The sequence below is a fragment of the Lagenorhynchus albirostris genome, chromosome 7 (genome assembly GCF_949774975.1).
Source record: "Lagenorhynchus albirostris chromosome 7, mLagAlb1.1, whole genome shotgun sequence".
In the NCBI taxonomy this organism is placed as follows: domain Eukaryota; kingdom Metazoa; phylum Chordata; class Mammalia; order Artiodactyla; family Delphinidae; genus Lagenorhynchus; species Lagenorhynchus albirostris.
This window is the reverse complement of record NC_083101.1, coordinates 33911497-33973100: the sequence shown is the minus strand read 5'-3', so window position 1 is coordinate 33973100 and position 61604 is coordinate 33911497. Positions and strand designations below refer to the sequence as shown.

Below are 61604 nucleotides of genomic sequence, written 5' to 3'. Positions count from 1 at the left end.
GTCAGTGCATCCTTGGGGACAAGCTGCCCAGGCCCAGCCAGTTTACCTGCTCCAAACTGGCTCACCTCCACAGCTGATGTGTGACCTCGGTGATTTCTGTTTTTGTGATCCACAGGTGATGCTCCAGGAAAACATATCTCTAACTATATTTACCAGATTGGGGGGGTGGGGGCGCGAGGACAAAGTTACATATTTATATAAATCGAACTTACTCAAGTTAGGACATTTAACTCTCCTTATGTTCCACCTATAAAAATAACATGTGCTCATGATTAGAAAAAAAATCCACAGCATACTGAAGAGAATAAAGTGAAAAGTTCCCTTCCCCAGTAAGCCCCCAGAGAACATGCCCCCACCCCCAAGCAACCATTGTTAGCATACTTGTATTTATCCTTCTAGAAGTCTTCTACATATGTATAAACATGGATTTGTATAACTTCATTTGACATGTATGAATAGAACATTATAACACATACTTTACTATTTATGTTGTATTGGTGAGCTTTCTCACATGGCTACATGACTAAATCCTTTCAAAAGGATTTAGAGAGTCCATGACTTAAAAGCATGCAATAACCCAAAAACCTATTTTATAAATAAGCTTTCTGGAACTCACAACACCTTTTCAGAGAAATAATGTTCTAAATCAGGGTCCATAAACGTCTTCTGTAAAGGGCCAGATGGTAAAATCTTCAGCTTTGCATGCCATATTCTGTCACTGGTTCAGCTTTGGGGGCTGTTTGCTTTTGTTTACAATCTTTTAAAAATATAAAGACCAATCTTAGCTCCTAGGTGACACAAAAACAGGCTGTGGGCCAAACTTGGCCTTCAGACTATAGTCTGCTGAGCCCTGTTCTAAATAGCGGTTAGGTTCCCAGCTTAGTGCCCAGAAGCAAAATCCACCCAAAATGTTGCTAAGATACCACATGAGTCAACATATTTTAAATGGCTTTGTAAACTGTAACGTCTATACCACTGTGAAGAATTATTCGACTTCTTCAGTGTTTAGCATGTGGTGATTTTTAAAAATAAAATTAGTTAACACTGAATAAAAAAGTTTTACACATCTTGAACTGCATGAAGCATTAGTGAAGAATCTGAATAGACTTCTCAAGTTATCTACAAAGTAGAAAAAGTAGGAAACCCTGCATTACATCCAACCCTACCGTTTTTGTCAGCACAACATAAACATACATTGACTCAAAGTTGATTGGTCTGTGTGGCTTGAGTTCGTAGGCCAAGTAGCACCCTCCATCAGAAAAGAGAGAGGGTACCGCTGAGTTTTTGCCCCCCACCCCCTGCCGTCACTGTGGGTACTGGAAAGGCTTTTCTTGTGCTTGTCACTCACAGTCACATGCACTGACCTAAACCTTGAGCCCTCTGTGAGTCCCACTTCCTGGAACCCACAGAGGCAGAGAGGGGGCAGAGAGCAGATCAGAGAGGATGCTGGAGAGTCGTTTGGTGGCTACCCAGATGAGGAACCTTATTTTTAGCAATGACCAAAAATCCCTATTATATTTCATTGAGCTTTTTTAATCCTTACAACTTGTCTCTTCTCCGTCACAGAGGTAGAACTTACCTTAATAATTTCACATCATGATTAATTCTATTTCCTTATAAAAGAAATGTAAAAAAAAAAAGCTAAATAAATAAAAGAAATGCAGACTTACCCTGAAATATCTGGGCTGGAATCAGGAAAGAAGGTGAGAGAGAAAGGGTCCTAAAGAGGATCGTGCGTGAGAAAGGGACTGAGCTGGGAGCTGTGTGCATGGGCAGTGAAGGCAGTTCCTGGTACATGTGCAACCTCAGGAGGGAAAGCCGGGGGGCAGGGGCAGGTGGCAAAATGTCAACTGGGTCCTTAAGGTGGGGCACTTTGTGACAGCTCCCTTAGTAAAACGTCCTATAACTTGCTAAAAGAAGTTCTTTTTTAAAAAAAAATTCTGTAATGATAATAAAACAAGACCTTCCATACACTGGATTTTAGGGACCCCTTGATTCTCCTGAGTCTGCTTGTCCAGCCAGGTAAGCCAGAGCAGAGTGACAGAGAAAGGGTGTTGATGACGACAGGCACAATAAAAAAATGACCTAAGTTACAGACCATGGAAGAGTTTAGAAAATACTTTCCCAGGCATTATCCTTGTAACAACAACTCTGTAAGGTCACGGAGGTGGAGATGGGCTCAGTGACTCGCCCACGGGCACACAGCAAGCACAGGACAGAGCAGAAAGAGTGCTTGAACTTTCTGAGGCCAGCCTCAGTGCTCTCTACATCTCCCATGCTGCTTCCCAGGAGGTTCCAAGCAGATCTGTGGGAATGGACATCTCTGCCCTTATTCCTCTCCCTGTTCTTCATTTAGTGATTAGATTTCCATCAGCATCACTCTAAGTGAAGCATCCTGTGCTTATGAAGCATATGGAGTTGCTTCAAATAAAGCAGCATGGTTGGCTGAGCGTCTGCACCTGCACTGGGGGAGGCAGGAGCGCCAAGCTAAGAAGGGAGCCAACTCTGGGACCAGGCGGGTGGGCTGAAATCCTCGATGCTTGGCTGACCAGCTCTGTGAGCCTGAACACGTTGCTTAACCTCTGGTCAATGTAGGGAGAGCATGTAGCCCAGTGCCCAGGATGTGCTAAAAGTTCAGTAACTGATGCACATTTCATTATTACTGAGTCCTCATCTGCCTCCTTTGGGACTGTATCATAAAAAGAAAACTACCAACAAGAGCTCATGGGTTTAGCTAATGAGTCTACACGGTTGTGCACAGCCTCCGCATGCTGGAATAATCCATCCCCCTCCTTAAGCCAGGATACAATTTTAAAATGTAATAAATGGCACTCATCCTTCTAATCTCTTCCTATATGTGACTGACAAGTATCAGCGTTTCTTGTGGAAGTGACTGTTCTGGAAAGCTGGGGCAGGTGGGCCGAAAGCCAGAATTACCTAAACACCTTGAACTCCTGGAGTTTATCTCCAAGCTAGCGAAAATAATCAGCTATCAGGGCTCCCCAAACAGGCACCAAAAAGCAAAGGCTAAACTCTAAGGTGGATGTCATTTGTGTCCCTTTCTTTTGAAAAAGTTTCCAAGATGAAAAGGAATAGTAGATTTACTTCAAATGATTAATCTTGCTGAGGGATGGAAGTTCGTAACCCAGAGATACAAATTTCCTCACAATATGACACTTGCCTAGAGACAAAAGCTCACATGGGGGACTCAAGGATTGAGGGTGGGGTGAGACTCAAGAACACGTTATATGAGAAACAGCTGAAGAAAACATGGAAGCCTGATCAGCTTTACCCTATGTGGCCTGGCCAGAGGGTGGAGTTATCAGAGAACAGATCTGATCTCATACAAAGGAAGAACACTTTAATAATGAGCTACACAGGGCAGGCATGAAGGGTCATCACCAAGGGGTTTAAGCAGGGGGAGAGGGCCAAACACTGGGTATAATGAAAAGACTGGTGAGCTGGCAGAGAACTAAGCTGGATTATATTCAGGATTTTAGTTTTAAAATCCTGAGAATGTATATTAAAACCCCAAACAACAGAACAGTCCTCTTGCTAGAAAGCCAGTTGGTATGATCCTAAGAGTTATTTTTTCCATATTAAATATCAACATTTTGTGCTTCAAGACCTGACTCAGTCTCAAAGTAATTTTAAGAGAAAAGAATTCAAAATCCAAAAGGGTGGATTGTACCAATGTCAACTTCCTTACCATAGTTATGTAAGATGTTACCATGGGAAGAAGCTAGGTAAAGGGTACACGGGACCTTTGCCCTATTTTTTGCAACTTCCTATGAATCTGTAATTATCTAGAAATAAAAAGCTTTTAAAAGTCAAATTAAATATACCTCCCCAAGAGGTTCTAAGTAAACTCAAATAAAACCCAGTTTGTTTCAGGAGTGCAGTGTCATCAGCCACAAATGACTCTGTGCAAGTATCTACAGGCAGCAGGGCTCATTTCAAAACCATGATCAAGCAGCTATTAAGATCTACAGTTGCGATTAGGAAAGCCTATGTCATGTTGACAGGTGCCTAATTTGGTTACACTGATCATAAACTTTCAGTTATCTGGGATCACATCTTTAAAGTCACCTATAGGCAATACATTCTTACAACTGCTTCCCGTGTGGTGCTTACACAGGAATCATGTATGGACTTAATTACTCTATCTAACTGTAATACAACAATGTGTTTGTGTCTTCTTCCTCCACAACTATGACCTGCAACAAGAATTGCATCCTGTTCATTTCATTCTATCACCAAAACCTAACTCACAATAGTTCTCAGTAAACAGTCATAGAATAAACAAGAAATAAACCAGTAATTAAGTTATTTTCTTGGACTTCTCAGAGTGACTTTCTTTTCTGATACAAAGGCATCCAAAGAAACCTTAGCGTCTCTAATTTTGGAATCAGGATTAAATATTACACATACGTGTGTGTGCGTGTGTGCATGCGTGAGTGTATGGCAAAGTCTCTGAAACACAGGGGTTTAATCTCTAAAGATCTTTATAACTACTTGGTTTTGATTTGTTAAGTTTCTTAAGATACCATAACTCAGTTTGATTTAGAATAAAACAGAGAGGTCAGGCTTTTTCAGACAAAAAAACCAACATGAATTGTTCAACACATCCACCCAGCTTCTGCCCAGTTAGTTTTATCAAGTGCCAAGAAGAATTGACTTCTTTCAGAAAACAGTGATAAAGCATCACCTTTGGATTCTTCAATATTAACTGATCAAAAACGATCATGATATGGCGATTTCTCCAAATTCTTTATCTCTTAGTTTATTAAAATACATGTTTTTCAAATAAATATTCTGAACAACCCAAATCAATCAAAGCAGTGAGATCACAAAGCATTGCTTCTTTCTGCAAAGAAGGCACATCATTAGCTTGTACAGAAAATCCAACAGCCACACCGAAGTCAATTAGGCTGCCTTAAAGACTCGACGGAGGCTACTCACGATCCCAGAGGCACCAAGGACTCCGCAGGGTCACCCATCTGAACAGGCTCAGAAGCTGGCTTGATCCTTAAGACCTCTGCAAAGCCATCACCAAACCAGCACGTGACATGTGCTGTGTCTACTGTAAAGTAGAAAAGACGATCCTGGCAGAGTTTCCGTCGATACACAGACCGAGGGTCGGCTGACAGCACAGCCTCGATGGCACACCTTGCTTCCTCCGCTGACTGAAAATAGTTAAACGAAGCCTGACCAATACCTGCAATAAGAAGAACACAACTTGGGGATTCCCCTGGCGGTCGAGTGGCGACGACTCCATGCTTTCACTGCTGAGGGCAAGGGTTCAGTCCCTGGGCGGTGAACTAAGATCCCACAAGCGGTATGGGACGCACCCCACTCCCCACAAAAAAAAAAAAAACTGACCTTTCTCTTCCCATGAACTGTACACTGTGATGAAACAACTTTCATAAACAAAACTTTGAAAATAAAGAGATTGATTTAAAAATCAAATGTTCTGTTTAAACATAAAGCCTTAGGAAAGAATGAGTAGAACAACCATCCAGGGGCAGGTGAAATCTGACATCTCCTTGGCAACTAACTGGCTACTTCTTACAGGAATTACCGCACCCACTTTTTAATGGGCCTCCTTCACTCTGGACAGCTGCTTGGAATCTGCTTGTGGGCTGGAAAAACCAGATAACAATGTTTTTTAACAACCATGTATTAGAGTAAACAGGCTCCAAGTTAAAAGCCCTGTGGCCTCTCTCTTCTGCAGTGAAGTGCGTGCCTCTAGTGCTGGGACTTTATGGGGACAATTTCTGTGCTAAGACACTCTTTCCTTCTTACTCCTGGGCTCTGTGACAGAGGTCGAGCTATCCATCACCCAACAGGTGAAACAAGATGAGACATTTCTCTACTCAGATAGTGAAACAGATGAAAAAGCTCGATCTACACAGGTACAGAGCAAGCACAATTTAGCTTCCGAACGCTGTTTGAGAACTCCAAGAGCTACTGCCACACGCAAACAAGAGGCCCAATTCCTGGGCAGCAGCCGTTTTCAGTGAACACTTGACTGAGTGCCTGGCACTCACTGTGCTGAACAAACAGTTGTTGATTGAAAGCCATCAGATGATGACGTTGCCCAAGTATGATTTTATACGTCTACGTTTCTTTACAAGTCATAATCACAAATACTCTATATAAAACTGCCCTCAGGGTTTCCCTGGTGGCACAGTGGCTGGGGGTCCGCCTGCCGATGCAGGGGACGCGGGTTCGTGCCCCGGTCCAGGAAGATCCCACATGCCGCGGAGCGGCTAGGCCCGTGAGCCATGGCTGCTGAGTCTGCGCGTCCGGAGCCTATGCTCCGCAACGGGAGAGGCCTCAACAGTGAGAGACCTGCGTACCGAAAAAAAAAAAAAAAAAAAAACTGCCCTGAGAAATAGCAAGTTTGCCTAAACCTCCAAGTAAAAGCTCATCTCTCATTCAGAAACAAGAAATGTAAAGTACCTGGTTCACCTGAGCTGAGGTGCTCAAGGTCCATCTCCGCATGAGGAGTAAACCGGACTCCCAAGGTGGCCACGGGAGCCTCTCTCACCCAGGTGGGGACCGCACTGCGGTGGGCTGCACCAGCTGCCCTGGAAGGGCAGAGAAGAGCCTCGGGCGGCATCTCCGTGCTGTGTCCTTGTGCGACCACAGCTGCTTCCCCTCTCCTCAGCCTGCTGTCTGCTTGTTCCTCTGAAACGCTCTTCTCCAGGCAACATGGGCCACTTTGCTCTTCTGCTACCCTAGGACTCGGACCACTTCCTGATTCTTCACCCAAATCTGCTGCTCTCTCCCTGGGCTCAGGTGAGCTTTGCTGGATTTTTGCTGAGTTGTCGTGTTTTGCGTTGTTTTCTCCTGAAGTTCTATCTTCAGGACATTTAGGTTTCTCCTTAGTACAACTATAGAGCTGTGGTTCCTCGTACCCTGAGAGCTGTTGGTCACAGTTATCAGTCTTGCCGTCACACTGGGACACGGTTTTTGGTTTACATTGGTTATTCTGTAAATTAACGTCCCCTAAAGGCTCAATCAAATTTTGTGGCGAGTCATAATCAGCTATGTAGGGCTTTATGTCTAGTACAGGTGTGCCATGAATCATGTCAATTCCAGAAAGGTATATGGCTCCACCTGTAATGTGAAAAACATCCTCTTAGAAATATTAACAATGAAGAACAGTGCAAACAACTGGAGAATCAACAACATCTGCTTAAAGCCCACCAAGCTTACTCACAATTCTCTTATGCACCAGGCCCTCTTATACCTGGTGCCAACATACAGTTTTCTTTCTACCTAGAAACCCATTCTCTTCTTTATCTGTCAAACTCCTACTTGCTCTTCAAGGCTCTCACGAAACACCTCCTTTACAGAGCCTTTCTGGCTCTTCCAGACATAAGCATTCTTTCCTCTGGGTTCCACAGAGGTACCTGTGCCCGAACCTCTCCTGAAGCCCTCGTCACATGGTCTAGCAATGACCTGCTTAGAGTCTCTCCCCCTAGACAGTAAGTAGGTCCTCGAGCACTAGGTGGGGCCATCTCACCTTTGCATCACTGGGGGCTTCTAACTCTGTTCCAGACACATCAGAGTCCTCAATATATCTCTGTGGGACTGATGATGGTTTCCAACGTGTCAAACAGAGTCTAAGGTGGCCCCATGATGTCACCTCCTGGTGTATAATCCCCTCTTCTTGAGTATGACTTGATATCACTTCAGTGACTACGCTATGTTATCTAAGACTCCTGTGTTTGCTAGCAGGTTCACTTGAGAGACTCCCCCTGTGGGCTTGAAGAAGCAAGCTGCCTTGCTGGGAAAGCCTGTGTGGCAAGGCACTGCGAGAGGTCTCTAGGCACTGGGGGCCACCTCTAGGAGCTGGGAGCAGCCATCAGCCAACAACCAGCAAGAGGCCAGGACCCTCAGAACCACAACTGCAAGGAAGTGAATTCTGCCTATGACCAGAGAGGGCTTGGAAATGGATTCTTCTACAGTCAAACCTCCAGAAAAGAACTCATTCCACTTCACTGCAGCTTGGTGAGACTCTTAAGTGAGGACCCAGCTAAGCTGTGCCCATACTCCTAACCTATAGAAACACTGTAATGTTTTAAACACATAATAAATGTGTGCTGTTTAAACTGATAGTGCATGGTAATTTGTTACACAGCAATAGGAATCTAATACTCCACTGAATAATTAAACAGGGCACTTCCCTGTGGCGCAGTGGTTAAGAACCCGCCTGCCAATGCAGGGGACATGGGTTTGATCCCTGGTCCGGGAAGATCCCACATGCTGCTGAGCAACCAAGTCTGTGTGCCACAACTACTGAGCCTACACTCTAGAACCCATAAGCCATAACTACCGAGCCCATGCGCCACAACTACTGAAGCCCACGTGCCCTAGAGCCCATATGCCACAACTACTGAGCCCACACGCCACAACTACTGAAGCCCACACGCTCTAGAGCCCACGTGCCGCAACTACTGAGCCCATGTGCTGCAACTACTGAAGCCAGCGTGCCTAGAGCCCGTGCTCCACAACACGAGAGGCAATGAGAAACCCCACTCATCGCAACTACAGAAAGCCCGCGCACAGCAACAAAGACCCAATGCAGCCAAAAAAAAAAAAAAATTAAACAGAACATAAGTCACCATTACCAAGTATTAAGGAAAGGTCCCCTGTTGTCCCACTTATACAGCTGCTGTTCAGTTCCTTCTACTGGGGCAAAGTCTACTAACTTGATCCTTGGAAAACTGGCCCAGTGAGAATCAAAAACTGCATGTGATCACATTTGATCCTATCTCCATTTGAGAAAAACATGACTAACAAAGGAATCTGATTTCTAAAACATGCTTATTGTGAATGAACCTGGAACTTTGGAAAGAAGATTTTGGACTTTCTAAGTGATGGATTATGCCTAATAATGTCTGCAAAAGAAAGAAAAGCACTGGGGCACAGGTGAGAGTTCATGGGATTTGAAGTCAGACAACCCCCTGGCTGGATGCTATTCGGTAAATTATCAAACATCAAAGAGCCTCAGTGCCCTCATCCATAACATGGAGACTGCTACCTTATCAAGCCCATGAGCCACTGTGAGATACCATACATGAACACTCTTTATAAACTGCAAAGCACCACACAAGCACTAGTCATCCTCATAACGCTTATTTATAAGAGTGTCTACAGCGCTACTGTGTTTGCCTTTCACCTTTCTGATTTGATCTTCCCCATTAGAATGCTAAGATCCTCTGCAGGGCTGGGATTTTTATCTAATCTGCTTGCCACTATATCCCCAGCACCTAGAACAATGGTTGGCACATATTCAGTGCTCAGAAAATACGTGTGGGTTGCACGAACGACCATAAAACGTTCCAGTACTGTTACCCAAGTTGTGTGTTACCCAGCACACCCAAATGTGCTGATCAGGTCCAAGGGATTCAAGAATGGGAGGCTTTCAGAAATGAACGACTCAGTAACACGTTTATATATGAACACGTAGTTAAATCTGGTATTCTACACAGGTTCTCCCACAATCTGACAAATGTTCAACCTATGGTGTATTCATCCCAGACCCTCTGCCTCACATCACAGTGGACAGCGGCACTACAGCCACGATGCACGTTCATTTCCTCAGGGCTGCAAGGAAGAAATGATCCACCACACTGTGGTCAAATGTGCTGACCATATATGCATGTGCAACCAGTTACTGTGCATTAAATTTTGAGAGTGTCCAGTAATTTTTAGATCATTTTATATTTACTGCATTCCAAGTCAGAAAAAATTTGGTTACTAATTTAATGATTATAAAATCTTAAGAGTTACTTTTAAATAATTTAATAACTTCTGATAAATATAATGATATAAACTAACTCTGAGCATCCTATGAGAGCTTATTCCAAAGTGTTTCAATGCTGACATTCTTTTAATCGTTTCATTTTCCTCAATGTCTGGTGGTTCACAGGGGCTAACACCATTGGTACTTGTCTCAATAACAGCCAGTGCTGAATACTATGTTGATTTTATAAGACTTCTTTTGGTTAAGGAAAAAGTGGTAAAAGTACAAATTACCTTCGACCTTTTCCAGTTTGGCTAGGGTCAGTCCTATCGCATTGGGACGATGTGGGCTCCTTGTAGAGAAAACGCCAGTCTTCACACCATTCAGCCTAGGAGGCTGCACTTTTGCCTTACAGCTCAAATGACCATTTTTGTGAAAAACAAACAAAATCCTATTGAAAATAAACCAAACCACTGAGTAAGAAAAGAACACAGTCAATCTATCATAATGATTTGAGCGAGAAAAAAAACTTTAATTCCCCACAAATTAAAACAGAAAGAATGCTTCTAATGGTACTAAAATATAAACAGTGGGGGAAAAAAGAGTAATATCATTCCCGTTTTTTGAAAGAAGACAGTCTTATCTCTATATCCACTGCCCGTAACACAATGACTGGCACATGCTAGGACCTTAACAGGCTTTTGTCAAGTACCTGAATAAACAATATTTCATGGGTCTAGAGCAGGGTCCACAAACCTTTTCTGTAAAGGACCAGGCGGTAAATATTTTAGGGTTTGCAGGTCAACGAGTCTCTGCTATAAATAATTCAACTCTGCTGTTGTAACACAAAAGCAGCCACGGCCAACACATAAATGAATGCACGTGGTTATGTTCCCATAAACTTACTTACAAAAACAGAAGATGCGATGGGTTTGGTCCACAGGCCATAGCTTGCTGACCCGTGGTCTAGAGGACAGAATAATGACCCACGGACAGAATCGAGAAGGTCTACAGATTTCAGCTCAACAGAAGTCATTCAACAAAACTGGAACCAACTGCAGATGGAATGTGCCCCTCAGTGGATCCCAAGCTTCCCCGAGGGTGTCCAAGTTATGCAGACAATCACATGCATGAATATAGTACAAAAATCCCATGCAATAGACAAGGGTGGTCTGGATGGCAGTCTCCAGGGTTGCCTCCAACTGGAGTACTTTACTCAAGGGCAAGTTATGGTCCAAAGTACCATTTCTAACTATAAAACAACTTACCAAACATGAGAAAACTGTTCTAAGCCCATCAAGGAATGTTCAGGATTATTAAAGATGCTTTTTCTAATCCTCAAACAAGCCCGTGAATGGCTACAAATGGATGGCTGCCTTGGAGTACCATTCTTGGCCGAGAAACAGGATTCCAAGTAACCAATTGGCTCAGTTAAAAGATTCCCTACAGAAGAAAATTAGATAAGAAATCATTAATGAAAAGGTCAAGTAAAGATGTAGGAAGACATGTTTTCTTTAATGCATCGATTTCATAGTTTTAAAATCTATTAGATGTTATACAACTATAAAATAAGATTCTTATAGCATTCAAAAATACATATAAATATCCTTATCATTACATATATCATTGTTATCAATACATCCCTTTAGATAATAAACTGGAAAGAGTATTGGTCTAAGAAAGAAAGAATGAAAGGAAAAATTCATTTTTAGAAGAACTACTATGACTATAATTCAAATTCTATGCAACCATTACTATGTTATGTGACCTTGGTTAGGGCTAAGAGGGTATTTCAAACCGAGGGAATAAGCTGCACAAAGTTAAATGAGAAATTTTATAGCATAAGCAGGGAACAAGCCATTTTGATTGGCTGGAGTATGAAACTACAAGGCAAAGAATAATGAAAGATAAGGAGACAGAGACTGTATATAGGTTAAAATGCTTTCAATTGAAAACAACAGAACACACGAAAAAAACTAGTTTAATTAAGCAATAAAGGGAGTGTATGGGATCACAGTACTAAAATATCTAGAGGCAGTATAGATTTCAGGTTAGGCTTGCTCCAGCAGCTCTCTGCCCCACTAGAATGTAAACTCCATGTGGGCAGGAGTTTTTCTGTCTTACTGATTGCTACGTTCTCATTGTCTAGTACTTGCCTACAAGAGGATAGGTACTTTAAAAATTCATGCTACATGGAGAAAAGGATTATGTAAGTCTAAACTGATTAAAATGGAAAGTGAAAAAGTGAAAGAAGAATGTGTGTAACATAATCCTATTTATGAAAATTTTATGTATTTACCTAACTAAACATGTACATATGTATGTCTAGAAAGCTATCTAGAAGGATATTCACCAAAATTTTAACATTGGTTAAAACTGGTGGAGACTTTAAACTGTGTCCTTTTCTGTTTAGGCTGGTTGTAATCCCTCTGATATTGGTATCACTGCACCATACAGGCAACAGTAAAAAGTCATCAATAATTTATTGGCACATTCTTCTATTGGGATGGTCGAAGTTAATACAGTAGACAAATACCAAGGAAGAGACAAAAGTATCATCCTAGTATCTTTTGTTAGAAGTAATAAAGATGGAACTGTGAGTTAAAAAAAAAAACTGGTGGAGGGATTGTTGGATTATTTTTCTATTCAACTCTGTAATTTCTATAATATTTGAAAATTTTACAATAATCACAAATCATTTTTAAAATGTTTTAAACCAGTAACTCAAAAGAAGAAAAAACTGGCCAGGCAACATCAATATAGGTTTAAAGTAGGTATCTGCAACTAGCATTTTGAATTTATAGATAACTTTTTTTTCCACATTTCATGAAGGCTGTATTAGCTTCTTTTAAGAGATGATATAAAGACATTCTAGAACCTCATTTTATTTCCAGTTTCCATTAAATCTATCCTATCAGCACAGGTGGGCAGTGAGACTATAGGCCTGTCCTTCACAGCACCTTTCGTGACTTTTCACTTATAAAAACTAAATTACGTGATACATATAAAATATTACATGCAACATATATATAATAAAGCATAATGTTAAAATGAAATCCTGTGTACCACCACCCAGCCCAAAAACTAGTGCTTTACCAACAACTTGCATCTTTTTATGTTGCCTCTCTCCCTACCTTTCCCCTGAATGTGCCTGAACAAGAGCCTGAATGTGGTCTTTATCATTCATTTCTTTTCTTAAATATGATTTTATCACATGCATATGCATGCTTAAACAACGCTTCATTTACTTTGTCTTTGAGTTCTATAAAAACTGGTATCTTCTCAGACCTGCTTTCTCTCTCTCAATATTATGATTCTAAGATCCATCGACACTGCATACATTTTTGATGACTTTACATTTTTTTCCAACTACATTTACAGGCACTCTTTTTTTAAAACCTTCACCTATGCTCTGTGGAGTTGATATAGTAAACATCTTAAAGATGAAGGAACTGAAGTCAAACAATTCTCTGGTGTTCATAAAAATATCATGAAGAAAAATGGCCAAATAGGGCTCCTACCCTAGTCAGTTATGTTCTGTTTTATTTAACAAACACTTTCCAAGTGTCTACAATTGCCAGACATTGTGCTAAGTTTGGGGGAAAAAATACAAAACAAGAACTCTTTTCACAGTGGAGTTAACAGTTGATTGAGAGAAACTCACAATATGCTTCAATATCATGGGAAATGTCTTATCTGTAGTAATGATCAAAGACTTTTGCCTTTGACTATCTGATTGGGGGTCTACAAGTTTATAACTAACTTGAGCTATCACTTCATTGAATCAGTCTATACCTGTTTTTCACAGGCTATACATATGCTCTGATAAATATAAGTTGTAACCAATTAGATTTATTCCAACCCTGTTTGTTCACCTCTATAAGAACATAAGCAAGATAATACTGGGTGAGCAATGAACTGAACGAGCTACATTGGAAGGAGTCCCTCAGCTATGTCACTCTCAAATGTTTGGGACCACTCTCAACATATCAACTATCCATCTAATAAACGTCGGAACTTAACCATATTCTAATACGTCTGGAACTTATTTATTCTCTGTGCCCCGGTTCTTGGGATATTAAATGCTACGAAATATAAATGCTCAATAATTTCCAAATATAAATTCTGCTTGAATGCTCTCCTTGAAGTGGAGGCCTGAGAACGTCCACCCAAGGGAATTCTGATCTTCTTCCTCTTGCCTCATATCTCAAAAAACAAACAAAAAGAAAACATTAAGCACCTACCATTTGGTAAGCACTGTGCTGAGTGCCTGGGAACAGGCATAAACAAGAACCAGTTCTCACCATCAATGTGTGCAGTACATTGACAGAGTGGACAAGTAAATCAACAATTAAATCAAACTGCCTTACATACATGCAGAATAGGGAGAGCGCAGGTATGCCAGAGTAGTACTGGCATGAGAACCACATGGAAAGAGGGAGAAGTTTCCCTGGGGCCTATGGCTGGTATGAAAAGAGAAAAAGGACAAAAACAACACAGGGCCGTAACACTAGCTGTGTGACCTTGGGCAAAACTGCCTACCTCTCTAAATCCAGTTTTCTCAGCTATAAAACAAGGATAATCATCCTATCTTGGAAAGATGACTAAAATATGTAAAGTACCTAGTACAACAGAAGGTGCTCAGCAAGGAGAGATTTTTAAAGCCCTTACACAGGCTTTTCCCTCAATTTAACAATATTACAACTGTACTAACCATATAATTTTTAAAAACCCACAAGTTATTAACGCAGAGGTTTTCTGTACACAAGTCTTATCAACAAGTCTTGTGTAGACAGAAATGTCCAGGTCCTTTTCACCTCTTGCCCAGACTATTAAATTACCCTTGTTATAATTTGTCTTCCCTCTGCCAGTCCCTCCCCTCCTGAAAACACACTACACCAGTCCTCCAGATTCTGAGTTCCTTATGTCTCGCTACTCTCTAAACTTTTTGTTTCCCACTATTAACAGATGTCATATTTCTTTTTTTTAATTTTTATTATTTATTTATTTAAATTTATTTATTTATTTATTTTTGGCTGGGTTGGGTCTTCGTTGCTGCGCACAGGCTTTTCTCTAGCTGCGGCGAGTGGGGGCTACTCTTCCTTGTGTTTGTTTATTTATTTATTTATTATTTGGCTGTGCCGTGTCTTAGTTGTGGCATGTGGGAGCTTTGTTGCCACATGCAGGATCTTTGTTGCCAGGTGCAGGATTTTAGTCGCGGCATGCATGCGGGATCTAGTCCCTGGCCAGGGATCGAACCCTGGCCCCCTGCACTGGGACCACAGAGTCTTAACCAATGGGCCACCAGGGAAGTCCCCCATCCAACACTTCTGACTTACAGCTCCCGGACCCCATGCTCTGTAGACCTCTGAGCCCTGCTCTTTCCTGCCTGTCAAAATATCAGACCTGGGGCTTCCGTGGTGGCTCAGTGATTAAGAATCTGCCTGCCAATGCAGGGGCACGGGCTCCAGTCCTGGTCCAGGAAGATCCCACATGCCACAGAGCAACTAAGCCCATGTGCCACACCTACTGAGCCTGCATGACACAACTACTGAAGTCCACGTGCCTAGAGCCTGTGCTCTGCAACAAGAGAAGCCATCGCAATGAGAAGTCCACACACCGCAACAAAGAGTAGCCCACTCGCCACAACTAGAGAAAGCCCACGTGCAACAACAAAGACCCAAAGCAGCCCAAAATATAAATAATTAATTAATTTTAAAAAAACTATCAGACCTATAATCTGGCAGTATGCAACAATTTTTTTTTTAACAGGCACAACCGTTGACCACATAACAATACCTTTTAGAAATTCAAGTTAAACATTTAGAACATACACAAAGATTTTAGTTTCAAAACTTTCATTTAGAACAATGAAAACCAGCAATAACCTAAATGCCCAACAATAGAGAACTGGTTAAATAAGAGCACATCTATAAAACAAAATAGTGTGCAACTTCTCAAAATTAACATTATTAATTGCCATGGAAAGATTTTCATGAACCTTAAGTTTTGTTTTGTTTTTAATAAATGTAGAGCTGGGATTCAAATCAAAGTTTTGTTTTATTCTTTTAAATTTATTTATTTTATTTTGGCTGCATTGGGTCTTCGCTGCTGTGAGCGGGGGCAACTCTTCATTGCGGTGCACAGGCTTCTCATTGCGGTGGCTTCTCTTGCTGCGGAGCATGGGCTCTAGGCGCGAGGGCTTCAGTAGTTGTGGCTCGCAGGCTCAGTAGTTGCGGTGCACGGGCTTAGCTACTCTGCAACATGTAGGAATCTTCCAGGACCAGGGCTCGAACTCGTGTCCCCTGCACTGGCAGGTGGATTCTTAACCACTGCGCCACCAGGGAAGTCCTCAAGTTTTTTTTTGAAGTTATAAAACAATGGTGTCGCATATCACCTCATGTTTCTAATATGTAGGCACTGAAACTATTATGGAAAGTAGACACCAAGATGTTAACAGTGGTTTTCTCTGGGTAATGGCCAACTACTTTCATCTTTTTTTCCATTTGCTTCCTCGGATTTCTAAAGTTAATATATTCTGCCCTAAAAATAGGGGTGAAAATAAAGAGAAACAAACGCATGCCATCTTTCAATGCCCAGTTTAAAACTATTTCCTACACTTCCTGCAGCACAGGTTGCTTCTCTCTTGTGGCATTAATCCCGAATCGGCAGAACACCTGATGTATATATCCTATCTCTCATTTATGGGTGAGAACTCCCCAAGACAAAGGCTGCTACACTGCACGTGGCTGTTCTGCCAAGCCCAGGCCACCTTAGCTACCAAGAACAGAACAGGAGAGATGATGTCATCCCGCTCGCCTAAGACACATCACGTGGTCTCCTAAGCACATGACCCGTGCCTTCCAATAACCAGGAAAAACGACCCACGTCCATTCTAGGTCTCGCATTTGCCGTCCCTCCCTGCAGTGAAGTCGGTTCCCTGCACTTAGGGCTCTTCGGAGTGCGGAACCTTCAGCCTCTTATAAGTTACCTGTCTCCAGAGCCGGCTTCACGCACCCGCACGAGGTCGCTGTGGGTCGAGGGCCGGTCTCCTCCAAGTCGCGCATGGCTAGTGGTCTCACAGGTGCCCATCCAACGCGTTCAAGCCTTCCGCTTCCGGTCTCCATGCATGGCGCCTGCGCAGTGCAGGAGAAGTGCGGTGCGCGGCGGGCGGAGCCGGAGGCCACCGCTAGGTGGCGATTAGGGCCTGGATCCCTCGTTCTGCTTCTGAACGTGTGTCTGCTGTATCGCGCGGACCCCTTGCAGTTGCCCGCCTTTCCAGGGCAGTCAGAAGCTCCAAGTTACCACCCTTTCCAAGGGGGGGCACGTCGATGAAGATTTATGCATAAAGATGTCTCTCTCGAAATAATAAGCAACCTACATATCCAGTGCATGACGCTAATTTTTAAATAAAAAGAATATGTATATACAATTAGCACATAGCAAGACGATCGGATGTTATTAAACGTTAATTCTTCTTGAATGGTGGGAATACACAGATGGTCATTTATACTTCTCTGTATGCTCCCATTTTTCCACAAGAAAAACGATGTTTTGTCAGAAAGGAACCCCAAGTAAACCTTATTTCAAATCTAATGGATGGGTAGCCCCACACCAAATTAACGGGTAAGAAGTGGGGACTGTTCCTTGTGCTCCATATCTCACGAGAAATGAAGCGAGAATGAAACTGAGTCAACATGCCATACACATTGAGGGAATTGTAGTCGTTGTTTCTGGGCAGCTCTAAAAAGTTGAGGGCCAACAAGAGTCAGTTTTCATCCCATGCGATGACCAATTATCCCTGCACAGCTAGCCTGGCCTTTTACCCACTTACTTGTAACGTCATCTCTCACCTGTGTATTTATCAAGTTCCTCTGTATATATAATTCTACTTCTGAGCATTTTATCCTGTTGCTTCATGGGGAGAGGGGGGACATACTGCCTGAAAAATAAATTATTCAAAACCGTAAAACTCCACAGATTGAAAAGATTCAACAACCATGAAAAGCTGTTCCTAAACCTGTTCATTTGTCATGAACTAACAGACCACTAGCAGAAAGTAACCATCATAAGGAGCCAAAGATTTAAAGAGAAGATTATGGGTTTTTGTTTTGACATTTTGCAAAATTCAGCAAACATTTTAATTTATACATGAGAAATTTAATTTAATTTATACAAGTGTTCAAAAGTGTATGCATTTCAATTTATTGCAGGTTATTTGTGAGAGAATTTCTGCAGGTAAAACATGTTTAAATTTAACCAACAGTAGCGTGTCAGTGTATTTAAAATCATGAGAAAAATAGAGAAGATTGTAGGTTTTAAAACAAAAACCTTAAAAATTGATAAAATTCATACACCTACATGTTCTCTGATAGTTTCTTTCCACGTGAAAATTTGGAAAAGAATACCATTATTCTTTTTCGAGGAGGGAACAATTCTGGGCAGCTGATGAAACAAGAACAAGTTTGAGAAACACTGAGCTACTATACACGTTGTAAAACTGAGGCCGTAATAGCTGCAAATTGCCACTAGATGGGGGTGTTGCTAAAAGTGATAGTCTTGCTTAATTTGTGGACAGACTCCTGTAGAAAATGAGGTATTTTCCCTCCTGGCTTAAGATAACATATATAATGATAATCACACCAAAAATATATTACCAAGTGTGACAAGTTCTGAAATGCAAAGCAGAATTGGAGACACTGATGAAGTAGATTGCTACTTCATTTAAAGGAAAAATTTCTCTTTATGGAAAACAGGAACTTAAATATGTAGCCCTTTCATTATATGATTTGAAATTTCTATTATCCTGTCTAGAGTATATATGATTGTATAAATAACCATTATATATGATTATTTTTAGTTTATGAGACAACCCTTTCTCTGGAGCTAGGACCTAGGAATCTGCCTTTAAAAAACCCGAATGATTCAAGGCAGGTGGTCATCTGTCTACACTTTGAGAAACACTTCTCAGTGTAATGATTCTTAATCTTTCATCTGAGTGAAGGATCCCTTTGAATATCAATTAAAGCTTTGGATCTTCTCACACATCATATTAGATTTAATATCATAAGATTCATGGATTTTAAAGAACAACTATTCTACCCACAAGTGGAGGGTAGCACAAAGTAGGGCTAGATGGATTCTTGCAAAACTTTAATTCTATGACATCAAGGTTCTAAGTCAAGAAGAAAACTGGAACATTTTTAGATACACACTCGTGTTTGAATGAGAATAGTTAGAAAGCAGAGTTTGTATGTCTATATAGGGAGTGGGATAAGAAGGCAAGCAGAAAGGGTCCTAAAAGGTAGAAAGAGAAGACCCCTCTTCCTCTAATGTACTATATTTCTTCATATCATCTACTTCCTTATCTCTTTCACCTTTGTGCCCCTGTACATTGTACATATGCAAATCTCGTAAGATTCATCTTAATGAAACACTTTTAGCACTTGAGGTTTCAGTTTACTCTTTTTTTCTCTAATCTTGACCCACCCTGGCAGGTAAAATTGAGACAAGATTTCCAAAGATTGAAAACCATCACAAAGAACACTGAGGAAGTTAGATGAGACTTTGGGTGAGTACCCATCCTCTCTGCAGTTATTCCCTCATCTGTAAAATGGGAATGATAATCACTGCCCAGCCTATTTCAAAGATTCTTGTGCAGATCAAATTTTAAAAAGTGTATTTGAACGTACAAGTTCTGAAGTGCCATCCAGATGTAAGGGACTATCATATGGTGTGCTGTCCTCAATATCTACTGTTACCTGAGTAATACAATGGGATATGAGTAATCATTGTTCAATTAATATATGCTGAGGGGGGAAATTTTATTGTGGGAGAGGGTGTGGCAAACAGGAGGGAAATAGCATTGTAACCTCCCACCATACCAGTGGTCCTCGACCCTAGCTGCACATTAGAATCATCTGGAGAGCCATTAAAATACTCTAAATCAGGGGTCCCCAACCCCCAGGCCATGGATCGGTACTGGTCCTCAGCCTGTTGGGAACCAGGCCGCACAGCAGGAGGTGAGCAGTGGGCAGGCGAGCCAGTGAAGCTTCATCTGCAGCTCCCCATCACTCACCATTGCTCCCATTACCTCCTGAACCATTGCTCCCATTACCTTTCCACCCTCCGTGGAAAAATTGTCTTCCATGAAACCCATCCCTGGTGCCAAAAAGGTTGGGGACCACTGCTCTAAAGGCAATGTTGTAGCCTAGATTGGATCCAGAAGCAGAAAAAAGACATTAGCAGAAAAACTAATGAAATCCCAATAATATCTGTAGTTTAGTTAATGGTAATGTAACAATCTTAGTTTAAGTTTTGATAAATGGACCGTGGTTATATGAGATCTTAACATTAGGGTAAACTGGGTGAGAGCTATATAGGAACTTCTGTACTACCTTTACAACTTTTATATAATTCTAAAATTATTCCTCAAAAATTATTTAGAGCAAAAAACAATGTAAAATATAAATATGTCTTGATGTCACCCTAGATAGGTGAATCAGAATTCCTGGGGAGGTGCCTGGGCAACTGTGATTTTGAAATTTTCCCCAGTGGTTCTAATATATGGTGAGGGTTAAGAACCACTGTTCTACACCATGAATGCTTGAGAGACTGGGATCCTGTCGTGTTCTTCACTCTAGCCTAGTACCTAGCACAGTGCCTATATGGAGAGCTTGCATACTTGTGCCCTTGCTGAACCATTTGCAGAAATCTCCTTTATTTTGAGTCCTCTGTAATAACAGAAGGAAAACTGAAAACAAACCTCTTCCCCTCAAAAATATTGGGCTGGCCAAAAAGTTCGTTCGGGCTTTTCCGTGACATCTTACCAGGGAAGATTTTCAGACATGTTCCTGCCCAGAATAGTTTCTACTCCTGCCCCCAGTCTCTCGTCATTTTCAGTTAATCCTGACCATTATCACCAGATAAATATTCCTGAAATACTAAAACTGCCATCTCTTTGTTCAAAAGTCTTATTTAGTTCCCCATTACCTAAGTAAATAATATACTTCTTAGTTAGGCAAGCAAAATTCCATACAACTCCAATAATACAATAATTTTCAGCCTGCTAGCCTGCTATTCCACATGGACCCTGCATTAACTGTAGATTGCATGCAGTTCTCTTGAACATGTCTTTAATTCACCCTTCTCTCTGTCACATACAATAATGCTGCTATCCTCACCTATATTACAAATCCTCTCCATCTTTCAAGGCTCCACTCATGTGTAATTTTTTCGGGTCACTCCAGCAAAAAAGTGAGCATTCCCTCTGTTGTATCTTCTAATTCAAATGGCACTGGCATTACTATTTTCTTTTGTAATTATTTGTTTTCTGTTTTATTCCCCCACGAGACTAGATTAAACTCCTAGTGGGCAAGGACTATGTGTTATAGGTCTTCTAACCCTCACAGTGCTTACCATGATGCTGTCCACACAAACACGTGATAATGATTTAATATACATTTTGCACAATTACAGTGTATAAAAAGTAAAAATAGAAAATCAAAATTCAAATACACAACTACATTCATCACTCCAAAATATCTTTGAAGGAGTCCCAGAATAAGAATTGTTAAAATTGTTAAATTGTTAAAAGCCATCTGAAGCCTGAATAAGATTTTGATGCTGGGCTTCCCTGGTGGTGCAGTGGTTGAGAGTCCGCCTGCCGATGCAGGGGACACGGGTTCGTGCCCCAGTGCGGGAGGATCCCACATGCCGCGCAGCGGCTGAACCCATGAGCCATGGCCGTTGGGCCTGCGCGTCCGGAGCCTGTCCTCCGCAACGGGAGAGGCCACAGCAGTGAGAGGCCCGTGTACCACACACAAAAAAAGATTTTGATGCTATTGTTACATTAGTATTTATAAGAAAACTATAGACTTCCTCAAATTTTAATTGTTCAGACTTAAAAATGGGAAAAGGGAGGGCTCAGTAATTTTCCCCTGAAAACAAACATTTATCTGACTAATTCTTAAGGGCAGGAAAATTGTTAAGTCTGTTCCCACCACTATCCTCTCCCTAATATACCTACACATACACACGCATGCGCACACGTGGGCGTGCACACAGACACACACACACTAGCAGGATGTTGTCTATGTGGTAGAGCCTGAAAAATCACATTAGTTCTCTCTTTCAGATATGGTCTATATATGGGGGAAAAACCACTGTTAAAATATTAATGAATATTGTAGAGATTTCTACCATATTTTGAGAAAAATCACATATAATGTACTAAGATGTGAATTTTGTTGGACAACTATGATGGTTGCACATTGTTAAAACAAAACAACTATAAATTTTATTTTCTGGTTGAATCTCTTGAGGAACGTTTGGAATTGCTGGTATCTCTGGTTCCTCTGCTTTGGGTTTTTCCTTCATTTCTGTAAAATAAAATAAAATACGAAAATACATTTAATAAATGGTATTGGGATGATTGGCTATCCACTTGGAGAAAAAAAACTCTACCTAACACTTTGCACAAAAACAAATCTCAGATGAATTAAAGATTTAAATATTAAGATACAGTAAATGTTGTAGAAACAATAGAATATTCCTGTAATCTTAAGATTATAAAGGCCTTTCCAAGCAGACCACAGACCAGAAGCCATAAGGGAAAAGACTGACAGGTTTGAATCATTAAGAATTAAAATCGTGACAGGTTTGAATAACTAAAAACTAACATTAAAATTTTGTCATATAGAATGCCAAACTACTATAAACAAAGTTAAACAACTAGAAAAATATTTACAACTTATATGTAGGTAAAGATTTAATGACTATTATTTAAAGAGATTTTTTAAATCAATCAAAAAGGTAGATTTCCCAAATATAAAATGGAACAAGGATTCAAACAGGCAATTCTCAAAAGAAAAAAACTGAATTCATAATAATCATAAAAATATGCCTAGCAGCATTAGTCATAAAAAAGTGGGAATTAAAACAATTAGGTTTTTTTTAACCTAGCATAATAGGTGTAGATTATTAAAACAATCATGTGCAGTGTTGTCAAGGGCATGGGCAACAGGCACTTACATAAATTCTTGGTTTCTGTGTATTGCTACAACATTTTTGGAGGCTACTCTGACAGAATGTATCCAGACTTTAAATGCTGGTACCCTTTGGCCCAGCAATTCAACTTCTAGGGATTTGTCCAAAGGAAGTAATCAGACCAACTTAAGCTTCCAGTGCCTTAGTTTCCTTATCTATAAAATAAGGATAATATTATTCATCCACTAGGGTTTTTAACACTGAATAAAGTGATTCACATGAAATGTTTAATACAGTGTCTGGCAGATAGAAAGTGCCAAATAAATGTTATTTAAATAAATGTTACTTCCAATGATTTCATTGAACGTTGCTGTAATAGTAAAACTTGGCAGTAATCTAAGTGTTCATCATTATAGGGATTGGTTGAATAAATTATTGTACGTATAGTACTGTACAATTGTTACAAAAGATGTCATTAAGATGGCCACAATATATATTGTATGTGAAAAAAAAGCAGGTTATAAAATGGAATGTATTGTATTGATACCATCTCATTTGTTAAAGCAAAACAAAAACTTGACCTTGGGGATCAGAGATAGGAGATGGTATTATAGGGGACTTTTACTCTACAGTCACTTATATATTGCTTTAATTTATTATAATAAACATTATAATTTATTATTATGACAATTTTATAATCAGCAAAAAGGTAGATATTTCCACTTGTTTGGTAAGACAAAGCCCAAAACAAAATAAGCATTAATTAATTGCCCATCTTAACCTTGCTGGGTTTAAAATGAAACTCTTAGAATCGGGCACTGTGTTGATTAGAGCTGCTTCTCCATCAGGGGACTCCTGTCAGTACCAGTAGTGCTTCATATGTCCGCTTTTACTGTAATTTTTTAAAAGGTATTTCCTCAAAACCTGTATTACTTGGAATACAATAACCCCAGGTTTTTGTTGCACTCATATTTTAGGAGAAAGAGAAAATAAGCTACCAAAAGGATTTCTTTAGAACACAATTCCCTGGGGATAGCTATGGTCCGCTAGACAGCCCATTTCTTATACTGTGTACAATAGTGCACAAAGAGAATCAAGGCTCTCAGTTATGTCCCCGAGACAAGTCAAACTGAAGAAAGATCACATTATTTCTTAAATGCTATGCAGAGGAGAAAGCTTTTCAGGAGCAAATATTTAAATAGAAAGGGTTTGGGGTAAGCCTGGTAAGTCCTACAAGAACGAGTTCCCTATTACCAGGATCATATTTTATGTCTTTGTATCTCCCTCAGTAGCTTGTACCATGAATTTACTTACCTTTAGTTTTCCAGGAAATTTTAATTTTCTAGAAAAAAACTTTATTCACCAAGTTTTCTTGTTAATCTAAATGTAATTGTCCTTTAAAATATTTTGCACATAATTCACTCTATATGGGGTTCATTTTTCTTCACTGGCTAAAGCTTCCCTAAATGGATAGTATGTACAAGTACCCACTATACACACTTATAGTTTCAATGATTTTCTTTTAATTATATGGTAATATACCAACAGATATTGGTTGAATGAAAAACATTTTTCACTTGAAACTAGCCAAAGACATTGATGATACCCACTGAGATAACTGGGATAACCCAGGATTGTCAAAGAAGGCAATAAATCACCGCTCCAAGGGAGATAAACCTATCTGGTACTCTGATTATGAACAGGGAACACAAATAAGGGGCATGACACTAGCTTGACCCCAATAAAAAAAAACAAACCTACCTCAAGGAGAAATATAAACATCCTTAGCATCTTCCTGGTGTGCTTTAGGATCCTGGTCTTGGGGCCCACCTCTTTCTTGGCACAGCTCTGGAAAGCATTCTTCAGGTACATCCTTATCTTTATATGTCTTAGTAGAGAGGTCTTCAGGCCCAGGTATTTCTTGGTATATTTCAGGTGCATAGTCTTCAGGCCCAGCTGTTTCTTGGTATATTTCAGGTGAATATTCTTCAGACCCAGGTGTTTCTTGGTATATTTCAGGTGAATATTTTTCAGGAGCAGGTGTTTCTTGGATTGTTTTATGAGAGGGGGCTTTAGACACAGCGATTTCTTTATATGTTTTATGAGAAAAGTGTTCAGGTTCAACTGTTTCTTGGTACGTTTTTATAGAAAGCTCTTTAGGCACAGCTATTTCTTGTGCTTTAGGAACAAAATTTTCAGTCTCAGCTATTCCTTGACCTAGTTCAGAATTGTGTTGCTCAGGTTCAGCTCTTTTTTGGTATGTTTCAAGAGCGTAGCCTTTAGGCACATCTGGTTTGGGGTATGCTTCAAGAGGGCATCCTTCCAGGTCAGCTACATCTTCAGATGTTTTAGAAGAAAGGGCTTTGGCTGCAGCGGTTTCTTGGCACATTTTAAGAGAGAGGTCTTCAGGTTGAGCCATATCATGGCGCATTTGGGAAGGATGGTCTTGAAATACAGCTATTTCTTGGTACATTTTAGGAGAGAGGTCTCCAGATTCAGCCATATCTTGGAGTACTTCAGAAGGGTGGTTTTGTACTGCTGTTTCTTGGTATTCAGAAGAATTTTCCTGATGGATAATGCTTTCTTGACCTATTTCAGAAAAATGTTTCTTGGGCACAACTCTTTGCGTGGAGGCTACCGGAAGGAGAGCTTCGGTCACACTCCTGGGTGGTTCAGTTTCTTTCTCTGTAGATGCTGGTGCTTTCTCCATCATTTCCTTTTCTAATTGTGACAGAGGCTCCACCTTCGTTTCTGTATTTTGTTGTCTCTTTCTGCCTCTTTCACTTCTTATTCCTGTTCTCTGCCGCTTATGTTTTTTCTCTCTATAGAGAAATCAGAATTAGTGTCAGCAACAGGGCTCCAGAATTCAAATAAACATTTGGCAATAACAGTCCCAGGACTCCCACTGCCTTGTTGCACGACCTTGAACAAGGCACTTAATCTCTCTCTGGGCCTCAGTCTCCTTGTTTGTAAAATGAAGAAGCAGTTCTAGATGCTCTCAATTGTCGGGAGAGGAAATGACCCTCAGGACTTTTTGTCTTTGATGCCTTGCTCTACAGGAATCTTCTTGGTGAGTGTAGCGTGTGTGTGTGTGTGCGCGCGCGCGCGCGCGCGCGCGTTTGAAAGCATATACTTAAAGTTTGGTTATGGAAAATGTATTGTTGATGTTATACATTAATAGACTGGCATTCTTGTTTATATGCTAGTCTCTCTGGGTTTAGTCTATGTGAGTACATTTCTCTATACCCTGGGTAAACTGATATGATTGTGTTCCTAGATCTGCTGTGCAGGTCTGCTCCTCATCTGCGCAGCCTGCAGGTGAATGATGCATGTGGCTTGCTTATCTAATACAGTGTCTTGTGTAAAGCAGGCTGAGTGGCCAAAGCTGGGTCCACAGCTCCAAAGCTGCAAAAACACTTCCTTGAGGTAAAGCAGCTTGGTGGAAAGGCATGAGTGGTCATATTATACCTACTCTGAACCAATCGCTAAAGATCTAGAAGATGAAAGGATATGCATGGGTATTGCAACCAATGACAAATTGTTAGGTACTACAAATATAACCAAATACAGATGGCTAATATAGATGGACTTGGGGGAAGAAAAAGATACTATAAAAAAGCATTTCACCATTTTTCTAAACCTATTGAAATTCTGTTTCATGTTACCTGCCCCGTGGAGCCTTCTCCAACAGACCACAGGGCTGAAATGCTCTCCCTGCTTACCACTCCTATAGGATTTATTATGAGGATTATGCTTAAGGTAAAGAACATAGGCTGCCTCATCCTGTAGTTATTTCTGGAGAAACCCTATTTCTTTTAGTAAACAAGACAGTCTTTGGAGATAAAACCAGTGTTTTTTACACCTATGCAATGCTTGCAGTTCCTTGTACACTTAAAAAATGTATACCCTATTCTACTTTTGCGTGTTTGAAAATTTCCATAATTAAATTTTTTTAAAGGTTGTCTCATCAAAACCAGTTTGAAGTCAATATTAAAAAGGTACATATTGTAATAGTACAGTTTAAAATAAATATTAAGAATAATATAGAAGGTAAAAATGATATGGTACCTCAGCATTTGGAAGTTTAATTCCAAGTAACCAAGGTAACAAGATAAATTATAAAGTCCTTATTGTCAGATTTTAAAAAGATGATGTATGTGAATTCTTCAGGCAACATTATTATCCTAGAAATTAAATCCTAAATAATTTGTTATGTAGATCTCTATATGATGGAAATGTGAGTAATGTTCCATGTTCTTCCTGGTAGTTTCTCAAAAGATACAAATATATCTGTGTGGCCTAAAATTTAATCTGTACTCTGTCACTTATAAGCTATGTGATCATGGGCAAGTCACTTAAACTCTCTATTCTATGCCTTGATTTCTTCACAGGTAAAATGGAGTAAATAGTATCTGCCCAACCTCATGTGGTTGTCCTAAGAATTGCATGTAATAACTTATATGAATGAATCATCCAGATAGAAACTAGTACTCTTATATAAATATCAGAAATATATATATATATATATATATATATGGTGCTTCCTATGTGCCAGGCACTGTTTTAAGTAATTTACTTATTCTGTTATCTCATATAGTCTTCACATCAACTTATGTGGTAGATACTATTATTATCTCCATTTTGCAGATGAAAAAACTAAAGCACAGAGAGGTTGAATAACTTGTCCAAGGTGAAATGGCTAAGAAGTAAGGGAGCCACTGTTCAAATCTAGTCATTTAGCCATCTGGCTTTAGCAGCCAGGCTCTTCACTATTACACTCTACTGCTTCTCTCTGGAGCTAAGGTTTCACTGTGTAGAATGTTGTAGTGAGGACAGCCCTCAGTAGTATAGATATATGTCACAACAGCAAGGCCGGCCAGCTGCCGAGAGGCTCACCAAGGTTCCACCTACTCCAGTGACTTCTTCAGCCCTGCCCCCCCCCAAACCAATGAGCACAGAAGCCCAATTCTATGAGCATACTGAAACCAGCTCCATTTCTAGGGTCAGAGCTCATCAACCAGCTCAAAGAGATTGATATGTAAACCTAAAGACCAATTTTTAAATGAACAGTGAGGAATGCAAAGACTTGGGAAGGCAAGGAATGATCAGAAGGTTGCTTGGTGAGTTAAGGAATTAGGGGAACTAATTGTGTGTTCTTCAACAGAGTCACCTGTCAGAGGACTTGAGTACAGAAGTTTCTGCTATAACATATATGCATTCCTGAAAAACCTCACTTTCTGCAAAATCATGCACTAAATGTGACAGTGTTTATGGGGAAAAAATAAAGTTAGGGCAAATAACTCAAATCCTATGCAACTTTTTAACACTAGCATAAACAGTAATTGGGACAAGGGTGAGATAACTTGGATAGTCCAGACAGGCAGCTTACTATGGCTGGAGGCTGCCTCGAGGGTGGTAAAAATGCACAAAAGCAACAGTGTAAATGCAGGCTTTCAGTGCTGAGATCATGCAAATAAGGGTGCTCTGAGACAGCAGGGCTGCCGCTAAGTTGAGCACAGGAAGAAGTGCAACCTGCTATATGTGGAGATCTTTGCAAGGCTACCAATGTCCTTCTCTGGGGAAGAAGCCCCGGATGAAGGCTGAAAAGGACCCTGTCTATACATCAGCCAAGCTGAAGGCTTTTTCCTTTCCTGTGAAAGTTTTAACTCTATTCCCACTATTCTGGCTTCTTTTGAGTAGGAAAAATTATGAACTAACACAACTTCCACATTATGCTGACATCATTCTCATATTTACCAATCATATGTGAGCTAACTGGTGTTGTAGAAACATGTGTTGTTGCAGAACAGACGATACTCAGTCCACAGTGGGAATAGGTACTTAAAACATCTGCACTGTATGTTTTTTAAAAAAATGATGCCTAGAAAAATGTTTACCTATGTTTTTTGGGGTTTTTTTTCACAAAGCAGAGCCCGGCCCTGTGAAAAATGTATACTTATGTTATTTTTGCCATTGAAGGAAACATTTTTACAGTAAAGAAGAAATGCACATCTAAATCTTAATCAAAAAAATTTTAAAGAAGAAGAGTGCTTAGATCAGTGGTTCTCAACTGGGAGCATTTTACCTCCTCTCCCCTGACCCCAGGAGACATTTAACAAGGTCTGGAGACATTTTTGGTTGTCACGATGGGGAGGGGAGAGTCCTGTGGGTTTCCAGAGGCCAGTGGTGCTGCGAAACATCTTCAATACACAGGACAGCCTCCCACACAAAGAAGTCGCCTATCCACAGCACTAATAACACCAGCGTTGAGAAACCCTGGCTCAGATGGATGCTGTACTTTGGCTCCTTGGGCTCCCCTTTTCTATTTCCAAGCAGGCAATACCTCTGTTTTCACAGTTATATTCTAAATGGTGCAGTTAGATGCTGCCTAATTTATAGTCATGTTCATGTACTCCCTTCCTGAGATTACATACAGCTGACTTTGGACACTTAGGAACTCTCAAACTCTTCCATCACTCATTTACAGACAGTGCTTTGGTTTACTCCATGGAGAGTTAACTACACTCATTCAAGAAGAATTTCACTAATAGAAAGCTTGGAGAACAAGTTTGGGGGTCTTCTCAATGGTGTCTCCCGCTCCCAACATATACTTCTATGGTTATATTACTCGGGTGGTTGAACACCAGTCCTCTCTACAATATACATAATTTGATCACCTGGTACTGTAATTAAAAGAGACCATAAATAAAATTCTGTTCCCATCACTTTACTAGTTGGGTGACTTTAGGCAAGAGATTTAACCTTCAGAGACTTGGTTTCTTTTTTTGTAAAATGAGGATAACAGCTCCCAATTTATGGGATTTTTGGAAAGATGAAATATGGTATGTAAAAGTGCTCAGCACCACTTGACAAGTAGCATACGCTAGATAAACATCAGTTCCTTTCCCCTTGCAGCAATACCATACCCAAATTGCCATTGTGAAGTTTGCTTTTCTTGTGCTTCAGCTTTTCTTTTTCTGAGTTGCTCTCTGTTTCTTAAACTCCAAGTTCCAATGACTTCTGTAGGATCAAAATGAAAGTTATGGGAGATAGTGATGAGTTGTGGCATTAACAGGAAAAGAGTCCTATAGAAAAAATGGTAGAATCCCTTTACTGGGTGTGTAAGTTTTTCTCTTAGCCTTTTGAGGACAAGAACTATATCTTATTTATTCTTGTACCTCTGAAGAATGCCTGGGAGCAAACACTCAGTCGACATTTTTTAAATGAAAAGGTCAGTATTTGTACATAAGTGTGCTACCAACCTATTAATTTTTTCAAAATAGTGTACATATTGTACAAACATAAAAGAAAAAAATCAGTCATGTTCTGCCATCCTATAACCTGTTTTCATTTTATTCCTCGTATTCATCTAGTCCCTATATTAAACAAAGTTGTAATGATGGCATACCACAGTTTTATCATTTATTAACCTGATACATCAAAAATATATTCCATCATCTCATCCTCATAATTATAACTTTAGCAGCTACATGATACTTAATCGAGTTGATGTATTCTCATTTATCCACTCATTCCACTCGTATTGAACATTTAGGTTGTTGCCAGTTATTTTTTTTTGCCATTGTAGATCAAATTATAATAAATATTTCATGTACACAACAGCTTTTTTTCTTTTGTACATTTTTCCTTTGGATGACGTTTCTCCAAGTTCTTTGGAATATTAAAGTTATTATCAAGAAAGGTTCTATTGCCATCCAAGTTTGTGAAAAGTTAACGTTGGGTCTTTGATGTAGAACTTCTTAGAGACTATAGAATGATTTCAAATTTGCACCGGGACCCCCAAAAGAGAAAATGTCCCTTGGACCATGGCACCTTTTGTTTTTAGGACAGAAGTCCTTAATGGTGAACATGGATGGGGGAAAATTATACTTTTATTTTTACCAATCTTTAATTTAAATGACCATTTCCTTCAATTATGAATGTAGGTAGCAAACCACAGCAGTTTTAGCAGTGTGTGATTTTGTCACAAAAAGAAATTACAGATTTTCTTCATATAACATGACAGTTATTGCAGATACCTTAAAATATCATTTATTTGAGATGATATATTTGATTTGATATGGTGGTAATTAGATCCACCACTGGACCTTGTTATTTAATGCATCTGTAAATAAGCACATATATTATTATATCATAGTTTTTTATTTTGATAACTTATCTTAATATAATTGCTTCCTTTATAATCCTATGTATTTAATTTTATGTATTTAGACTTCTTAGTCTAAGAAGGGGTCTAGAGGTTCATCAGAATGCCAAAGGGATCCATGGCATTAAAAAGTTTTAAATCACTGCCTCAAGGCCTAGGGTTCTGCAAAAGCAGCAGAAATGCTGCTTTAGGATAGATCCAAAGACTAAGATTAGTGAGTCAAAAGAATAAACACTATTATAGTTCTTATTATCTGGCTACTTATTGCCAGATCCCTTTCCAGAAGTTTCACTATATTTACGTTACCAAAGAAGTATATGGTTGTATTTGTTTTACCACAACTATCTGGTATTGGGTATTTTCGTTATCTTTCATTTATATATATTATTAATAATTTATTTATTATTTCCTTGTGTTTCTCCGGCTTATTAGAATCTTAGTGCTAGAAGGCACCTCAGAAAGTTATATAGCGCCAATTCTTCCATTCTAATATATGAACGTATCCAATTATGCCCCTTTTTTGCCAGAGCCATAAAAAGAGGAAAATAATCATAGTCCAATCCTTCCCAACAGTCACTACCTCTTAAGGACTCTTTCATTACCTGGAACATGGTTCTCTTCTTGATGAGGATCAGGTATCTGATGGAGCATCAAGTGAGACTGGTCCTTTCCCAAATCCATCTTGCTGCAATACCTTCCTGCTGTTTGGTCTGACTTCCACAAGAACCCTTTTTTAAAATGTCAAAAGTAACTAACAGTTAAAAACACACACATACTCGAGTTCACTTGTCACTTGACTTCCTGCCTAAAAGTTTTATCTAGTTGGACCACAGCTGCTGGCTACTTCTACTTTCTTTATCATACTGCACAGGTGTGAGCAGGGGGCACAGCTGGTGCTATGTCCTCCGCCACCATAGTGGCTAGTTATACAGGCAGCCCTGCAGCCACAGGCTGGTATGCCACGGCCTCCAGTATGGCAGTCATTTGGGTCTGCTAAGAAGTACCTGAGTCCGATGTTACTTTTTACATGCAGAGGTGGCATAGTATAGGAAGAACACCAAGTCTAGCACCTAACCAGCTCGATGTCCTTGAACAAATCACTTCCCCTTTTCGTGACTATCCTTCCTCATTTGCAAAGTGGGTGAATAATTCCTGACTTGCCCACCTCACACAGTTCTTGTGAAAGTGAATATTATGAATGTGAAAATTAGGAAGATATGAAATTAATCTTATATTGTTTTCCTGCATGTGGCATTTTTTCATCTTAACCTGATGCAAAGTAATGGAAAGTCTTGCTGTTAGATAATAGACATAAAGAACTAAATTAGGAATTCAAAGCAAATTTGAACCCTCTTCTGCTCACCTGATCATTCACAATTGACTCAAGATAGCTAGTGAAATCCACTGTGACTCATCCAGGGAAGGTCAAAAAGCATTTCTTTTTTTTCTTTTTTTTTTTTTTTTTTGTGGTATGCGGGCCCCTCACCGCTGCGGTCTCTCCCGCCGCAGAGCACAGGCTCCAGACGCGCAGGCCCAGCGGCCATGGCTCACGGGCCCAGCCGCCCCGCGGCATGTGGGATCTTCCCGGACCGGGGCACAAACCCGTGTCCCCTGCATCAGCAGGCGGACTCTCAACCACTGCACCACCAGGGAAGCCCCCAAAATCATTTCTCAATGAAAATATCAGCACATTATGTCACAGAAATTAAGTTGAAACCAAAGGAATCACCCATCTTCAATCGGTCACCCAATTTGTGAAGGCAAAGAGGTACAGAGAATCAGGATTGTTCACCAAGGAAAGGAACACTGACCACCTCCTATTACAGGAAAACAGTCTGTGAGATGCAGGGTTAACACTATATCTGGAGTCAGATACTGAGGTGAAGAGAGTTTGAATTCCAGAGTTGCCACATTCCCTAATTCAGTCACCTTAGGCCACTTAGTCTTGGAGCCAGTTTACCTACATACAATATGGGACAATATTGGTATGTACCTCATGAGGTTATTGGGATGACTGAATCAAATAATGCATTTCATATGTGCCTGTCATATTGAATACATGGTGCCTAGCATATTCAACATGCTTAGTAAGTGTTAGTTGCTTTATTAGTAATAAAAATATAGTGACAAGATTTTGGTAAGTCAAGTCACAGTTTAAATGCACTAAGGAACTCAGAGAAAACCTGAAGGGAATCCTTTATAAAGAGAAAACCTTTATAATGTGAATAGATGCCCTCTACTTCCATAGACTCTTAAGGCATTAGCATCTCCTCCTAAACCATCTAGTCCCTCCCCCTATTTTATACACAGAGAAATTGAGAACCAAGGAGGGGAAAGATTTACCTGCCCCAAATTTTCTTACTTACTGGTGGCACCACATCTTACTGATGATAAGATGGGTCATCTTGTTATGCTTGATCTTACCTGGGTATGAAGATGTATGTGTGATGTGAACATATGAGAGAAGCAGCTTTTTCAAACACACTGAAAAATATTGAGAATTATATAACAAGCACTCAAGCGCTTACACCAAAACTTAATGTGGTATTTAATTACTAGATCCTAAGCTCTAGCTTTAAGTTTCTCGGTTCCCCAGTCTTCCTTGTAAGTTAATCTCTACCTAAAAATTCAGATAACTCCAGGGAGTCCCTATTCCAAGAAGTCCTATAGGGAATGGAAAGTGTAACTTGCAATTTATCTCATGATAATTTTTGGATTTTCAGATACAGATACAGGGTTTTAAAAACTCCAATACAAACTAAAGTAGCTTTGAAAATTATAAAACAGGAGTGTTTTATAATTTAAACTGGCATTTTAAATTAGTTGCTTTATTTGATATGTTTTAATTCTTACTGATTAGGTTATTTCTTATGATAATGAAATAAGATAACCTTTTAGAATACTTCTAGGATGCCTTACAGAAGATGCAGAATTACTTCTTAAATACAATTATCCTTCAAGCTTATAAGACCCAGTTCAACGATTCAGCAAACCTTACTGAATGCCTCCTCTGTACCATGTACTGAGCAAGGCTGTCAGACTACAAAGGTGGACGAAGGTGGACAGATGTTAGTCCCTGAGTTCTGTGTACTGTAGGCCCATTGAGATATGCACATCTTTATTGGAGGGAAATAATATTTAGACCCTTTACACCCTGCTGCAGCCTGCCTAAGTTGATTCCACCCCATGTTCTGATATCTAGGAGCAGAATGTGGAGGGACTATATGAGGGTGGGGTCTCAAGTTAACAGTAATTAGGGAGCAATATTGGGTGGAGGGGGCAGGTGGAGGGAGTTTGGAGCAAACTAGATTGGAAGTCAGGCAAGGTGTCTCTGTTGTGATAAGCAGGCCACAGCAGGAACTTGTCTGGGACAAAAATAGCCAGTCAGTAAATTCACAAGCCATAGTTCATTGTCCTTTCCCTCTGTAGTGAAGTCTAGAGTCCATAGCAGTATGTTAGATGCTAGGCATTAAAGGCCAGATATTTTTAACAAAAGCTGCCTTGTTCTAGAGTTATTTGCATATATACATAATACCTCTCTCTAGGCCACAAACCCTTTGAGGGTGGTTACCACTCCTGATTCACCTTTCTATCCCCACAGTATAATCTAGTAGGAGGCTTAGCCCAGAGCAGTCCCCACAAACGCCTTCACTCTTGTATGCAGGGCCAGCCTCATGGGTGTGCAGCCTGTGAAAGTACTTTATACACTCAGAGGGGCTGATGCTGCTGTCACTTAGTAATACCATCATCTGTTCCAGAGCTCTTTCTACTGTCATTCACTGGCACTGACCTCTGTGCTGAAGATATAGCAGTTAGAATTTCCCTGGTGGCACAGTAGTTAAGAATCCTCCTGCCGGGCTTCCCTGGTGGCGCAGTGGTTGAGAGTCCGCCTGCCGATGCAGGGGACACGGGTTCGTGCCCCGGTCTGGGAAGATCCCACATGCCGCAGAGCGGCTGAGCCCGTGAGCCATGGCCGCTGAGCCTGCGCGTCCGGAGCCTGTGCTCTGCAACGGGAGAGGCCGCAACAGTGAGAGGCCTGCATGCCGCAAAAAAAAAAAAAAAAAAAAGAATCCTCCTGCCAATGCAGGGAACACGGGTTTGAGCCCTGGTCCGGGAAGATCCCACATGCTGAGGAGCAACTAAGCCCATGCACCACAACTACTGAGCCTGTGCTCTAGAGCCCGTGAGCCACAACTACTGAGCCCACGTGCCACAACTACTGAAGCCCACGTGCCTACAGCCCATGCTCCGCAATGAGAAGTCACCGCAATGAGAAGCCCACACACCACAACAAAGAGCAGCCCCCGCTCACCACAACTAGAGAAAGACTGCGCAACAATGAAGACCCAATGCAGCCAAAATTTAATTAATTAATTAATTTTTTGAAAAGAAGAAAGAAAAGTGAGCATGGAATGATAGGATAAGGAACAAGGGGGAAAATTAATGGTGGATGCTATTTTAAACAGGGTGACAGTTGTTCGGGACTGAAGGAGGTGAGAAGCCAACCAGGCTGCCATCTGGGAGGGCACTGTAGGCAGAGAGGCACTGGCAAATGGCCTGAGGTGAGAGAGTGGTAGGAGGTGGGTTCAGAGAGGTAGCTTATTGCCCCTTGTAGGCATGTCTACTCTGATTGAGATGGATAGTCATGGGATGGTTTTGAACAGAGGATTGATGCCATCTGACTTTTTTTTTAATTTTTGGCAACGTTGCTTGGCATGCGGGATCTTAGTTCCCCAAGCAGGGATCAAACCTGTGCCCGCTGCAGTGGAAGCATGAAGTCTTAAGCACTGGACCTCCAAGGAAGTCCCTGGCATATTTTTCAAGGATTATTCTATATAAAGAACAGACCATGGGGACACGGGAGGAGGTGGAAGCAGGGAGACCAGTTAGAAGGATCCTGCAGAATACAGATGATTAAGGCTTGGACTGTGATGGGAGTGATGAAGAAGTGGTCAGACTCTGGAGTAGCTTACAAACTGGATATGCAGTGAGTGATAAAGAATCAAAGAGTATGACAAGAGTTCTGGTCTGAGCAACTGGAAAGATGGAGATACCATTAATAGACAAAGAAGACTGGGGGGAGCAGGCTTGCAGGAGATGATCAGGAGTTTAGTTTTGGACATGCTAATAGATTAGGGATAAAACAGCAAAGGAGCAGCCAGTGAGGCAGAGAATAACCAGGAAAGTGTAGTGTTTTGGACGTCAAGTGGAAAAAATGTTTCAAGGAGGAGGGAGTGATCAACCTGTCAAATTTTGCTAATAGGTAGATAGAAGGAGGATTGAGAATTTTCCTAACAATTTCTTTCCTAAGAATTTAATTAATTATGGACTGGAGCCCAGAAAGGTTAAGTGACTTGGCCAAGGACATACAGGCAGGACTAGCAATATAATTTGCAGGGCCCAGTCCAAAATGAAAATACAGAGCTCCTCCTTCAAAAACTATTAAGAATTTCAAGACAGCTACAGCAGAATATCAGAATGTCAAACCCATCACAGGGCCACTTTCACAAGTGCTTCCCTGAATCTTTGTGGCAAACTTATAAAATAGCTATTAGTATCCTCACTTTCCAGATCAAGGCACTGGTGCTCAGGGTGTAAAGTGATTTTACTAGGGTCACAGAGCTAGACTGGTAGTTTGAGCATGAAACCTGAGCCTGCAGCCTCCAAGTCTGGCCTTCTTCCTACTAGACCAAACTAGATATTGAGGGAGAGAATTGCTTTCCTGCCTCCTGACCCATCTGGAGCACGTTTAAGTAAGTATTGAGGCCTTGTTCATGCATTTCAGAGGCCTGGTTGAACTGGGCAGATGTGGGAGGGAGGGAAAAACATTCCTAAGAACTTCTGCCCTGGGGCTCTTTATGATGGGGGTGAAAAGGGAGCACTGGATACTATTCAGTGAGAAACTTGACCTAATAAAAGTGCCCCCAAACTGACGTAGTTTTAGGCCATATTGATAGAATTATAGAAAAGAGGGCGCTCACTTTGCTACACTTTGGTTTGTCATCCCATACATAGAGTGTTATGCTGTGAAGACCGTGTGAATGGAATTTGAAAACGTGTAGAAAAAAAGAGCAAGGGATTTGGGACTCTACCATTTCCTGGCTGTGTAATTTGGGAGAAAATCTCTCAATTCTTTCTGATTCTCATTTTCTTCCCTTATAAAACAGAGAAAAAGTAATACCTCCCAGGGATTCTGGGAGGATAAAAGAGATCATGAGAGCTTTCTATAAAATAAAAAGCACTGTGCAGATAGACATGCCATAAACTCGGGCAGTGTTAACAGTATTATTAGAAGTGTTCTAATTATGCACCTGGGCATTGTCCTGGAGTGCATTTGGGTGGAAAAGTCAAGAAAGGGAAGCTATCATACACTTTTTTTTCTTAGTGTTCTTTCCTTGCTAAAATACTTTTTCAAACCTTTTAAATTATTTTCAAAGAGTTGATCATGCTTTGTTTTCCTTAGTGGAGAAGGAGAGTTTCTGGTTTCCCTCTCTCTCACAGCCTGTTGATGCATGATAAATAAGTTCTGTCTCTGCTGAAACAGATGCTACTGTACACATACAGATAACACGGTCTATGACTTTAGAATGGCTGTAACCTGACTTTCAATTTAGTTTGTTCCAAAGTCCCTCCTCCGGCCTCCTCCACCAATATTGCTTTCTATTTCTTAATGAATAGACAATAAGCATCTCTGAATAAACATTGATATGTGGTCATTTAGCTGGGGAAGAACAAGTCTGCTCCCACCTTGAGCCTCCATCACATTTCTGTCCTCACTTTCCTGAACTTCCAGAACTAACAGTGTACTCTCAAGTCGACTGCTTCCTTTCCCCACATAACTTCTTCTTTCCTTTGCATCCACAATCTAGTTTTCTCTTCCACATATTGTTCTCTCATAAGTCAGCAATGATTCCTAATGGCCAAGTCCAGTGGTCCCTTCTCACTTCTCTCTCTCTGTGACTTCACTGTAGCTCATGGCTCCTCTGAGCACTTCTGTCGCTCTGTTCTTGGCTTCTCTAGTAATGTGTTCTTCATCCCTCCTTCCTCTCCCCCCCACTCCTCCACACACTTCTCTTTTACTCCTCTAGCTATGAGAAGTACTTCCCAAGGATGACTCCTCTGAGTCTTTTCTCTCTCACTCTTAGACAGTCAATCCAACTGTATACCTTTAGCTATTACCTTTATGCAGATATCTTCTAAATAATTACCAGTCTGAGTTGAAAAATCACATTTTCAAGTGTCTCTTGAATATCATTCTTTACCTGAATATCCCACTGCACCTTAAATTTAGCATAGCAAAAAGCAAATATAGGGTTTCCCTGGTGGCACAGTGGTTGAGAGTCCGCCTGGCGATGCAGAGGACATGGGTTCGTGCCCCGGTCCGGGAGGATCCCACATGCCGCGGAGCGGAAAAAAAAAAAAAGCAAATATATCTTCCCCCTAAAACCAGTCTCTCCTACGCTTTATTTCTGCCACTCTTAACTATTCTACTATAGAAGAGTGGCACCTTGTTCCTGGACATCCAGTTCTAATTGGCAATCCAGTTCAGAATTGTCTTTGCCTCTGCCTCCTCACTTTGCTTCTCACATCCAGTTGGACACAGTTCTGAGTTTATTCTTCCCAATGTCCCACATGCTTATTCCCTCTTTTCCTTTCCCATACCACCATCCCAGAGGGGGACCTCAACTTCTCATTGGAAGTATTGGAGAAGCTTCCTAAGTGGTTTATTTTCTTCTATCTCCCCTCACCTTCCCCAGATTGTCCTGCACAAACAGCCAGAACATTCCCCATAAAACTGGCTCAGAACTGGTCTCTACCCCACTTAGAATCCCATAAAGTCTCAGTATTGTGTGTAGAATGAAGACTAAACTTGTCAGTCTGGCATTTAAAGCCAACTTCCCAATCTTGTCTCCCATTACTTTCCTGAAAATACCCAATATTCCAATTAAATAGTGCCACTTGCCCTCCCTGTTTGGCTTTGATTCTTTCTAACACCCACAGTACCTTTATTCACACCTTCTTGCTCTTCAGTGCTCTTCACTTGTGTCTGCCCATCCAGATGGTGAGTGCCCCCATCACAAAGCCTTTGGTGATAATGATGATGATATATTAGCTGCTCTACAAACACATAATAGGTACCTGACATGTTACAAACATTATCTCATTGAGTTCTTCTAACTAATATTATCCCCATTTCACTGATAAGGAAATTAAGGTTTAAAGAAGTTAGGTTACATCCCAAGGTCACATAAGCTCACAGGTGCCGTAGTTAGAGCTCAAAACCAAAGCAGTCTGACTCTAAAGTTCACAGATTTAACCATTCTTTTTACTACCTTTTCCTACCTAAAGGTGATCTCTCCTTTTTGAGCTATAGTGTCACTTGATCTGAGCCTCTTGTATGATAAATATCACATAATATTTATTTTATTGTTCACATGTACACTTCTTTTCTATAATGTTCATTCAGCAAACATTATTGAACATTTATTTCTTGCCAGCCCCTTTACTAAGAATTGGAGACATAGAGAAGAATCAAACAGGAGTCCTTTCCTCCAAGGAACTCAGTCTAATTGAGGGTGATAGACAATAAGTAAATCTGAATTTAGAATACAGTATGATAATTTTAACATCAATATTTCCAAATGTTCTAAGAGTAGAGGTGGAGTGCTTAATTCTGCTGTCATAGAAGCAGAAAGATAAAGATATTATATTGTGTATCCTCTAGCTATAATCCTCTTTATTCATAACTGCCTTGAAATCACTCTGCATTGGTCAACACGTAGAATTGGAAAAATGATGAGGCTCTATGTGTGTAATTGTATTATGTGGTTTTTTCACTTTACACTAGTGTTAAGCTTTTCCCCTTTTATTAATTTCACAGAAATAATAATGATAGCCAATATTTATTGAGCACCTGCTTATCATATTCCAGGCGGTCTTCTAAGTACTTTATATATGATAGTTCATTTAGTCTTTACAACAGCTTTTAAGGTAGGTATTACTAATATCCCTATTTTGTAGATGAAGAAACTGAAGCACAGGTATTGAACCTGCACCCTAAGTCAAACACCTAGTAAGTGGCAAAGCTGGGTGGTTTGGATCTAGGAGGCCATATGCTTAACCACCTTGCTCTCCTGCCTCTCAATTCTACTTCTTTCATATTTAATAAAATAAGGCAGCAATATATATTCTTTTTTGATCCTCTCTCCCTCCTTTCTTTCCCATTTCCCTCTCCCTCATCTTCTCCCTCTTTCTGCAATTTGTTGACTATATAATCTGTGTCCCAAAAGTGTGTAGGGTGCTGGGAATATAAAGGCAAATAGGAAAAACTGCATACATAGAAAATTAAGGGAACACAGAGGAGGGACATCTAACCCAGATGAAGAGATAAGGTCAAAGCAGTCTTACTGGAATAGGTGATCTCAAGCTTAGTTTTGAGAGTGAATAGGAATTAACTACTATGATGCAACCAGGCTCAGAGGAACAAACACAGGCTCCAGAGTCAGACCTAAGTTCATTCAAATCAGGTTCTGTGTGGCCAGGATCTTCCACCCTCAATTCCCTCATATATGGAATGGGTATTATAACACCTACCTTTCACGACTATTATGAGGATTAAGAATGATGACTATTGGAAAGAATCTGGCACATAGCAGACCTTACTGCTCTGGCTGTCATTATGATTGTTCATAATCTCAATAACAGTAAGTGAAATAGAACTGCCAAATAATAAAGCTAAGCAAGGCATGAGAGTTATTTTATAGATAAGGAGATCCAGAGGGGGCCAATGTCACACAGGCCTAGTGGCAGCTGGAACCGGAATCCAGATCCTCTGAGAGTTTTATCATTTTCCCTTTACCTGCCTGCTATTCCGAACTCTTCTGTCTACAAGTCAATCTACCTTATCCCCTGGTTTGATGAAGTATTTCCCAAAATTTCCAATTGTTACATTCTCTCTTCATGATTTTTGCCATATTCTTGTAATAACATCTTCTGTATTATTATTTACTTAATGTTTTCCTTCAAATAAACATTTTTCCTAAAAGTATTTAAAATGGAAATTTTATATCACCAATGTAAATGGAAAACCAACAATATCACCTGTGAAATCACAGGTTTGTGGTATAACAAATTATAATTCTTCTAAGGTACATTAAAATAAATACTGAACTATTAAAGTAAAAGATGTTTCATCTGAAATTATCTGCACTGCCCCAAGTGGAATGAATGCATATCACCTCTTGGAAAATGCTGGCCTATGTAATTAATCAGTGAATTCTTTTCATTTCACAGAATTTCTAGATCATGTCCAAATTATCCTAAAACCAAACTGCCCTTTGCAGGAACTGTTTTATAATTCAAAAGGGACAGAGCAAAAGACTCCATTCATTCCCTGGCCTGCCACTGACCCACTGTTATTCATATCAGCTACTCTCCAACGGGTCTCTATTTGAACGTTAGCCTCTCCTATTTTTGCTCTTTATTCACTCCTTGGAGTTTTAGCTACTCGGGCATAGAATATGTACTAGAACCTAACATGATGCTTTAGTCTTATTAATTTGGAAACTTCAACTCCCTGCTTCCAGCAGATTCTATCCCCTGGGCTTGAAGTTTAGAGTTAGCATAACCTAGATGAGTCCCTGCCCAAAAGTGAACACTGCTGAAGAATTGCAGCCTTCCAAATGGTTCAGCGCCAGTGCTGAATGTTATATTATACGTCCAAGTAAATGGTCGTCACCTGAACCAGTTGAGGTAGAGATGACTCTGGCTAGAACTCTGCCACTAGGTGGACGTAAAAGGCAATTACACCATTCTCACCTGTCAACTAGGTCTTGAGCTTTGGTTCCAAGCACTTTCCCTTGGAGGCAGCCTGCCTTGCTCCCTAATTCTCTGACACTCTCCATTCCCCCTCCCTGCAAGTCCTCCTCTGGGTGAGTTCGCATCGGGGATGTTTGCATACCAAACACTTAGCTAATTGATATTCTAACACAATCTGTTCAACAAATGTTAGGCTTTCTTGTATTTTGGGTTTGTGTGTGGGGTGTGTGTGTGTGTGTGTGTGTGTGTGTGTGTGTGTGTGTGTGTGTGTGTGTGTTTTAGTGACACTTTGGTTGTATTTTTAGCCAGAGAGAAGAGAAGGACTTACTTTAGCAGGCAGAAAATGTATTGTCAGGTCTTTCTTCCCTGGCATTCTCCTAAGTGGCTGTGAGCACCTTTAACAGATGGAGCTCAGGATGTGATCAGATCTGATTTCATCAGCATATATTCTGGGCAAGTTCAACGTGAGGATGAAGACTTCCTTTGTGCTTCTTTATGTTCTGTATTGTCACCCTTTATTGTTAGCACTCTCATTTTAGGGAAGCCAGAGTTGCTCAGCTGTGATAGACACCTGTGTGGGAGTCATGTAGCAAAGTCTGATGTTCCACGGGAAGAAAAGAGGGTGCAGGTCTGCCCCAGCACTTTGTAATGAGCCCTCCCCTCCCCGTCAGCAACAAGCACATCTATTCTTAAGTATCAAAATGTTCTTGGTAATCAAGAGAGAAATTAAACCCAGACAGAATTGTCATCTTCAGAGACTGCCAGCAATACCCAGAATTACCCATAATCCTTCTATCTGATGGGTTTGGTCTTCTTGATGAAAATAAAATAGGATGTTTCATGTTATTACTGCCATAGCCTTCATTATTAAAATTGGATACTATGCTTCACTTCTCAGGAAACACTAACTAATAGGAGCAATTATCACCCTGAAGAGTGTGTGGTGCAGCAGATAGAGCTTGGACTCTTGGATCAGAAGATAAGTAGGGTATCTATTTCCACAGAGCTGCTATTAACTTCTGTTTTTACCCAGTTCAGATGGGTGTACAATACTTTGTGCTCATGCAAAGAGACTGGACAGAATTATCAGGCAGAATTTAAATAACTTGGTCCATCCAACCAAGACAGATTTTCCTTTCTAGAAAATCCTACCCCTACCCTGATCTATGGAAAACTCCATTCCCATATCCCACTACCAAATATGGCACCCACATGGATTCAGTCGTCTCTCTGAGGAGGAATGAGTAGAATGAAACTTCACTAATCCAGTCAATTCAATTCCCCTTTAATGGGAATTAAATTAAGATCTCAATAAGACACAACAGTTCTGCTTTCTAGTCTTATATAGAAATTATGCCTTTAACTCTAAATCCTAGTTATCTCTGACAGAGGAAGTGAACAATTGATCAAGTAATAGAGTTGCTACAGTGTAGGAAGTAGGAGTGGAAAGAAGAGATTGATGAGTAGGTGATACAATATGTAAGTAATGGGCTTGAGACTTTCTAGTAAGTCAGACAGTGATGCTTGACTGGGCAGGAGAGCTCTTTGTTTTGTAAATTACTTGCAAACTGGTAATTGTACTTTATGGAGTTATGTGAACCTGGGACACAGTAAACACTAAATTTCATAGAATTTCACCGCTGGAATAAATCTTCAATGTCATCTAGTCAAATTTCCCAAGAGATGTCTGAAAGCCCTGTGTGGACTCAATTTACCAGAAAATGTTTCTGATTTCAAAAATTTTATTAAAGAAAACCCCACAGAGGGACTTCCCTGGTGGCGCAGTGGTTAAGAATCCGCCTGCCGATGCAGGGGAACATGGGTTCTTCCTGGTCCGGGAAGATCCCACATGCCGTGGAGTAACTAAGCCCACGAGCCACAACTACTGAGCCTGCATGACACAACTACTGAAGCCCATGCTCCTAGAGCCCGTGACCTGCAGCAAGAGAAGCCACCGCAATGAGAAGCCCGCGCACCACAACGAAGAGTAGCCCCCGCTTGCCTCAACTAGAGAAAGCCCACGTGCAGCAACGAAGACCCAACGCAGCCAAAAATAAATAAATAAATAGTTTAAAACCCGCAGAAATTTTTACAAGTAACCCCATATGTTATAGTTCTGAATATTACTTCACAACCCTGGGAAAGTCACTTCATTTTTGTGGGCCTTTGCTCAAAACATGACCTTGGGCAAGTCACTTCACCTCTCTGGATATTAGTTTCCTTATCTACAAATAACCCCAGCTCTGTCTTGCCTGCCCCTCAGGGTGGATAACACGCTCAAGAAGATGATAAAAGTGGAAGGTTTTGGTAATCACAGGGTACTTTCTAAAACATAAGAAGTGTTGCTACCAGCTCCTACATTCCCCCTCGAGCGACATCCCAATGCTAAGCAAGAGTAGCAATGTTTCACCCCTCTCCATTCTATTAAGATGTTTCTCCCCCTTGCCCATAATTCTCCCCCATAGAATCACCCACAGATGGGTCCCTACAGGAACATTCTCCAAGGGGTCCTGTGTTTTTTTCATGAAAGACAAGGAATGGGCTTGTGCGAGTCGCAAAGTCTGAGAGGGAACGAGCTGCACGCATACAGGGAGGCTTTCAGTGGGAGCAGCTGCAGGCCTTTTGCTTTTCTGCACATCCTCAGCTACCAGTGCCACTTGGCCCTAGGCCTCTATCAGCAAGGGTGAACCCTAAGGAGCCCAGCAGCTCCACACAGAGGACCCTCATAGCAGAACCTCATAATGGCACAGATTATTGTTCATTCTAACAGGCATTTAGTAAGCGTTTGTTGTGAGTCAGGTCCTGTGCTTGCCACAGTGGGTAAGAGATGAGTCAGATGTGCTGCCTGCCCTTGAGACCTCACAGTTTAGTAGGAGAAACAGACTCATGAGTGTCATATACAGACTGGGTTATGACCAAAGCCCACACAGCGTTTGGGCACAGTTGATGGATCACTTAAGTCTGTCTGAGGGCTCAGGCTGGGCTTCTCAGAAGAGATAAGATTTAAATGTTACCTTAACAAGGGGGTAGAAATTCTCCAGGGGGATTAAAGGTGGTGGGGGGCTCATTTCAGACAGAGGGAGGTGTGAGTATACAAAGGCACAGAGATGTGAAAAGGCATCTTGGTTCTGGGCACAGTAACAGAGAAGCTGGAATGTGTGCTACACACCAGGGAATGGAAAGATCTGAAACCAGAGAGGTAGCTGGGGGCCCAAGGAGAGGCTTTTATGATGTCATGGGGAGCCACTGAGGGGTTTTAGGGTGGAGAATGCCATAATCAGGTAATGTTCTTAGAGCATTTAGGTGACAATAAGGGGGCTGGGTGGGAAAGGAGAGAGAAGATAAATTCACTGAGGGTATTAAAGGAAAGCACAGATTCTAGAGAGATTTAGAAGGTAGAAATGACAGATCTTATTATGAGAAATTCTAAGAGCTCCAGCACAGAAAATTGACAGAGAAAGACAGCAGACTAAAAATTTAGTGAGGGTCCACAGGTAAGATGACAAGATATCTTGTATCAAGCAAATCACACCCTGACTTCCATTCCTTGATGGCCTGGCCGAGATGGCCTATGTAATGTTTATGGACAGGAGGTCAAAAGCTTTTATTACAAATTATTTTTATAGCTACAGAAGTGGATTCAGCAGATCTGGCTGGCTAGGCCAGTGTTTCCCTCCTTTCCCTCCTGCCCCAAAGCTAATTGCTTTGTCAAGGAGGATGCCTTCCCCAGATAGAGAAAGGCCACATTTTGGTTAAGGATTGACAAATAGCTATGCCAGGATCTCCATACTAAGTTCTAGCTAGATCCACGCATTACCACAAAGAACTGCATAGCTCAGAATGCTTGGCTGCCTATAGCATACAGTCACAGACCACACATGTGGCAAATTCCCAGAAGAATTGATATATGAGCTGGGTCTTGAAGAAAGCAAAGGAAAAATAAGCACATTAAAATGATATCCTACCTGGTTTGGCCCTTTTTTAGAAGTACACCTAGAATGTTCTAGAGCAGAGCTGTCCAATAGAACTTTCCACAATGATGGGAATCTTCTTCTGTATGATCCAATATGGTAGCCACTAGTCACATGTGACTAGGGAACACTGTAAATGTGGCTAATGTGACGGAGGAACTGATTTTTTTTAATGTTATTTTAAAATTATTTATTTATTTATTTATTCATTCATTCATTCATTCATTCATTTATTTATTTTTGGCTGTGTTGGGTCTTTGTTGCCCTGTGCGGGCTTTCTCTAGTTTCAGCGCGTGGTGGCTACTCTTCGTTGCGGTGCGCAGGCTTCTCATTGCAGTGGCTTCTCTTGGTGAAGTCATTGTTGAGAAGGTCTCATTCTAGCTCACATTCTTGTTAAATAACCTGGGCTCCTTGTATGTGGGAAAGCGGTTTCGAGCACAGAACCTCTAGCACCAAGCAGAATGGCAACATAATTTTAGCTCCCGAGCAAATGGGTCTCACAATAGCATGAGTTCAATGTATGCATTAACATTTGAATATGCTGTACAATAAGCGTGCTGATTACTCTGAGAAGAATACTTGAAGAATAAAATAAGCTGTGATCATTAGAGGAAAAAGGGGCTAGCAATTTATGGCATGGCTGCTGCTTGATATTCAAAAGTACATGACAGCTCTCATCACAGGTAAAAGGTAACTACTGTGATGATAAAATGTAATGACAGTGGCAGGAAGTGATCAGAATTTTACCGGAAACCAGTTTGTGGTATAGTTTCTTACCACAGTCAGATTTATAACTTATAAAAACGTGTCCCCATTTGGTTGTTTGGTTCCTCTGGGCAGTTTGAATGTGAATCCATTGTAATCTCAACTTTGCAGGAAGTGGCGGACCGAGTTTTCACGGGAAATGAGAAGCTGAGGTGTAGAGGCCTCAGGTTGGACGTGGGGACATGACAATCACCTTGTGCTGGGAGAGAAGCTGTAATGGGGAGCTGGCTGGTGCCCCACAACTTGGATGACCTAGACCAGCAGTTCTCAAAGTCTGCTCTGCAGACCTCTGGGGGATCCTGAGACTCTTCCAAGAGGTCCATAAGATCAAAATTATTTTCCTAATAATATTAAGATGTTACTTGGCTTTTTCACAGTATTGAAAGACTTCAAATTATATGACTCAACTTATATGAAATGTCCAAAATAGGCAAATCTATAGAGACAGAAAGCAGATAAGGAGCTGCCCAGGGTGAGGGGAGGCCAGAAGGTGGAGCAACTGCTTAATGGGTACAGGGTTTCCCTCGGGGTGATGAAAATGTTCTGGAACTAAGTAGTGGTGGTGGTTTCATAACTAAATGCTACTGGACTGTATAATTTTAAATGGTTAAAATGGTGAACTTTATGTTATATAAATTTTACCACAGTAAAAAACAGTCCAAAATAAATAAATAAAGCATTAAAACGAAAAACAGTAATCTTTTGGAGTTCTGACTACCTGCTCTTTGCTGCAAATACTCCTCTATATCCCGGCTCCTCCCTTACCTCCTCAGAGCAGTCTCTCAGAGCTATCTGAGAGGTTTCATCCTGGGCTTTCATCCTCAGTTTTGTTAGCCAAATAAAACATAATTCTCAACTTTTAGGTTGTGCATTTCTTCAGTGAACATGACAAAAGAAAAAAATGGCTAATGATATTAAGTAAATGAAAGAGATCCATTCTTATGACTTGTTAAATGTTTCCATATAATTTTTCAGACCTCATAGCATGTTAGGGCTAGGAGAGACCTTGGTTACCTCCTCATGCAAGTTGGAAATAGGGCAGGGGAATTCCAAGGTGATCCTGTGGAAGAAATAGGGATCAGGAGCTAAAGAGGAGAGATCAGGAGTAGGGAACAAAGTCTCCCAGGAGCGGATAGAATGCATAAGATAATAAAGAGAGAAAGGGTAGCTTAAGATGATTATCAACCAGCATTTAGGAAACCCCCTACCCAGAAGAAAGGCCAGAGGAAGGCAAGAGAACTAGGAGATGGGAGAGTCCCAGAGCAGGGCAAGATGCCCCAGGGCATGCATTAGCAACCGGGGATACACAGAGTTTCAAATTAAAGCGCACTTCAAAGCTTCCCACAAAAACCAGTTGCAGTGCCTTGTCCCATCCCACCCTGACAGAGCTCCCCAGAGGCAACTACTGCCAACACTTTTAGCTATTTCTTCTGATGTTTACCTCATATTTATAGACACATGCTCTGTTCTATGTCTTGGTTTTTCCACTTTAGACATTATCTATTGACTTCATATTATTAGAAGACTAGGATTTAGCTCTCGGCTACCACCTCTGAAAGCCAAGTGGGCACTAGTAAACTGGAAACCAAGTGACCCATCTTAAAGGGAGGCAGCTGCTATTCGGCGGGTTATTGCCAGGGAATGTAGCTCTGCGATGCAGAATGTGTCAAAGTATGTTCATTTGTAAGTAATTAAAACAACCAGAAAACTGACTTAACGATGAAGCTCACACTAAAAGTCCAGGTAATTTAAGCTTCAGGGTTGGTTTGATTCAGCAGAGCACCAGTGTTATCAAAGCTGACCTTGATGTGAGATGGCTAAGGACAAGTCCCAGAGCTCCTTGTCCATATCCAAAGAGATACAGGTCACTTCTGGAAGCCTCTTTCTCAGGAGTCCTAGCAAATCTCTATTAATCTGGATTGAGTCTTATGCCGGTAGGAGATACTATGAGGCTCAGCCCAGGTCCCCTCTTCTGGGGCAACACATCCATCCCTCAGCTGCTGGGAATAGTCTTGCTCTGAGCCTTAGGAAACCACTTCCCCCAAGGTTTTACACCCCCTTCCAGGGTGCAGCCTGAGGCCTGTGACTGGCTGATGTGGGAATACAAATGTCTGGCCCCCTTACTTCAGTTTGGGACAACTCTGAAGGGCCATCCCCATTCCTGAGTTCCTGGGATCAGCTGAGGCTTTGGTTGTAACTACATTGCACCTACTTTGCTGGTCGGCTTCTCTCCACCCCCAACCTTGTCTTCTTCAGGTCCCCATAGGTGTGTGTCCTAAGGACACTCCTCAGTAAGCCTTCTGCATGCAGCTCTCCATCTTGGATTCTGTTTCCAAGGAACCCAGTCTTTAAGCAGTGCTTGTTTCTGAATCAACAAAGGTGACAAAAGGTAGGGCTATGCTGATGAATTAGGACTAGTTTGCATGCCCTGCTCTAGAACCAGGGGTGGGATCAGCCTCTCCCAACAGCACATAGGCTGAGCCAGAGAGGATAGGGACTGGAACAAAGCCTTGAATTGTTTACTAAAAAGGGAAGAATCATATTGGGGAGGCAGCTGCACAGACCTTTTGATCTTTCCAGAAAAGTCAGAAACAGTTTATGTAAACAAACAAACAAAAAACTCATGATGTTTTAATGTCAAAAACTAATTGAGATATTTTTAAACACTATTAAGAGCCAACAAGTCATGGTCTAATACTGCCTGCATTTCAGCAGTTTGCAACCTTGGCCAGAGAGAACATAGGTGTAGTTTGTAGCCCCAGAGAGCTAAGCTGGCACTAATAGTGATCATGAAGTCAAGATTTCAGCTCAACCTAAGGAACAGTTTCCTAATGATTTGAGCAAGATGAAAACGGAATGAAGCACCTCAGGAGATGAGTTCCTTGGCAACAAAGGCCATTGTTTTTTTGTTTGTTTTTTTTTAAATTTATTTATTATTTTTGGCTGTGTCGGGTCTTCGTTTCTGTGCGAGGGCTTTCTCTAGTTGCGGCGAGCGGGGGTCACTCTTCATCGCGGTGCACAGGCCTCTCACTGTCGCGGCCTCTCTTGTTGCGGAGCACAAGCTCCAGATGCACAGGCTCAGTAGTTGTGGCTCACGGGCCTAGTTGCTCCACGGCATGTGGGATCTTCCCAGGCCAGGGCTCGAACCCGTGTCCCCTGCATTGGCAGGCGGATTCTCAACCACTGAGCCACCAGGGAAGCCCCAAAGGCCATTGTTTGAGTCTTGTTAGAATTTGAACTATATGATCTTTGAGTTCCTATTCATTGAATAGGAACTTTATCCATAAAAAGTAGATATCCATATAAAGTGGATCCACTTTATCCATATAGAGTGGATATAACTTTATCCATATAAAGTGCCGTGTATACATAAAATACCACTGATACACCCTTTGGCTAATGTCAGTAGCAAACAGCAATGGGATTGCACCAATGGTTCTACTGAAACACAGCTCAATTTTCTTTTCTGGAAAACACACTCCATTTGACTCATTGCTTCTGGGTACTTCAGTATCAAAGGAAATAAAAGGTGAAAAGAGAAGCATGTGATTCTTTGCCCTGCTCCTGTCTTAGATACAAAAATGTCGCCAGCAAATCCTTTACAGATATCACATTATGAGACCCTCTGTTGCTTAGAAGTTAGCATTATATTCTAGCATGTCAGAGCTGGAAGCATCTCAAAGATCATGCAGTCTAACTCTTTCATTCAATAGAAGACACAGAGAAGAGAAGGAACACACCTGAATGACACAGAAAAGCCAGGACCAGGATCCAGATCTCTTTACTCTCGGAGCAGAGTCCTCTCACTGCAACCCAAAACCCATTTTTTGTCATTAAAGTGAAATAATTTGCTATTGTCAGCTATCCTGGAGTGATAGGACTTCTGGGCTAATGGACCTCAAGATTCTCACAGACAGGAGGTAGCCAGGCTCTGTCCTTTTCAGCAGTCTAGATTGCCTAATCATTTGTAGAGATAGCTTATTTGATTCTGTTTAGGATTTTCTTTTTAAAAGGTAATATGCTCACATGGTTAAAAAAAAAAAAAGGTGTTCACTAAAAGTTTAACTCCCACTTCTTCCCCCATCCCTCATACCCCCTCCTACAGGTAATTTCTCTTATTAGTTTCTTGTGAACCATTATAAGAAATTTGAAGTCACTTCCCTTGATTCTCAAAACGATCTGGTAGGGTGGGGATATTTACTCACCTTCATTTCACCTATGAGGAAACTGAGACTTAGGGAGCCTAAGCAAGTGAAAGAATGATAGACTAACCAAGTCCAAACTCAGTGTTCTTTCCGCAATTTCACTATGCCTTTCAATAGCTGCGAGGTGTATATAAAAGGTACAAGTGGGCATGGAAGGCAGGCTGAGCCACTGAATCAGAGCTCCTTAAAATTCCCAACAGGACAGAGCTTGCAGAAGGAGTGACTGGCCCAAGGTGAAAGAGAAGAGGGACCCACCAGGCAGATGTCCACCCGGAAATAGCATTTGTTTCATCCTGCCCCTTCATCCCATACACCTAATCTGTCACAAAGCCCTGTCAAGTTTTCCTGTGAAATATTTATCCCATCTGTTCCTCCCTTTCTCTTTTCACAGCAAAAACTCTGGTGCAAACTTCAGTTACCTCACATTGGGTTATTGTCACAGGCTTTTAATTGGTCTCCTGGTGCACAAATAGCTTCAACCTAAATGAGCATGTATTACATCCAATTTCCATTTATAACATGTGGGTAAATGATGCTGGTCCTTCATAAAGCCTAAATTTTAATCTTTCAACTCCACTCAGTGGAAACAACCTCATTAGTGTGTTAGTAAAAAGGGTCATGTAAAGAAGTCTTGCTCCAGCTCAGAAACAAGGCCGGTCTTGAGAAAGAAGAGACTTGTTAAGAAAATGAATAAATAGCCACGTTATTCATACACTGGAATCGTAATCATCAATAAAAAGAAATGAGTTACTGATGCATTCAACAACCCAGATGAATCTCAAAAATATGTTGAGGGAAAGAAGTCGGACACACGAGAGTACAGGTGTATGATTTCATTCATACGAAGTCCAAGAACGCGCAAAATCGTCTCTCGGGGATATAATTTAGAACAAGTGTTGCCTCTGATGGGGCACTGGAAGGGATACAGGGGGATGCGATAGCAGTGCTTTCTATCTTGATTGGGGTGTTGGTGAACACCTTTGTTAAAACTCACCAACTATATGCTTAATATCTGTGCATTTTACTGTAATTATTCCTCAATTTAAAAGAGAGAGAAAGAGAGAGGAGAAAAAGAGAGTGAGAGGGAGGCTGACCTGCTCAGGCTGTTGTAGAAAGAAGAACCCAGATGTCCAAACACAGTGGCTTCTGAGTGGCCCCCTGCACTCTCTCAACTTCTCTCTAAAACACATCAGAGGGGTGGGAGGGAGGGAGGCGCAAGAGGGAAGAGATATGGGGATATATGTATAGCTGATTCACTTTGTTATAAAGCAAAAACTAACACACCATTGTAAAGCAATTATACTCCAATAAAGATGTTAAAAAAATAAAAAATAAAACACATTTGAAGACATTGGGAAATTAGGAATCCCCCAACACTGTACAAAATCTGACAGAAATGTAATGTCAGAGTCTTGGCAACATCTCTACCCTTATAAAGTGCACGTTGCAGCTGTATGAAGAAAATCCAACCCAATTTTGAGCCCCTATCACACCCACCTCCATCCCAGGAGCAGAGTGCCCCAGAAAAGGCGTGAAGGCCCTTGGCCCCTCCCACACCGTCTGTCCTCTGGGCTCTGGGGACCTCCAGCCCTTTCGGAATAGATCTCAGGCAGGCAGAACACCTTTTCCCAGCATCCACACCCACTGTCAGGGGCCACCTCTAACAGCTCGCAAGCTTTTTGATTTAAATTTCATTTGTTTCCGAGTAATACAAGGAGAGAGTTTTAAACGCAAAAAAAGACTACTACGGAGCTTGTTACCAAAACAGCATGCTCCTGCCTGGCCCCTCCCACTTTCCTCCCTCTTCTCCAGAGACAGCAACTTCAATTCTTTTAGCTGTCGTCTCTGGTGTCTGCCTTCTTTTATATAAATAATGTGGTTATATTACATCCAATGTTTTTTGAACATTAAATGTTGACTTCCTACTATGAAAAATAAGGATTTAGCTCTCAGGTCCTCACCCCCACACAGCTTTGACTTCCCACCTCCTTTCAGTGTTGGTTATTTATGTTATGTGACTACATAATGTTTACAGATGAGCCATATAACATATTGTAATTATATTTCTTGTACAACTTTTTATTTTTCCTGGAGTTAAGAATGACCTCTTTTTATTGTTTTCATTTCTCTGTCAAAGCTGCAAAGTCACCTCTCAATGCGGCTGCACAGGAGGTAATCTTCATGTTTATTTTCCAGCATACCTCCTGGAGCCCCTGTCCTCTGTTTCCATCTGTATTGGGTTGTCCTTGAGGCCCACTACAGCTACCCTTAAGGGAGGGTATTCTCCAGTAGCTTCCTGAGAAAGGGTGCGTGGAGGGTTAATATTTTGAGATCTTGAATGTCTGAAAATATTTTTATTCTTCTCTCACTCTTGAATGACAGTTTGGCTGTGTGTTAGGTTCTAAGAGGAGGATCCTTTTCCTCAGAATTTCCTCAGAAGGCATCAATTCCTCCACTGTCTTCTAGTTCCCCGTCGTCTATTAAGTCTCACATCATTTTGATTTTTGATTCTTTCATTATGACTTTTTTTTTTTTTGCGGTACGTGGGCCTCTCACTGTCATGGCCTCTCCCGTTGCGGAGCACAGGCTCCGGACACACAGGCTCAGCGGCCACGGCTCACGGGCCCAGCCGCTCCGCGGCATGTGGGATCTTCCCGGACCGGGGCACAAACCCGTGTCCCCTGCATCGGCAGGCGGACTCTCAACCACTGCCCCACGAGGGAAGCCCTCATTATGACTTTTTTCTCTCTTAGGACACTTTCAGGATCTCTGGTTTTCTGATTTTCATTATAATGTGCCTTGATGGGCCATTTCAACCTGGAAATCCAAAGGAATTGTGTTGTATTATTGCTTGATAATTTCATCCTTTACAGCCGTAGGTACTGAAAATACTGGCATTTGGAGGTCTCTCAATGGAAATGCCTGCTTGCTTCCTGATCACCATGGATTGATACCCACAAGTCTCTAAGACCTATCAGTACATCAGCGCTTCCAGTCATCTGTTTAGCCCCTCTCTCGTAAATATGAACGGACATTCAAGGATGGTCAGATACTCAGGAAAGACTTGTGAAAATTAACAAAAGGAAACCTCACTAAAATGGAGCTGGGAGGCCAGAGGGGGAGCTCTCATGTACATACCACGCAACATCCATAGAGATCCTGACAGGTAGAGACCTACCTTGCATCTCTAGCAAGAAGTGACACTACTATACCACCTTGGGAGGAAGAAAGATTTCTCCTTGCCTGGCAACAGCTCAGACAGTGAAAGGCCACTATACTTCAAAGTCCCAGTTTCCTCCAATGGACTTTTTGTTTTTAACAGCCACTCCCAATTTCCCCTTCTCTATAAAAGAGTCTCCTTTCTTTTTCTTAACTAGACTTGCATGTGGTTCACCGTAGTTGTGTGTCCTGAGGTGCAATTCTTTGCTGCTCCCAAATAAACTCGTTTTGCTGTTTTATTGTTTTGGGTTAACAGACTCTAACACTAGAGCCAGAAATCTGAGTTAGTAAAAAGGAACTTGGAGAAAATGGAGACAATTTAGATATCAGAATAAAACTTTATCTTCTCAAAGAGAAGAGATGTTACATCAATGAAATAAAAACAGGATGCTATGAAAAATGAATAATTATAGAGACAAAAAAGTGCCCTTGGAAATTATAGATAAAATAAAAGAAATTTGGTTATCTTAGATGTTCACTCTTAAACCAGTCACTTTGGACTTCCCTCGTGGCACAGTGGTTAAGAATCCGCCTGCCAATGCAGGGGACATGGGTTCAATCCCTGGGCCGGGAATATCCCACATGCCGCGGAGCAACTAAGCTCATGCACCACAATTACTAAGCCTGCGCTCTAGAGCCTGCGAGCCACAACTACTGAAGCCTGCGTGCCTAGAGCCCGTGCTCTGCAACAAGAGAAGCCACCGCAATGAGAAGCCCGTGCACATCAACGAAAAGTAGCCCCTGCTCACCGCAACTAGAGAAAGCCCACGCACAGCAACGAAGACCCAACGCAGCCAAAAATAAATATTTTTAAAAAATAAAAAATAAACCAGTCACTTTCCTCAGAAAAGAATCCTCCAATCTCCTGCCTTTGGAGATTAGCTATTAGCATTCTGGAACTAAGTGGGGAAAGGGGAGTTGGAGGGGTATCTCTCCATTTGGGATGTAGACTTCCACTTAATTCCCTCCATTTTATTTTTTCTCTCTTTCTTGAACTCTGATTAGTCGGATATTGGACCTCCTGGACTGATCCTTTGATTTTATTTGTCATTTAGTATATTTCATTACCTTTTTGTTCTACTTTCTGGGAAAATTTCCTCAACTTTATCTTTAAATCCTTTTAAGGATTTGGGAGGATGTGGAGATAAGCATATGAGTTAAATCCATCATGACTAACCAGAAATCCTTCTGATATCATTTTACATCTTGACTGATGGTACAGCTGACTCTTGAACAACACAAGGGTTAGGGTTGCCAATCCTCCCTGAAGTTGAAAATCCATGTATAACTTTACAGTTGGCCCTCCACATCCAATCTGCATCCACAGATTCAATGAACCTTATATTGTATAGGACTGTAATTTGTATTTATTGAAAAAAATTCACGTATAAGTGGTCCCCCACAGTACGAACCTGCATTGTTCAAGGGTCAAGCATGGGGATTTCCCTGGCTGTCCAGTGGTTAAGACTCCACACTTCCACTGCAGGGGGCACAGTTTCAACCCCTGGTCAGGGAACTAAGATCCCACACGCCGCATAGTGAGGCCAAAAAAACAAGGGTCAACTGTGTATTCTTCCGGGGAAGAATGATAATAAATAGGGAGGGAGATAATATGGAGGGTAGCATAGGACTAGTGGTGGCACTGTGCATTCTGAAAGGTATGTTCTCTACTTACCTACATGGTTAATGGAGATGCACTCTCACCTGGGCCTGGTGTCCCCAAGTCCAGTGCCGCTCTGAGCCCATGTCTCCAGAGAATAAACTTCTGGTCTTCTGTCATTTGTCCACTGGCTTTCCATTTGCTAAACTCTCCCAGAGGGGTACTGGTGAGATAGAAAAATAAGTGAACAGAGAAGGAGGTCCAGAAATAGACTTAAGAATATGTAAGAACTTAGTATGTGTTAAGGGTCACATTTCATGTTCATTGGGGGAAAGATGATTACTTAACACATGGTGTTGGGACAAGTAGCTAACCATTAAAAATAAAGAAAATTAGACCTTTACTTCAAGGCATACATTAAAATATTAATCTATATAGATTATCGATTTCACATAAAAATGAAACCAGAAGTATCAGATGAAAATATAGGTGAATATTGATATAGTCTTGGGGTGGGGAAGGCTCTCATGACATGAGAGCAATAAACGTAAAGATCAATTTTATCCTAAATAAAAATTTGAAATTTTTCTTCATCACCCTCCCCTGTATGTGTGTTTGTGTATGTATATATACATACATAAATAAAATTTTAAAGGCAAACAACAAGTGGGGAAAATAGTTTGAACATGAATGTCAGACTAAGGGTTAATATTCTTAATATATACAGAGCACTTATTAATAAATAATTTTAAAATACCAACAGGACATAAACAGGTAACTTATAAAGGAAAACAAATTCCTTATAAATACCTGAAAAAATATTCAGCCCCATTAGTTATATAAACAAGTACAAATTAGAGATGAGATATCATTGTCATCTTACCTAATTGATAAACATTTTTTACAGTTTTATAGAGATGTAACTCAGTTACCATAAAGTTCACTTCTAAAGTGTACAATTCAGTAGTTTTTAGTATGTTCAGAGAGTTGTGCAACCATCACTACTATCAAATTCCAGAGCATTCCTGTTATCCCAAAAAGAAACCCCATACTCATTAGAAGTCACTCCCTATTACTCCCAGCCCTTGGCGACCACTAATCTATTTTCTGTCTCTATGGATTTGCTTTTTTTAGACATTCCATATAAATGGAGTCATACACTATGTGGTCATCTTGCCTGACTTCTTTCAGCTAACATAACATTTTTAAGGTTCATCCATGTTGAAGCACGTATCAGTACTTTATTCCTTCTCATGTCTGAAAAAAATTCCATTGTATATATATACTACATTTTGTTTATCTATTCTGTTATGGATAAACAACCAAAATGTCCAGTTTATGGACATTTCGGTTGTTTCCAATTTATGACAATTATGAATAATGCTGCTATAAACATTCATGTACAAATTTCATATGGACATACATTTTTATTCTCTTGGGTATATAACTAACAGTGAAACTGCTGGCTCTATGTTTAACTTTTTGAGGAACTGCCAAGCTGTTTTCCACAGCAGCTGCACCATTTTACATTCTCACAAGCAACGCACAAGGGTTCCAATTTTTCCACATCCTCACCAACACTTGTTGTCCATCATTTTAATTATAGACATCCTAGTAAGTGCGAAGTGGTATCTCATTGTGGTTTTGATTATCATTTCCCAAATGCCTAATAACATTAAGCTTCTTTTTGTGCTTATTGGCCATTTGTATATCTTCTTTGGAGAAATGTCTATTCAAATTCTCTGCCCATTTTTAATTGGGTTATTTGTCTTTTTGTTGTTGAGCTCTAATAGTTCTTTATCTATTCTGGATACAAGTCCCTTATTAGATATATGATTCACAAATATTTTCTCTCATTCCATGCATTGTCTTTTCACTTTCTTGATGGTATCATTTGAAGCACAAAAGTTTTAAATTTTGATTAAGTCCAATTTATCTCTTTCTTCTTTGGCTTCTTGTGCTTTTGGTGTCATATCTAAGAAAGCTTTGCCTAATACAAGGTCATGAAGATTTACTCCTAGGTTTCCTGAGTCTTATAGTTCCAGCTCTTGTATTTAAGTCTATGGTCCATTTTGAGTTAATTTTTATATATGGTGTGAGGCAGAGGTTCAACGTCTTTCTTTTGCATATGGCTATATGAGTCCAAGCACATTTTGTTTAAAAGACTATTCTTTCACATTGAATTGTCTTGGCACCCTTAGGTTTTCAACCTTGACATTAGTTGAAAAATGATTGACAAAGATTTTTAAAAGATAATACCCAGTTTAGGCAAGACTGAGGGGAAGTCTTACACACTGCTAATGGGAGCATAAAAGAGGAACAGCATCTGAAGGGCAATTTGCCATGTATATCCGATTTGAAAAATATGTACTCTGATTCAGGAGTTGTACTTCTAGGCATTTATTTCAAGGAAGATGTTACGTATAATGGTGAACAACTGGAAGTAACCTAAATGTCTATCAGTAGAAGACTAGGTGAATAAATTGTGCTATCATTTCATCTGTACACTGAAATATGATGCAGACTTTAAAAATGATGAAATGATTTATTGACTTGGAGCAATTCCTGTGACCTACTGCTAAGTGAAAAATAAAAGCATGTTACAAAGTGCTCTTTATAGTAGTATTCCACTTTATAATATATTTTACTTATGCATCTACATTCATAGAAATAGCTCACTGTTAACAAAAATGTTAACAGTGGTTGCTGCTAGATAATGGGATTTTGGCTGGCTTGTATTTTCTTCTTTATACTTTTGGTGCATTTTATGTATGTGCTACATGAATATATATTGTCTTTATATTCAGAAAAAGAAAAGCTATTTTCATTTTGTAGAAGAATGTCCTCAAGGAATATATATTGTAAAAGACTATTCAATGGTATGGAAATATTTTCATAATATGTTAACTGAAAAAAGCAGGTTATAGTATCCCACTTAAAATTTTTTTAATGTAATAGACACCATATTTCCTAGGTACTGTGATACTTTTTTTCCACCACTTACTATTTCTGAAATAAAAATGTCTCTTACAATCAATATGAATATTTAATGTAGTGGTTCCCCCCTCCCGGCCTGCCTGAAAAGCTGTTATTAATGAGATGAGGCTTCTGGCAATCTGAGACTTGAGAAAGTGCCATATGTGTGTAGAGAAAAGACTGGAAGAATAGACACCAAAACGTGAGCAGTGTTTAGCTCTGAACTGAGATTTTTCTTTTCTTTTTCTTTCTTCTTTTTCTTTTTTTTTTTTTTCTGGTTAAGTATAGTTTCCAAGTTTTCTGTAGTACGTGCATAAATAAACATAAAGAAATCAGGAAACCGGCTGCCCTGCTTTTCAAGGAAGAAGCAGAGTGTGAGGGTATTTGGGACTTTGGGCCTTTACCAAAATAAGAGACTAGCAAATTAGGGTGCACACAAACCACCTTGCATGCCCACTGAGGGGCCCCTGGCTGGGCAGGAGCTGGCAAAGCAAGCTTGAGAACAGATGGTAGAGTTCGGTCAGCGGGAGCAGGGCTCTTGGATCAATCTTAGTTCTGTGTGGACAAGGAAATCCCTGTGAGGTATGAGTGAGTCCAGATGGCGGGGATGCTGGCTAATTATGGAGGAGAGGGATGTCCAACACCGCGGGGCCACACAGATATTTTCCAGGAGTATGTTCTCAGTTACTCAAGAGAGACCAAGTCCTGCATGAAACAGAAAATGAGTCCACCCTTTTTGAAAGTCAAAACTTACATTGATTAGAGAATTCCCTGGCGGTCCAGTGGTTAGGACTCAGCACTTTCACTGTGGTGGCCTGGGTTCAATCCCTGGTCGGGGAACTAAGATCCCGCCAGCAACTCTGTGCAACCAATAAATAAATAAATAAATAAATAAATAAATAAATAAAACAACTTACATTGGTTTGAGGTGAGCCCATACCTCAGCCAAAAGGGCAAGGTAACTACAGGAGATGAAGGGCATGGAGCAGAAGTGGAAGACTAATGGCCACAGCAGAACTTCGATAACCCCTGAGGAGGCTAGCAAGCTCTGGGCCTCTGCTTAGAAGGGAGGGACTCTGCCTTGCAGCAACTGTGACTGGGGCACAGAGACAGTGCCAGGCACAGCGCCAGGTAGGAGCTTCACCCACAGGATCATGTCTAATCCTCATAACAGTCCCCCGAAATAAGCAGCCTGAGGCTCCTAGAGGTTATGTGGTTTGTCCCAAAGCACACAGCCTGTAAGTGATGGAGTGGATTCCCACATTACTAGAGTCCATCTCTAAAAAGGGAAAAACATTGAGCAAAGTTAACACTCATATTTGTCATGAGTATTAACTCATTACTTACCATAGTGTTAGCTGGAAAAACAAGTTTCAAGCAAAAATCTTCAATCTGATCCCAATATTGTTTTTTTTTAATCGTGAAACATAATTTTCTTTTTAAATTTTGTGGCTGCGTCACGTGGCATGCGGGTCTTAGTTCGCCAACCAGGGATGGAACCCGCGCCCCCTGCAGTGGAAGCGCAGAGTCTTAACCCCTGGACTGCCAGCGAAGTCCCCCCAATATTGTTTTCTTAAAAACTATGTATAATATAGAAAAAAAAAGCTGCAAGGATATATACCTTAATGGTGGATATGTTTCAATAGTAGGAATCTAATTTTAAAATTTAATATTTTCTTTAGTTTTTTCTTTTTTTTAACTTCCTCTGCACCCCCTCCTTGAGCATGTAAATCTTCTTAAAGCAGAGAAAACAAAAAGGCTTTTCAGAAGCAGTTGTGAGGACTAGTGGATCAAAGTTTTCAGAAGCAGTTGTGAAGACTAGTGGATCAAAGTAATGAGAATGAATTACAGTGAGATTTTAATGACAGAGAAATCCAGGTTCTTACTAGCTATGTGAGTTCCACTTGGCTTTGCTAAGCCTGTTTCCTAAACAATAAAAGGGAATTATAGTCTTGTCCCTGTGAGCTGGTGCCAGGATTAACTGAGATGCAATGTACACAAAAGTCCCAAGCACAGTACTTGGCATAAGGATAGTGTTTAATAAATGTTAAACCCGACTCTTGGTGGTCATAGCTCTTCCTTGCTGCCCCAGGAAGGCCACGCACCTACAGCTGTTTCAGAGAGCAGAGCGGAATCTGGCTGTCTTGGCAGGGGCCCCTTACTGGACCTGCAGCTGCCTGCACACCTGACACTTTCCCCTCCTCATTTTTTTTTTACCATCTGGTGACTAACAGGATCTTATTCCTTAACCCATTTTCACCCAACTACTTGCCTTCCTCTCTCCGTTTGTCTCAGTGTCTCAGCTGTTTCTAGGTAATATTTTTGAGTACACGTGACATTATTTCAACATAACACATTTGCAGGGCACCTATGTTCTAAAGATGGCCCCAGGCTCCTGCTCTCCATTCATATCATCCAGAAATATTTGTATGAGCTCAGTCTCGCTGAGAATTTAGATCCTTCAACAACTCCCACGTGTTGCCTAGCTGCTATAACAGGCACACAGACCATACTGTGGAGACTCAGCGGACGGATTTACCAGTGTATGCAAATGTGTATGGGAGAGGAGGGAAAGAATGGAAGTGTTTAATATTTAGAGTAATGATTTCTTCACCCCATCTTATGCATCACCTTCATAGACTGTCTTTCTTAAAGAGAAAAGGTGCCGATTCTGGTAAACTGGTTTCAAAACCAGTTAAGCCAATGCCTGAGTGGGCCTGTTTCATCTTCAGATTTGCTGAAGTCTGTTCACAGACACAAAGTTTGTGGAAGGCTCTGATCATCTGATGACGTTGCTGAGGCAGTGGGGTGGAGAGCAGATCCAAGGAGTTACAAACTAGCTCCGAGTGTTCTCAGACATTTTGGAGCTTACTGGAATACACACATTCTGATTAACAAGCAGTTTTAAGGGTCAAAGGAGTGCCAAAACCAGGCATTGTTTGATATCTGTATTACTTATTAGGTAAACATTAACATCAATGGAAGTAAAAGAGATTTACCCATAGTTCAGACTCCCTCACAAACTAAGATGTTTTCGCTTTTCCTTATTCCCTTCCAGTCCTTCAAATCCATAAATCCAAAATCATGATAATGATTGCAGCTTAGATACAGTTCAATATTCTACTTCTTTCTCACA

At 40.8% G+C, this 61604-nt stretch overlaps 2 protein-coding genes across 4 annotated transcripts; both read right to left on the bottom strand.

Moving 5' to 3' along the window:
* Window positions 1–4753: 4753 nt before the first annotated feature.
* TRMO (tRNA methyltransferase O) lies at window positions 4754–16887 on the bottom strand. Of its 3 annotated transcripts, XM_060153378.1 has the most exons (5): window positions 16752–16887; window positions 11029–11203; window positions 10054–10211; window positions 6466–7125; window positions 4754–5218 (listed from the first exon to the last, which is right to left on the bottom strand). In XM_060153378.1, exons 1-5 carry the CDS (start codon window positions 16885–16887, stop codon window positions 4959–4961), a joined length of 1389 nt encoding a protein of 462 aa, XP_060009361.1. In that variant the 3' UTR covers window positions 4754–4958. The 3 variants fall into 3 exon arrangements, with proteins under 3 accessions (XP_060009361.1, XP_060009362.1, XP_060009363.1); XM_060153379.1 differs by lacking the exons at window positions 10054–10211; window positions 16752–16887 and having other exon boundaries at window positions 11029–11164; XM_060153380.1 differs by lacking the exons at window positions 11029–11203; window positions 16752–16887 and having other exon boundaries at window positions 10061–10085.
* Window positions 16888–22024: 5137 nt separating this feature from the next.
* On the bottom strand, window positions 22025–50259 carry HEMGN (hemogen). The gene is made up of 5 exons (XM_060153377.1): window positions 50209–50259; window positions 31517–31642; window positions 29674–29767; window positions 24509–25569; window positions 22025–22140 (listed from the first exon to the last, which is right to left on the bottom strand). The coding sequence occupies exons 2-4, from the start codon at window positions 31593–31595 to the stop codon at window positions 24510–24512; spliced, it is 1233 nt and encodes a 410-aa protein (XP_060009360.1). The 5' UTR covers window positions 31596–31642; window positions 50209–50259; the 3' UTR covers window positions 22025–22140; window position 24509.
* Between the last annotated feature and the right edge of the window lie 11345 nt (window positions 50260–61604).

What these genes read in the sequence shown, in the direction of transcription:
- HEMGN (XM_060153377.1), bottom strand. Translation starts at nt 31,595, where the DNA reads ATGGATTTGGGAAAGGACCAGTCTCACTTGATGCTCCATCAGATACCT. An exon ending in AGAAGAGAACCATGTTCCAG is followed by an intron (nt 29,768 to 31,516) that starts GTAATGAAAGAG and finishes TTGATCCTACAG; the next exon opens with AAGTCATTGGAACTTGGAGT. An exon ending in ACTTCACAATGGCAATTTGG is followed by an intron (nt 25,570 to 29,673) that starts GTATGGTATTGC and finishes ATTTCTCTATAG; the next exon opens with AGAGAAAAAACATAAGCGGC.
- TRMO (XM_060153378.1), bottom strand. Translation starts at nt 16,887, where the DNA reads ATGGAGACCGGAAGCGGAAGGCTTGAACGCGTTGGATGGGCACCTGTG. An exon ending in CAAACTGGAAAAGGTCGAAG is followed by an intron (nt 7,126 to 10,053) that starts GTAATTTGTACT and finishes TTCACATTACAG; the next exon opens with GTGGAGCCATATACCTTTCT. An exon ending in CCTCAGCTCAGGTGAACCAG is followed by an intron (nt 5,219 to 6,465) that starts GTACTTTACATT and finishes TTCTTATTGCAG; the next exon opens with GTATTGGTCAGGCTTCGTTT.